This window comes from Megascapheus bottae, chromosome Y (assembly GCF_031878675.1).
Source record: "Megascapheus bottae isolate mThoBot1 chromosome Y, mThoBot2.hap1, whole genome shotgun sequence".
NCBI classification, from domain to species: Eukaryota; Metazoa; Chordata; class Mammalia; order Rodentia; family Geomyidae; genus Megascapheus; species Megascapheus bottae.
The window spans coordinates 6,110,925-6,163,744 of NC_143548.1; the positions used below are offsets into that span (position 1 = coordinate 6,110,925).

General features: G+C 42.1%; 1 protein-coding gene and 1 pseudogene across 1 annotated transcript; both read right to left on the reverse strand.

Moving 5' to 3' along the window:
* Positions 1-6,042: 6,042 nt before the first annotated feature.
* On the reverse strand, positions 6,043-32,681 carry LOC150040238 (hormonally up-regulated neu tumor-associated kinase-like; annotated as a pseudogene).
* A 15-nt stretch (positions 32,682-32,696) lies between these two features.
* Positions 32,697-34,288, reverse strand: LOC150040239 (testis-specific Y-encoded protein 9-like). The gene is made up of 5 exons (XM_090327317.1): positions 33,998-34,288; positions 33,346-33,423; positions 33,127-33,238; positions 32,895-33,040; positions 32,697-32,786 (listed from the first exon to the last, which is right to left on the reverse strand). Exons 1-5 carry the CDS (start codon positions 34,286-34,288, stop codon positions 32,697-32,699), a joined length of 717 nt encoding a protein of 238 aa, XP_090183443.1.
* Between the last annotated feature and the right edge of the window lie 18,532 nt (positions 34,289-52,820).

Consider the following 52,820-nt stretch of genomic DNA (forward strand, 5'->3'; position numbering starts at 1 on the left):
TCCATTGTTTGGTTGGTGAAGATCTTCTCCCACTCTGTAGTCTTCCTGATTAGTTTACTAGCTGTGTCCTTTGCATTACAAAAGCTCTGCAGTTTAATGCAGTCCTACTTATCCAGCCTTTCTCTGATTTGTTGTGATTCTTGGTCCTTATTAAGAAAGTTTCAACCTGTGCCAAGGAGGCCTAGTGTATCTCCTATTCCTTCCTGTAAAGTTTTCAGTGTGTCAGCTTTTACCTTGAGGTATTTGATCCATTTGGAGTTAATTCTAGTGCAAGGTGACAAAGAAGGATCCAGTTTAGTTTTCTGCAGGTGCTTAACCAGTTCTGCCAGCACAACTTGTTGAAGAGGCTGTCTTTCTTCCATTCTATTTTTTTTGGCTCCCTTGTCAAAGATTAGGTGGCCATAGGTCTATGGTTTAATATCTGGGTCCTCAGTTCTATTCCATTGGTCTTCAGGCCTGTTCCTGTGCCAGTACCAAGCTGTTTTGATGATTATAGCTCTGTAATAGAGTCTAAAGTTTGGAATTGAAATTCCTCCAGCGCTGTTCTTTCTGCTAAGAAGTGTTTTTGCTATACGGGGTCTTTTATTATTCCATATGAAATTTTGGATTGCCCCTTCTATTTCTTTAAAGAATGACATTGGGATGTTGATGGGTATTGCATTGAATTTGTAGATAGCTCTTGGCAAGATTGTCATTTTCACAATGTTGATTCTTTCAATCCAGGAGCATGGGAGGTTTTTCCATTTCCTTAGTTCTGCTTTAATTTCCTTTTTTAGGGTTTTAAAGTTTTCGTCAAAAAGGTCCTTTACATTCTTAGTTAAGCTAATTCCTAGGTACTTTATTTTCTTTGAGGCTATTGTGAAAGGAGTTTCTTTCCTGATTATTGCCTCGTTCCTCTCACTGTTGGTGTAAAGGAAGGCAGTTGATTTTTGAGAGTTGATTTTATAGCCTACTACCCTTCCAAAGTTCTGAATCAGCTCAAGGAGCTTGGGAGTAGAGTCTCTAGGATTCTTTAAATACAGAATCATGTCATCTGCAAAGAGGGATAGTTTTATTTCCTCTTTCCCTACGTGGATACCCTTTATGCTTCCTTCTTGCCTTATTGCACTGGCTAGGAATTCTAGTACTATGTTAAAGAGGAGTGGAGAGTGTGGCCATCCTTGTCTCGTTCCTGATTTTAGAGGGAATGGCTTTAGATTTTCCCCATTAAGTGTAATACAAGCAGTAGCTTTCTCATACACAGCCTTTATTACATTGAGGAATGTTCCATGGATTCCTAGTTTCTCCAGAGCTTTTAACATAAAGGGGTGTTGGATCTTGTCAAATGCCTTTTCCGCGTCTATTGAGACAATCATGTGATTTTGTCCTTGCTCCTATTGATGTGTTGAATTATATTAATTGATTTGCATATGTTGAACCAGCTTTGCCTCCCCGTGATGAATCCAGTTTGATCATAGTGTATAATTTTTTTGATGAGTTGTTGTAGACGGTTGGCCAGTATTTTGTTGAGAAGTTTTCCATCGATGTTCATCAAAGATATAGGTCTATAGTTCTCTTTCTTTGATGAATCTCTGTCTTGTTTGGGCATGAGGGTTATGCTGGCTGCATAGAATGAGTTTGGTAAGGAACCTTCATTTTCAATTTTGTTGAAGAGCTTGAGGAGTATTGGTGTGAGCTCTGCTTTGAAGACCTTATAAAATTCAGCTGTGAATCCATCTGGCCCTGGGCTTTTCCTGGGTGTAAGTTCTCTTATTGCCATTTCTATTTCAAAGATTGAAATAGGCCTGTTGAGTTGGCTTAGTTCTTCTTGGTTCAGTGTGGGTATGTTAATATTGGCTAGGAATTCATCCATTTCATCTAGATTCTCAAATTTGTTGGCATAAAGGTTTCAGAAGTATTCCCTCATGATATTCTGGATCTTGGTAACTTCTGTCGTGATATTACCATTTTCATGTGCGATTTTGTTTATTTTCATATGCTGTCTTCTTTTTTTGGTAAGATTTGCTAAGGGCTTGTCAATTTTGTTAATTCTTTCAAAGAAACAACTCCTTGTTTTGTTGATTCTTTATACAGTTTTTTTGGATTCTAAATCATTTAATTCTGCTTTTATTTTAATTATTTGCTTTCTTCTACTGGGATTAGGGTTGGTTTGTTGCTCTTTTTCCAGGAGCTTAAGGTGAGACATTAACTTGTTGGTTTGCAATTTTTCCAACTTGTTGTTGTAGGCACTCAGGGCTATAAATTTTTCTCTGAGTACTGCCTTTGCTGTGTCCCAAAGAGTTGGTATTTTGTGTGCTCCTTACTGTTAAATTTCATAAACTGTTGGATTTCTGTTCTGATCTCTTCGATGACCCATTGGTGATTCAACAATGTGTTGTTCAGTCTCCATGAGTTACAGGGTTTTCGCTGGTGGACATGTGTGTTCAGTTCCAGTTTGATGCCTTTGTGGTCTGAGAGTGTACATGGAATAATTTCCGTGTTTCTGAATCTGTCCAGGTTTGTTTTATTGCCTAAGATGTGATGTATTTTGGAAAATGTTCCATGTGCTGCTGAGAATAATGTATATTATGTTGTTGCTGGGTGGAATATTCTGCAGATGTCTGTTAGATCTAGTTGGTCTATATAGTTGTTCAGTTCTAAGGTTTCTCTGTTGAGTTTTTGCCTTGTTGATCTGTCCATATGTGAGAGTGGTGTGTTAAAGTCACCGACAATCACTGTGTTTCGATCTCTGTATGGTTTCAGTGTAAGTAAAGTTTGCTTGATGAAGTTTGAGCTCCGGGATTGGTTGTGTAAATATTTAGGATCGTTATGTCTTCATGGAGGAAACATCCCTTTAGTAGTATTTAGTAACCTTCTGTGCCTTTTTTTTTTACTAATTTTAGTTTGAAGTCTATTTTATCTGATATGAGGATGGCAACTCCAGCCTGTTTATGGGGGCCATTAGCTTGATAGAGTTTATTCCAAGCTCTCACTTTGAACAGATGATTGTTTTTTTGGGTAAATGTGCCTCTTGAAGACAGCAGAAAGATGGCTCTTGCTTTTTGATCCAACTAGACAGCTTATGCCATTTAATTGGAGAGTTAAGCCCATTGATATTGAGAGTTAGGTTGAGAGATATTTATTAGGTCATACCATTTTTAAAAGCTTTGTTTTGCCTGTGTCTTTACATTTCTTGTGGTCCTTAGATGGTATGCTGTTTAGGTGCCATTTCTTTTCCTATATTGCATTTATTTAGGTTTTCTATGTATAGAACATCTTTGAGATTCTCTGTAGTGTTGGTTTTGTTTTGACATATTGTTGCAGCTTTTCCCTGGAATGGAATGTTTTTATTGTTCCCTCAGTTATGAATGAGAGCTTAGCTGTATACAGGATTCTTGGTTGGTAGTTATTTGACTTCAGAGCATGACATATGTGCTTCCAGTCACTTCTTGCTTGCATGGTCTCTGCTGAGAAATCTGGGGTTATTCTGATTGGTTTTCCTTTATAGGTTACTGAACCCTTTTCCCTGGCTGCCTTTAGGATCCTTTTTTTGGTTTCTATTGATCCAGTTCAGATTACGATGTGGCGGTGGGATGTTCTTTTCTGGTCGGGTCTGTTTGGGGTTCTAAAAGCTTCTTGTATCTGGAGGGGCCTGCCCTTCTGGATGTTTGGGAAATTCTCTGAGATGATTCCCTGAAGTATATTTCCAATACCATTGACCTCTTTCTCCACGCCCTCCTCAATACCAATTAGCCTTAAATTAGGCTTCCTAATTGTATCTTGGACCTCCTGAAGTGCTCTCTCATTTTTCCTAGATTTGGATTGACTCATTTTTCTGTTCTTTCTCTATAATAACTAAATTATCTTCAGCCCCGGAAATTCTCTCCTCTGCATTGTCTAACCTGCTATCAAAACTATCCACTTCATTTTTCATCTCCCTTGCTTCTAATTGCTCAGTTTTGATGCCTTGCATCTCTTCTTTTAAATCATGTATGTATTTCTTTAGCTCCTTGATTTCCATTTGAGTGGTTAGCTCAGTAGCTTTACTTTCTTTGAACATTTGCTGGAGTTCGGTCAGCTTTTTATCTGTGGATTCTATGAATTCATCCATCTTTCTTTGAAAAACCTTTATTATGGCCTCCTGTATGGCTTCTTCTTTTTCACTTATCACCTTGTTTAAGGTTTCCTCTTGTTCAGCTATGGCTTCATCCCTTATCTCTTTCTTTATATTTTCACATTTTTCATTCATGATGTTTATCAATTGCATTTGTACAGCACTTGGAAGACTCTCCTCTAGGATTGCCAGTGACTGTTCCATTGTCTGTTTACATTGGGTGGGGGATGTTGTTTCTTGATTTGACATTTTTCTTGAGTTGCTTGTTCTGCCCATTTCAAAATGGGAGCAAGATTAATACTAACCACGATTATAGTTTTTCAGATATAACCAACCTAGACCTATGTAGCTGGCAGACTCTAGATGTTCACAAGTTTTGATTGGTGTTATCACTCTTTCTTTTTGTACAGTTACCGACCAGTCTAATAATCCACTGATAAGTGATTTATACCCAAAACAATAAGTCTCTCAATTCAATCTCCATTGTCTTTAAGTCCTTCTGAGCCTAGAGAATAATTAAACACCTAGATATACAGTGTTGCTCAACAGCCATCAAGTGTAGATCCATGCTGTATAAGGGTTGAAAGATGAGCAGAGGTCCAGAGATAGAAGGGAAGGGAAGGGAAAGTGGAAGAAAAATATGGGAAGGTGTAACAATGTTCACAAAGTAATGTACTCACCACCTTACGAACATACCTCTAACCCCTCTACACATCATTCTGACAGGAAAAAAATGTAAGATCCTATCTTGATAAAAGCCTAGATATTGTGGGGGTGCAAGCTGGAGGCATAGCTGTCACATTGTAATATGCCAGCTGGAACGAAAACATAGACCAATTGTTAGAAGCTATTAGTCCAAGAAAGCTTGTGATCTAAGGCACTCCCCAGTGGAAAGGCAGGAAAGACCCCCTATCAAAGAGCACTCAGGTGGAAGAGCACTTGAAGACACCAATTTCAAACATCAGTACTACCAAGTGAAAAAAAAAGGCAGTTGATTTTTCAACCTCAAATTTCAAATTTCAGCCCCAGATAATGATATCTTCTGTAATATGAATATAACTTTTGTCAGATGTCAGGGAATATATATATATATATATATATTACATTTTATCTATGCTAGGCAAATTGGTTTATGCTTTTAAGTTTAGCACTTAGATCACACATTTGAGGACAGCCTGAGTACTATGTCTCACACTTTGTCTCTCCCCCAAAAATCAGAGAATTAGACATTACCTAAAATTCCATTAAAATACAGTGCAAAGCAGGGAATATTCATAGTCCTAGGTATTCACATTTATCTATCTATCAATTTATTTATTTGTTTGTTTATTTTGTTGGTTATGAGGCTTGAACTTGGACTGGGTGCTGGGCAGCACAAGGCTATTACCCTCCCCCTATCTAGGAATTCAAGCACTGTATTAATAACAACATTTGTTAATTCTTGAGATTAGAAGAAATGTTTTTATTTCCTTGATTAGCATGATATTGGCTTTGGGTTTGCCATGCATACCTTTTATTATGTGTAAGTATATTTCTTCTAATCCTACTTTCCCCCAAACTGTTATTGTGAAGGGATGTTTGAATTTTTTGCCAATCCTGGGCCTGAGCACTGTCTTTGGTCTTTCTCAAGTCTAGAGCTCTACTACTTGAGCCACAGCACCACTTCTGGCTTTTTTCTATATATGTGGCACCGAAGAATTGAACTCGCTTCTCTGTGCATGCTAGGGAAGCACTCTACAACTAGGCCAAACTCCCAGCCCCAGGGATGATGAATTACTTGAGATTATTTTGTGCCTTTCTTTTTCTGTTTAATCTGCTTATTTGTTATACTAAATTTATTGATTTTTACAATCTGGATTATTCCCTGCATCCTGGAATGAAATCCACTTGATAATTATATGTTATTTTAGATGTGGTGTTGTTTATTTTACAAGCGTTATTTTTGCTTCTTAAAACTCAGCCGTATCAAAGTAAAGGCTACTGGGTCTGGTGAGTTGCAGCAGAGGCATGCTGGGCTCCAGGGACCCCTCCGCAGAGGGCTTCAGGCTCTGGTGTCGCTTGCTCACATATAGCCAGTGCCCATCATGGAGAACCTGCCTCGGCTCTTCACACAGATGGGGCACCTGAAGGGATGCACTGGGCCACTTCGGGGAACAGGAGGTGGGGAACACACCCATTCCTCTTTTGGGAGGCTGCTCCTATCTTCATGAGACCAGGGTGGGATGCTGTGGGGTCTGGAGAGGTGACCCACTTCCCGACAAGAGCCTGGAGTGTCCTGTCGCTGGGATTCCTCACAGGTGGGTTCAGGATCCTCCAGTGGTAGGGAGACAACAGTTCTATATGGTCGTCGCGATCGACAGACTCAAAGGAGCGTACCCCGTGGGGTGGGGGTCTACTTCGGGAAGGATGCCAGCCCTGCCGGGCCCTAGCTGCTGGGGCTGTGCTTTCTTCATCTCCTGGGAGGTGAGATGGGGATGAACTCCACGGAAGATGGTGCCACCCAAGTGGAATCAGAGGTTTTATGGAAAACATTGTGGCAGCCAAAGGAATCGTTGTCAGGGATGGCAGACCTTGAGGCCTTCAGGTCCTTCAGCAGGGCTTTGATGTTCTGAATCTGCGAGAGGAGGGACAGCGAGGGTGCTTTGTGTGAGGGCAGGTTCCTGTCCAATTTACTGGAAAATCTGATGAAGAAAATGCCCTCTTTTCTTGTTCTTTGGGCTTCTTATCCTGCACAGCAGCATGGCTTTCCAAGTCTTTTCCGGGTGTCCACTGCCTCTTGATAGGGCTACTGTGTCTGGTAGAGCTGGGTCTTATAAATGGAGCCCACGGTTTCCTGGATTTCAGAGTTTCCTGACAAGTAGAGATCGCGTTTCTTGTTTAGGAGGGAGTCGATGGCAAGGACGTGGCAGGCATGGTTGGACAGCATTGTGTTCATGACATCGCTGTTTTTGTAGCCCGGCTTCTCAGACATGTGCAGCACCATGCTGGGGACTCAGGCCTTCCAGAGAAATCCTGCAGAGATAAGGTGACATTATGGGGCACTTTGCCGGTGTAATTCTCATTCAGCCAGCAAGTTGCCAGTGCCTGGTGGATATTGGTCCTCTTCACGGGGTCAGAAGAGAGGGAAGGAAATTGATGGCCCCTGTGAAGAGGTCGATGGGGAGGGGCTTCATTTATTGGCCACCATCTTCTGGTATAAAGCCTTTGGGCTGAAAGGCTCCACAGTGAAAGGGAGGATCCTAGCCAACATGAAGTCCAGGTTCACGCCAATGGAGTAGACATCGAATTGGGGGTCATATTTCTTCCTGGCCAGCAGTTCGGGTGCAGCACAGGCAGGACCCCCACACTGGGTGCTGAAGGGGTACGAATAATGCAGAATCGCTGCACCGTTGGTCAATCCGACGTCAGTGAGCTTGATATTGTCTTCATCCAGTACCAAATTCTGTATTTTCAGGTCTCCGTGCACCACCCCAGCCCCGCGCAGACATTCCGCTACGGAGACGAGCTGCCAGATGCATCTTGGGGCTTGCGACTCCTCCAGTTTCTTGTCACAAGTCACTTGTTTGGTGTTAAGTTGCCACCGGACATAGCTCCAACACGAGATAATACCCAGCAGCTGTGTGATGTTGGCGTGGCGGATCATCTGTTAGATCTGCTCCTCTCCCCTCAGATTTTGGATGACATAAGTGTCCTTCTTGGCTCCCTTCTTATTCATGACTTTTATTGTTACCATCTCTTCGGTCAGTCCATGCAGCCCCTTGCTCTCGCCCAGCTTTCTGCTGCCATGAGATAGTTACCCATTTGCTTGTGGTGCTGGACGCTGCAGAGCAGCTCACAGAGCACACCACTACCCAGACTGGCAAGAAACTTCCCTTGCAAGCCCTTGGAAGGCCACTTCCTGCCGGGCCCGCGTCCTCCGAGCTCAGGCCGCCCCGGACGCTGCCGACTCGCCCAGGAGCCGGTCCCCAACTTCGCTGTCATGGCACTCGCAGCTCTTAAGCTCCTCGGGGTCCAGTGCCCCAACTGCGGATATTGCTTTTGTGGGTTGATTTTATGACCTGCTACTTTGCCAAACTTCCAAACCAACTCACGTAGCAGGATGAGGAAATCTATAGGGTTCTTTAAATACAGGATCATGTTGTCTACAAAAAGGAATAGAGTTTCTTCTCTTCATATTGGGATACCCTTTATATGTTTCTCTTGTCTTACTGCTAGGAATTCCAGCACTATGGTTGAAGATGAGTGGGGAGCCAGTAGAAACCATGGGAGACAATAAGAGATCCTTCCTTAGAACTAAAAGGTCCTGAGTTAAACCCCAGTACCACCATTGGGGCAGGAGGTTGGGGTAATACAAACAGTTTTTGTTGCTGTGTTTGTTTGTTTGTTTGCCAGTCCTGGGCTTTGAGCTCAGGGCCTGAGCATTGTCCTTGGACTTTCTCAAGGCTAGAGCTCTACCACTTGAGCCACAGCAGCACTTCTACTTTTTCTGTGTATGTCGTAGTGGAGAAATGGAACCCGGTCTTTCTGCATGCTAGGCAAGCACTCTATCACCAAACCAAACTGCAGGCCCTGAAAACTTGTTTTTAAGGAGATTTTTTTGCCTCTGTGTTCATGGAAGAAATTAATGTGTAATAGTTCTGTTTTTCATTGTGCCCTGGACTGCTTTTGGAATTGGGATAACACAGGCTTCAGTAGATGTGGTTTGGTTTGTAGTGTTCCTTTCCTTTCTATTTTGTGTTCAGTTTGAGGAGTACTGGTGAGGACACACTTTCTTTATCTTTGGTCTTCCTTCCTTTGGAGTCTGGATAAGCTTTTCTTGGAGAAAGTGTGATTGTCCTGTCTGGATCTGTTGAGTGATACAGTCCTTCCCTCCTTGAATTCCTGACAGGGATGCCAGGTTTGTAGAGTAGATACTGTATCTGTCATGGAAACCAACGCTTGGAAATATGGTGGCTCCATATAAAACTGAGATCCTGGAACTATTCTGATTGTGCAACCCCGGTTCACTAGCACTGGCACACCTACTATTCTGACAACATTCAAAAATTGCTGCCCAGCTTTCCTCTTAACCAGGTATTGCAGGCTTCTTGGGTGTGATTCACAAGATACAATCTCCTGAATTTACAAAGCTTAGTAGAGACTCTTCGGGACTACCTAACTGTCAGAGGCAGTTACTCCAGAGCAGTGATTTCTGCAGGTATTTGATTTTGTCCCATTTACTGTTCCTCAAACAAGAAACTTATCTTCCCTTTTCTCTTGAATATTATTGGGCTTGAGTGATAGTTCATTTTGAGTGAGGGCTGTGCAGATTATAGGTGAGTTAAAAGGGAACTACAAGGTCTGGGAGTCTGGCCTAGTGGTAAAGTGCTTGCCTAGAATGCATAAAGACCCAGGTTTGATTCCTTGGTACCAAACACATAGAAAAAAATGCCAGAAGTGGTACTGGGGCTCACGTGGTAGAGCTCTAGCCTTGCGAAAGTCCAGGGACTGTGCTTAGACCCTGAGTTGAAGTCCATGACTGGCAAAAGAAACCCCAACACCCTGTGTACATTCAAGTCTCAGCTCCATTTGACATAAAGAGCAAACACATAGTCTCTAGGTATATTCTGTACTATTAAAATCAGAATACTCAATCATAGGAGTTTTGTGAGGATTAAGTTGCACATATTGAACATATTGCCTAACATTAAGATAGTTAATGGATATATAGGTAACTACCTTGTCATGCATCTCTCCAAAAATGTCATTGATAGGACTCCTGAGGCTAGGCTTGCAGGAACAAGGCACCCAAATGCTCTCCCATTTCTATCTACCCTTGATGAAAGCAATGTAACTCTCCTCTCTGTGGTTCCCTAGGGCCATGTGGCTTTGGCTAGGTGAGAAGTGGGCAGAGACTCATCCACATGCATAGGCAGATTTGTCCAGTTTTCCTTGGTTGCTTTCTCCTCAAACCTCTGCATCTGGACTATGTGTTGGCTACTCCAAGCCATTTTGTCCAATCACATGAACTGACAAGGACTCTGGACTACACTGTGATGGCCAGCCTCCTGTACCCTCGGCAGGTCCTCAAATTGATTCCCAAGTCTGGCATCAAGATCCATGTTTCTGATTAGGAGCTGCAGAGCACCAGTGTCCAGAAGTCACTCTTGGTTGGCAAGAGACTTCATTCATTACTGTCAACCTGTTGGCAAAGCCAGGTAGAAGCCCTTGTAATTTTATCTCTCCAGTCCCAAATATTTCTATTCTTCGTGTATTTTTATATCTCCAATCTCCAAATCATTCAATCTCCAAATTATTCAATCTCCAAATTATTCACTGGTTCATTAAGCAACTATGCTATGAATGAGTACAGGCCTGAGAAATTGGTTTCTGATCTGCATGCAGACCTGCAGATTCAGTGACAGTAGTTAATAGTAAAGAAGACTGTTCAGAGAACTTTGAACTCTGTGAACTTGAAGCTGGCCTGGTAAAGTTATAATACAAATCTTTGCTCTCAAGCAGGGAGCTACCAGAACTGGGGAAGAAAGAGAACAGAATTTAAGGATTATAACTTTTTTGACTTGTATTTGTCAATAGGTGACAAGTCCACACAGGAAAGGCAACTCTACTTGCAGATACACTCAGTCTCTTGTAAGAGTTAGCCACCTCTGTGAATATGATGATCAAAGAGTCAGGATCAACAGTGCCACCTTCCCAAGTACAGAATTGTTTAAATTTTGTGGCAGAATCAATGAGTGGAAAAACAGAGATACTTTTTTTCCTCTTTTTTCTATTTGCTCAAATTCTTTCTTGGTACTAAGACTTGATTAAGGGCTTCCTGCTCTGCACAAACTGTAAAGGTGCATCTCCACTTTTTCCTTTGGAGGTGAACAGACTCCAGGATGGATCAAGGCCCTAATGTTCTGACCTCAGCGTTTGGATTCTTGAGAGTTATTGGAATACATCACACCATACGCACCTGGCACTTTACTATTTGTTTTTCTGCCAGTCCTGGGCTTGAGCTCAAGGCCTGAGCACTGTTCCTGGACTTTCTCAAGACTAGAACTCTACCACTTGAGTCTCAGCACCACTTCTAGCTTTTTTCTATATAAGTGATACTGAGGAATTGAACCCAGGTCTAGGCAAGCACTCTACCACTAGGCCAAACTCCTGGCCCCACTTTACCATTTTTTAAAGGTGAATTTATTGGGGAAGTAAATGATGAACTGACTGGCCAAGGACATAGTACAGACTTGGGAGCTGATACTGTGACCCTGAGCAGTTCTCACCCAGGGTTTTTAAGTGCAACCCATTGTTTGGCCACACACAGGTGACCAATGGGATTGTTACATACACAGAAGGGATGATATAGCCAGCTTCAGCCACACACAGGTAGCCAGTAGGGTTACAGCCTAGTGTTTCAATTTACCTATCACCTTACTTGGAACTGGTACGTGAATTTGGCTGATCGCCACACAAAGCAGCCTCCCTCCCCCAAACCAAGCAGGTATCCCCTCCTCATGAGGGGCAGGGATCCCAGTTTACCATTTTAACAATTATTAAAAGTGCTGGAAGTGTCGTATTGTGGGGCTAGCTCTCTGGCAGGGGGTAAGCGTGAACGATGTGCACACAGTACACACACCAGGAGGATGAATGTGAGCAGGTCTCTTGATCAGGAATTATATAGTTCCAGCACCCCAACCTCCTGAGCCTCCCCTTCCAATCACCTAGCATGGAGTTGATTAAGGTACTTGGTAGTTTGGGGGAGTGCAGGGAGCATGGACAGCTCATGGCTGTCAAGCTAGGCAGACGTGCCTGTAGGCTACATCTCTATGAGCAGGAAGTGTGCTTCTACTGTCCTCTAGCATACTCAGCCAGATCTGACCGGCCCTACCCACACGATATGCCATTAATTCTAGATTTCAGAAGACTGAAATCTAAGGATTAGTTTTGAGCAGCTTGGGCACACAAATCAGGGTACATTTTCCCACAATTATAATTACTGTATGTCTAGGATAGTCCTACCAGAGATTCACAATAGTCAATAGCTTTGTACATTTGACATATAAGATTATTCTAAGTGAAATGAACTCCATGGTATGGAAACAAGAGGTTTTTCTTTGTGGTTGCTGTTTCTAAGATATTATGCGAAGTTATTTATTTTCTCTTTCATTTTCCCCTGCTCCCAGTTGTTTTATCCCCTGTGCTTCCTGTATTTGATTTTGCTGTCTAGTGTATTGTATATATGTTTATCTGAATTCGGGAAGTAAAGGGAAGAATAAAACGGTGAGACAAAGGACAAGGGGTGAATCAATGCAACAGCAATACCCACAAGACAATAGATGGAAATGAACTTTACAACAAACGGTGGTGTGAGAGAACGTGGGATAAAAACGTGGGAGAGGGTAACAATGTCAGACAACAAATGTACTACCTTACATCTGTAACTGTAACTTCTCTGTATATCTCCTTGGTAATACAATTCCATTTAAAAGAAGATGAGCAAATGCCAATAGTCAAATAGGGACATAAAACTGACAGTAGAGGGCAGAATATGTCACTGTCAGTGACATCAAAGTGAGATAGATGGGTACAGATGGATGCAATGTAGGTTCTTAAGCCCTCATATTCACCTGAGAAAAATGTAACTATCACAGAGATTGCTAATCATATGGACCAGAGCCCACACTCATTCTTAAGATTAATCCTCAGTCAGTTAGCAAGGTTGGTTTTCTTTATCCACAAAATGTTTTTTCAACCTCAGGGGCTTGTGTTTCTCTTCACAGCCTCTAGCTTATAGAATGAAGAGTTCCTGTAGTACTTGGGCTGGAGGTATGAGTCCATGCAAGGCTAATTTTATGCATGTGGAAAACCAAAAGTTTAGAGGAATAATACACAAATGATGATTATTTCATACTACAATAACCTAATGCTCACTTCTTAAATAAGTATGAAAGCATCTGTTAAGTGGCTGTATGGTACAAGGTTGTAGACCACTAACCTTGAGCTGAAGAGCTCACAAGGCTAAAATTAAGCTTCTGCTTTTACTAATCTATCACTTACAACTGATTTTCCTTAGACTCATATAAATTAAGATAAATGAGCTATTGAAATAGACCAGGATTCAAAGAAAATGGGATTCATAAATTGCAGTCTCAGTTTGCTTGGAAAACTTGCTTTCTATAACTTTTGACTTCTCATTTTTTAAAATATTTTTATTGTAGTTAATAAAAGGGTTACATGATATTTGTCAGGTAGAAGATGCATTAATTCACATATATTGATACCCTTTCACATGTCTTGGTCCCTATTACCCTCCCTTCCACCCCCCTGTCTAGGTTTTCCTCACTTCCCTATCCAATTTGAAATAACCAAATACAAATAAATTCAATATCTCAGGTAACAAAGTGAAATATTGTAACAATATGAGATAACCAAGAAACAGCAAAAGAGATGAGAGATAACATAGTACATTAAGGACAACAATCATTCATTATATGGCTTTTGTTTCAATATCCTGGAGGTCTTTTCAATTAGCTTCATACTATATGGCCTTATGTATCAAGATTTTGCTCTATTGCAGATCTCTGCCAGTAGAGCCCAAGGTTTCTACTGATTATGACAAATGATGGAAACCATTGAGCCTAACTTCTTTGATTCTGGCTTACTTCACTTAATAAGATTTTTTTCTAAGAGTTTCCATTTCCTCACAAATGGGGCGATGCTGTTTTTCCTGACAGCAGCATAGAATTCCATTGTGTACAAATACCACAACTTGTTGATCCACTCATCAACTGAGGGACATCTAATTTGGTTCCATATTTTTGCTATGGTGAAGAATGCTGCAATGAACATTGTTGAAGTAGTGGATTTAGTATGCCCTAATTTCTGGATGGTTGGGTAAATGCCAAGTAGTGGAATTGCTGGGTCATAGGGGATCTCTATGTTTAGTCTTTTGAGGCACTGCCATACTGCTTTCCATAATGGTTGAATGAGTTTGCACTCCTACCAACAGTGTAGTAGTGATCCCTCCTGGCCACATCCCCTCCAGCATCGGTTGTTATTAGTTTTCCAGATCCTGGCCATTCTAACTGGAATGAGGTGGAATCTTAGAGTTATTTTGATTTGCATTTCTTTTATGACCAGAGATGTGTCTGTAGGCCACTCCTATTTCTTCTTCAGAGAAGACTCTCTTTAAGTCTTTGGCTCTCTTTTAATGGTATGGATGCTACTTTGGACATCAGTTTTGGAGTGATTCAATTTTTTGAACTGTTGATATATTTTATATATGAGGCCTTTGTCCATTGTTTGATTGTTGAAGATTTTCCTAATTAGTTTACTAGCTATGTCCTTTGCCATACAAAAGCTCCGCAGTTTAATGCAATCCCACTTATTCAGTCTTTCTCTTATTTGCTGTGATTCTTGGTCCTTACCAAGAAAGTTTCGACCTGTGCCAAGGAGGCTTACTGTATCTCCTATTCCTTCTTGTACAGTTTTCAGTGTGTCAGCTTTTACCTCCAGGTCTTTGATCCATTTGGATTTAGTTGTAGTGCAGGGTGACAAAGAAGGATCCAACTTTTGTCTTCTTCAGGTGCTTAACCAGTTCTGCCAGCACATCTTGTTGAAGAAGCTGTCTTTCTTCCATTCTATTTTGTTGGCTCCCTTGTCAAAGATTAGTTGGCTATAGGTCTGTGGTATAATATCTGGGTCCTCAGTTCTATTGCATTGGTCTTCAGACCTATTCTTGTGCCAGTACCAATCTGTTTTGATAATTATAGCTCTGTAATAGACTAAAGTTTAGAATTGAAATTCCCCCGGCGCTATTCTTTCTGCTAAGAAGTGTTTTTGCAATATGGGGTCTTTTATTATTCCATATGAAATTTTGGATTGCCTCTTCTATTTCTTTAAAGAATGCCATTGGGATATTGATGGGTATTGCATTGAATTTGTAGATAGCCCTTGACAAGATGGTCATTTTCACAATGTTGATTCTTCCAATCCAGGAGCATGGGAGGTTTTTCCATTTCCTTAGTTCTGCTTTAATTTCCTTTTTTAGGGTTTTAAAGTTTTCATCAAAAAGGTCCTTTACATTCTTATTAAGCTAATTCCTAGGTACTTTTTTTTCTTTCAGGCTATTGTGAAAGGAGTTGCTTTCCTGTTTAGTGCCTCATTCCTCTCACTGTTGGCATAAAGGAAGGCAGTTGATTTTTGAGGGTTAATTTTATAGCCTGCTACCCTTCCAAAGTTTTGAATCAGCTCAAGGAGCTTGGGAGTAGAGTCTATAGGATTCTTTAAAGACAGAATCATGTCATCTGCCAAGAGGGATAGTTTTACTTCCTCTTTCCCTACTTGGATCCCCTTTATGTTTGCTTCTTAAAGCAAGATCCATAGTTCTGCTGTCTTCAAGAGACACATCTTACCCAAAAAACCAAACATCTTTTGAAAGTGAGAGGCTGGAATAAACTCTATCAAGCTAATGGCCCCCATAAACAGGCTGGAGTTGCCATCCTCATATCAGATAAAATAGACTTCAAACTAAAATTAGTAAGAAAAGACAAAGAAAGTTACTACATACTACTAAAGGGATCTTTCCTCCAGGAAGTCATAATGATCCTAAATATCTACAGACCCAATCCTGGATCTCTGGACTTCATCAAGCAAACTTTACTTTCACTGAAATCATACAGAGATCGAAACACAGTGGTTATTGGTGACTTTAACACACCACTCTCACCTATGGACAGATCAACAAGGCAAAAACTCAACAGAGAAACCTTAGAACTGAAAAATTATATAGACCAACTAGATCTAACAGACATCTGCAGAATATTCCACCCAGCAACAACACAATATATATATTTTTAGCAGCACATGGAACAGATTCCAAAATAGACCATATGTTAGGCCATAAAACAAACCTGGACAGATTCAGATACACTGAAACTATTCCCTGCACGCTCTCAGACCACAAAGGCATCAAATTGGAACTGAACACACATGTCCACCATCGAAAACCCTGTAACTCATGGAGACTGAACAACACATTGTTGAATCACCAATGGGTCATCGAAAAGATCAGAACAGAAATCTAACAGTTTATGAAATTTAACAATAAGGATCACACAAAATACCAACTCCTTTGGGACACAGCAAAGGCAGTGCTCAGAGGAAAATTTATAGCTCTGAGTGCCTACAACAACAAGTTGGAAAAATTGCAAACCAACAAGTTAATGTCTCACCTTAAGCTCCTGGAAAAAGAGCAACAAACCAACCCTAATCCCAGTAGAAGAAAGCAAATTATTAAAATCAAAGCAGAATTAAATCATTTGGAATCCAAAAAAAACTATAGAAAGAATCAACATAACAAGGAGTTGGTTCTTTGAAAGAATTAACAAAATTGACAAACCCGTAGAAAATCTTACCAGAAAAAAAGAGAGCATACTGAAATAAACAAAATCACAGTCGAAAATGGTAAAATCACAACAGAAATGACCAAGATCCAGAATATCATGAGGGAATACTTCTCAAACCTTTATGCCAACAAATTTGAGAATCTAGATGAAATGGATGAATTCCTAGCCAATATTAACATACCCACACTGAACCAAGAACTAACCCAACTCAACAGGCCTATTACAAGCTCTGAAATAGAAATGGCCAGAAGAGATCTTCCACCTAAAAAAAGCCCAGGGCCAGATGGATTCACAGCTGAATTCTATAAGGTCTTCAAAGCAGAGCTCACACCAATACTCCTCAAGCTCTTCAATGAAATTGAAAATGAAGGTTTTTTACCAAACTCATTATATGAATCCAGCATAACCCTCATCCCCAAACCAGAGATTCATCAAAGAAAGGGGACTATAGACCTATTTCTTTGATGAACATCGATGCAAAACTTCTCAACAAAATACTGGCCAACCGACTTCTCATTTTAAGACCCTTTGACACTGTCTTCAAAACTGTATGACCTAATTACTGAAATGCCTCCATACTCCTGAAACCAACCTTCCCTTACAAACTGTACAACTCCATCCCTCCTCCGGCAGTTCACACAAGCCATCAAGGGCAACTCTATGGCCCTACCTAGCAGAAGAATGCAGACTTTCTTGCTTCAGCTTCCCTAGAGCAGTGGTCTCACCAAATTAGCCCCCAAGGAACTGTTCTTTAGAAGACTCCTACATGATATTCCTCCAGTGTACTCCATTTTTGTGGAGGTGATGTTGTTGTCCGTGGGGCTTGAACTCTAGGGATGTGTATTGTCCTAGCTGCATAGCTAGGATTATAAGTGTGAGTCCCCGTTTCCCAGTGCCATTTTTTAACAGACTCCACCTCTTGGAAGAAGCTCATCTTACCTTATTTAATAGAAATGATCCTTCTAAACTCAAGCACAAGCTACCTGACTCCTGTTTTGATTGCACATTCCTGCAACGTATTATTTAAGCTAAAATAGATAACAACCTTGGCCAAAATGTTTTCACTGAACACATGACCACTCTAACAGCTTCCTGCAGAACTAGCTGAAACCAAAGTAGAAAGCCATTATCAGGGCATTCTTTGAACCTCTCGACTTCTTGCAATTGAGGAATATAAACTCAGCCCTGGATAGGCCCATGTCAACACTAACATGTCTAGCTCCTTCAGTCCCTTGGAAAGTGGACAACAAATCCATGTCTCATTCCTTGCTACCACAACTCATATTTGGCAACCCACACACTGGCTAAAGCCCTCAGACAGGCATCTTTATGGACTGCATTTGTTGATCATATAAAAAAATAAGTGGGGAAATCTCTGAAAACTAAGAAGGCATTTCCAAGAACCTTCTCATCCAAAGAACCATCTGTTAAGCCCTTTTCTTTCACAACCCTATGGCCTAAATAAAGAAGTCATGTGTTCCTGAAAACAGTCTGTCTGACTCTATGGTTCTCTGCCTAACCTTTCAGAAAAGGGAGTGCTTCTTTCGGTAGTGTCCTCAGAGCTGAGATGGTGATCAGAGGGGAGATGTGTGCATGGAAGTACACCGGTAGTCACATATGAGGTCTCAGACTAATCTCTAGGATTGGGGATGTTTCTTTGGAATCCTCTCTGACTATGTGAGCCTCCATACCAAGAAGTAGCGTGAGCCAGGAAGTGTGGCTCACCATAATCCTACTTATTGAGGCACCTGAGACTAGCAGACCTCCATTTTGCCTGGTCACAGTGTCTGGGTCTCTTGTGTTACTGTTTCTTCTTCCTACTTACCCTCACACCACTATATGGTGCTGATTCTAAAGGACAAAGAGAAAAGAAAAGTCCAGAAGATGTAGGCAAAAGGAAAGTTCAAGGATCCACCATACCAGTGTAGGTTGATGTTTCCCAAAGAGTTCTTTGTTAGTAAGTGAGTTTTTCTTCCTTCTGAATTTACCTCAGTCCCAGGTGTGCCCACAGGAGCTGCACAGGATATATAACCTCAGTCTTCTCTTGTCAGTATTGATATACTCTGCCCATTTGCTTTGTGTGTCATCATGAAGCCACTTGTTTCCCTTTTTCTCAGCCTCACATCAGCCCTTCCTCAAGTCCCCTCTCCACACACATATGTCTCTTAGGATCATAGATTTGAGGATCTTCCCTGCCAGATGGAGTTGCATCCTGTGTATGCTCTGGGTTCTTCTTGGATTGGGTCCAGAGAACAGAAAAATGATTTCACAGCATACACACTACGTGGCTGTGAGAAACAGTGTCCTGTCACTCTCAGTTTCCCCTCACTTGCTTTGTGATAGCCTGGCATATGAACACAGACACAGATATTCGTTCTGTTTTGAAGTTATTGGGACAAATTCAGAAGGGAGTAAATGCTTAATATGAGGCACTAGGGAAGGTACCGCAGAAGATCTGTTCATCAGACATAGTCCATCTGTGCACAGCCCAGCTGAAATTAAAGAAGGATCTCCCCATCAATGGAGGCATCAAGTCAAGTTGGTAAGGGGACACTCCTGCATGGCAGTCAGGTGTGGATGCTTTATGTCTAGGCTCCAAAGGACTGGGGAGGAGAAGTTATAGCTTTGCAGCTGGAGAGACCAGGTTTCCTATGAAAGAACACCCTCACCAATAGTAACACACACCTTTTCAACATGTGCCCCTTTGATGCTGCATCAGTCTCCACCAACATTATCCTTGGAACTATTACAACAGCCCACAAAGGAGATCCCACCTGCACAGATGGACAGGAGGCTCTTGGTTTGTATAAGTTCTTCAAAGTTACCTAAAAGCAAATGGCAGAGATATGCTCAGGATATGCAGACACAATTATTATCTAAGAGACCTTAAACAAGTGGAAACCACCTTGAATCTCAGTTATCTGCCCTCTGTATCCTTATGAATGTTGTGTGTAAAATCAGAAAACATGAAGCCTTTGACAGCTTTTACTTTAGCGATAGATAGCCCAAGAAGGTTTGATTCCATTTGAAATCTCAAGTTTCCCATCTAATGTTCCTGGAGAAAATCATTAGCACCACAGGTGGATGTGCTCAAAGATTTCTGGGATGTTAAAAATAGCAGAGGATGCTGAGAACAAAAACGTCAAATAGTAGGAAACCCTGAGGCAGCATAACTCTTGTTTCTTTTTTTACATCTTTTTCCTCTTTTTTCCACAGAAAGCAGAGTTCTGTTTTCCTTAATTAGAAAAGTGGGTAAATTGCTAATAACTTGTCCCTGTTCTGTTGGCATACATGGGAGAAGACTCGGCCTTGCTTTCAATATGCCATTAAACAGTGCTCACCTGCCCTTTCCAGAAGCCTGCAAAGCATTGCACTTTTCTCAAACATTCACCTGGAGTGGGTTGGGGTCTTCAGGAGCTAGTAGGCATTGGAGAAGGACTGTAGGGGATTGCGTCAGTTTTCAGACCAAGTGATGGTACTGCTCATGAATGAAGTACAGCTATGGACAATAACAGGCATCTCATATTCCATTCAGCATAAAGCAGCCACAACAAAAGACACACAAACCCACAAAGCCTGAGAGCCTGGAAGCTTCTGGTTGACCCATAGCTCATGTCCACCACAGCTTTGGTCACCAGGTTAGGCACCATGTGACACCAGAAATGGTTGTTCCAACCTCTAGGAGCCAGAATGCTCCAGGTCTGGGTCTCTGACTGAAGGGTCTATACTGTTCTGCATTCTAAGAATTTCTGAAAGTTCAGTAATGGGATGGAGAGAAATTGAAGTGGACAGCAAAGAAGCCTTCTGGAGCCAAGTGTCACTTGGGCCAGGGGAAGAGACTAAGAGTATCAGAGTAAAGAGCACTGGTTTTCTCTGCTGAGAGAGAGCCCTCACACCTGAGGGCTGGTTCTCTCCTGCACGGCCTGCATTATTGGGTACTTGAGTCCAAGATAGGGAGTTGTGGATCTCTCAAGCACAGCATTCTGGGTTTCATAGGCTTCTGTCAGGACTCAGCTTCCAGAGTCCTAGAGACGGCCTTACATGGGATTCTCTCTATCCCAGCAGGAAAATCACATGATAGCCTTGTCTGAAACATATGCTAGGATATCTTGGTCTGTGAATCCACCCTTGCTTGGACTCATGCTCAAATAAAACAGATTCCTGTAGTTCACGCTACTTCTAATAATTCTCAGAAAACAAATAATTGCCTATAAGAATGGTTATCAAATAAATAATTTTGCCCACACAGGTCCATGAGCACATATATTGCCACTGCTCCAAAAAAAAGGGCAGAAGCTATCTGTGCTATGTCATCCTGTTCACTCTCATGTGGTTGTACAGATGATTTGCAAACCACAATGTCCAGCTAACACAGGGTTGCCTATGTTTTATTCTTCAGGAAAACCTGTTCTTGCTAATGGAATCCCTTTCCTCATTCTGCTCAGGAGTTTGGACTCTCCCTATCCAAAACCTTTTCCAGGCTTAGAGGGTGAGTTGTCCCAGTCCACGAGTGGCCAAGTTTCTATTGCTATCTCTCACTGTTGGGATGAAAGTCTCCTGGGCCTCATCTGGCAAGATTTTCTAGAACCATTTGTCTCTGCTCAACACTCTTCAGACCCATGGTTTACCTATGGCCTCTCTATATTATTGCTGTGCTATTGGGACCCTGTGTGAGACACCAAGCTGCTGCCTCCTCTATTCCTACCACAGAGTAGGAGCTCTGATGGTTGTGCCTGGCAGTGGAAGGCATTTGGCCCTCAAGTCTTGATGTCCTGGACCCATTCTGAAGACCAGAACAATACACCCTATGGGCATCAGACTACAACTGTCTAGGTAGTTCATAAAATATATCAGGAATCTCTAGTCAGCCTGTGAAAATGTTTCAAGTCACAGATGGCCTGCCTAGGAAGCCCCTGGTGCTCAGGATCAATGGTTTCAAGGTTGAGTTGTTGAATAAAAGAAGACCCTGGATTCTTGTCATCACACACAAAAAACCATTCAATGAAGACATGAGAACACACAGAAAGCAAAAGTGCAAGGTTTTTAAATAAAGTATACCATTATGAGAAATGACAAGTCGTTCTCTTAATTTTTTTTTAGTTTCCCATGGTTGTGGGAGTACACGTGTGGTTCCTAAAGCAATGGTAGTGGGATAGACTAGAGAAATGAGGGATAATGCCTCTTGGAAGAAAAGTTTCCCATAGCATGGAGCCTTAAGTAGGAGTTGTGAAAAGATCAGGCTAAGAACACATGGGATTGCATTTTTGCAGGTGTCTCATTTCGGTTAGACTTAGCTCAGAATTGTCTACCCCTTAGAAGGACAAACTGGCCACTACTTCCCCACAGGGATGAGTGGTTATGAGAGTTAGTAGGATGAGATAGAACTCATGAGCCTTTCAGAGAATGTCTGGGAAAGGGAGCTGGTTTCTGGATTCTGGCTCTAGTTAACCTGCTTTACAACCGCTGAATCCAAACTCCCAACTTGAAAATGAAAAGAAAGGAACAGAGGAAGAAGTTAAGCTTGTTATTATTTCCAGGAGTTGTCTTGACTGAAGGGGATAGAAAAGTAGAAAACAGGAGAGATGCATTAGAAGGCAGAAACAGAGGGAAAAATACAGAGCATAGGAATAAGAGGCAGCAACAGGAATGGCAGCCCTGGCAGAGAAAGTCAACCAGCATGTGGGAAGCAGAAGAGGCACAGAGAAAACTCTTTCTGTGAATCAAACCATCCTTCAATAGGATATTTAAATAGGATAGTTAAAATAATCGGCACAGGTAGTTTCAGGAGAAGTTCAGCTGACCAGTCTTAGAGTGAATTGGTCACCTGCCACATGGAACTTGAGAGGCACATGGGTTGTTAATAGATTCCCTGTAGAACTGACATAATCCACTTACTCCATCAAAACATTAATGGAAAAGATCATGGCCATCACAGAAAGATCCCAAATGAGTAGACGTAAGGGAAGGAAGGAACAGTAGAGCAGTAAGGCTGTGAGAGGGAGATCACATTGCTGGCATCCTCCTATCTAGAGTGCACAAAAGCACAACTTCATTCCTCTTCTACAAGCTCTTCCTTCACAGCAGGAAAATGTCAGTATACCTCCCTAAATCTATCATGAGGTCCTGTCTGGCCTGTTGTGGTGGATCCTCCTACCTCAGCCTCTAAATAAAGGGGTTACAGGCATGTGCCACTCCCTGAGCAGGAAATGTGTGTTTGGGTTTTCTTAATTTATTCAAACCATGACAGGTTGAATTGTGCATCTTTTAAAGAAAACCATGTTCCTTCCACACCAAGGGAAAAGGATGTCCCCTGCATTATGTTACTCCTAGAGCTGGTAAACCATCTGCAGCCCAGAAGTTCCCAACAACTACCAAGATATGAGAGGAATTAACAAATAGAAAAATACACCCAGGAATAAGCGTAACCAAGGTCCCAAAGAACATCTGCATTGGAAACTATAAAATCTTGGGGAAAAAAAACTGATAAATACACCAGAAGTTAGAAAGACTTCCATGTTTGTGAGAGGCAGAATTAACATTTTGAAAATGGTCATAATGCCAATACAAATTCAACCTAATACCCAGCAAAGTCCTAATGTGAATTTTCACAGAGAAAGAAAAAGTGGTCCAAAAATGTATATAAGACCAGTGCTGGAACTAACCCAGTCCCAAACGTCAAATTTCCTACAGACCCACAGTAATATAGACAGCATAGCAGTGAGACAAAAACTGCCCCAATGAAATGGGAAGAGGCAAGGAATATGTGTGTGTGTGTGTGTGTGTGTGTGTGTGTATACACACACATCCATATTTTTCTTTCTATATTTATTTATTTTATGTTGGGCCCTGGCACTGTTCCTGAGCTCTGCAGCTCAAGCGTGATTGCCTCAAGGCTATCACGCTTGAGCTGCAGTGCCTGTTCCTGTTTCCAAGTGGTTACTTAGAGATAAGAGTCCCACAGACTTCAGTGCCTGGGCCTATCAAGGTTCCAAGCCTGATTTATTTTTTATAAAGGAGCCCCCAAACATATGTTTGAATAAATGGTGTCTTCCAAAAATGCTACTGGGAAAGCTGGATGTGCATATGCAGAAGATAAAAATTGGATTCCTATCTCTCACCCTATACTAATATCAGTTCCAAGTGGATCACAGACCTTGATGAAAGAAATTTGAAACTTTGAATGCAGTACAGGAGAGAGCAGGTGAATGATATAGGCAATAACTTCCTAACTAGAACTCTACTGGCTCACTACATAGAGCAAGGATTGATAAATGGGATTACATCAATCTGAAATCTCTGCAAAGCAAAGATCTGTAACCCCTAGGCTAGTCAAAAAGACATGAAAATGACCTACATATCTGACTATAAAGGAGTCACAAATCCAAACATACTGAGACTCCATCTCATTCCAGTCAAGGTGTCCATCATGAAGCATCCAGAAACAACAACATGGAGAACAGAGGTGATCCATCCACCCATTGGAAAGGACTTTCAGACTGAAGGGACGTGAGGAATGCATGCATTTTGGGGGGCAGATGCAATTGTGTGTATAGAAGAGGTCTGGCATTTGGGTTCCCAGAGGGCCTGACTGGTGGGCAGAAGAGGCATCTGTACAAGCTAACACATGGTTCTGCATCAGTCCTCTGGTGTAACAGTGCAGGTGGAATCCAAGATGTTTCCTTGTTCTTTCTTTCTTTCTTTTTTCTTTTCTCTTTTTTTCCTCCTTTTCTTTTTTGTTGTGGGTCATGGGAATTGAATTTGGCCTCAGTCTGTCCTTGAGCTTTTCAGCTGAAGGCTACCACCCTAGCCCTGGGCCTGGACACTGTCCCTGAGCTCTTTGGTTCCAGGCTATAGCCCTACCCTTGAGCCAAGCCCCACTTCCCAATTTCTAGAGGTTAATTGGAGATAAGAATCAGATCCTTTTGTGCCAGGACTGGCTTTGAACCTTGATCCTCAGATCTCAAACTCCTGAGTAGCTAGGATGAGCCACCATGTCCATCTTAAAGTTTTTCATAGCCAATTCTTGAGGCAACTCCCAACTTGTAGACAAGAAACAGAAACTGTGGGTTCTAAAGGGACCTCAAGGGGACAGCCTACATGGAGGAGTGAAGATTTACCATATGAATGTAACAGTTGGAAGTTCCCTGGTTTCAAGAAGGGATAAGCTGGAGTTGAATAAACGAGGCTGTCTTTACTTGGGCTGCAGACATCCCGGACCCGGTGTGTCTGTCTCTCTTCTGTTTTTTCCTAGTCCTTGCCCCCTATTTCAGGAATCCCAATCTGAGAACCCTGGTTTGCTGCCGGCTGGCCCCGGCATGTGTGTACATATATTTATATGTGTATGTTTATGACTATCTGTACATATGTATACTAACATTACATATGTACAGATACATAATTAATATACATAAGACATTCATGTTACATACAAATCAACACATAAAATAACTTTTACATATTTCAAACACTCATGTACACCCTTTGCTTATTATTCATCTATCTGTTCACAGTCATTTAGGTTCATTCCATAGCATAGGTTTTATGGATAAAATTATAGTGCGGTTATCTACACAACCAAGTACAGAGTACCTGGATGGAAGATATTTACTGAGATGGAATGCATATAGGCTAGTTTCTGAAGGAACCAAAGTAACCCTTTTCTATAGTGGCTATACTATTTTGTATCTGTATTAAAATTGCAAAGCATCTGGTGGAATGGATATGCTTTCCTTCCTAATTACTAATTTTCTCACTGTAGGTAGTCTTGCATTATAAGTTTCTTAGGCAATCATGATTCTTTCAGAGCTGAGTGTCATAGTCTGACTAATAATTTTCCTCCTAATAAATATTTTTGGGCATGGCACCTTCCATATTGGATCTTGTGAGTCATGCAAAGGTAGTAAATGGCTGGAGTCATGTAGACATGAGGTATGTACATTGCTTCTCCTATGATTGGTTTGGTGCCTGCTGCCAGGGATTATCTGTGGCACTGAAGTTACCTGTTTACTCTCCACAGATTCTAGTACTGGTAGACCAGGAAGTATAGGGAACATTAGGCTTCTGTCAGTACTTCCAACCAGTCATAAATGCAAGACCAGATGCTTCACAGTGAATGGCAGAGATGGCTAGTACATCAACTGCATCTTCCCACCTCCTCCACCCCCCACTGCCCCCTAACTCCCTGCCTGGGGTACTGACATGAGCTCTAATAGCAGAAGCAGTTTCCTCTGTCCTCTCCTGAAAATTCCCCCTCTGTCTCTCCTGAAGGATTTCTCTGATTCTGCATGCCTTATATGTCAGAAGCCCCAGAATTCCTTGCTCATCTTCTGCCCTTCTCTCCAACTCATCCTAGACTAGACTATTTGGCACCTCAGACATAGTAAACTCAGGCATAAGCAACTCCATGGCTGTACAGTTATTTTGTTTTCTTTTCATAAATGCCTGCAGTATTAGGCAAACAATTGGATCATTTTATTTGTATGCCACACACTAAGAGATTCTGAAGTATTAACCCATTCTGATTCTCACCACAATTTTGTCTAGCTGGGGCCATTATTCTCTTCCTCTCACTGGTGAGCATGCTGGGGCAAAGAAAGTTAGGTCCTCTACTCAAGATCTAATTGAAGAGCAAACTGGGACACAGGAGCATAATCCTTTTCTCAAGATCTCACAGGTAAAACAAGAGTCAGTGTTCAGAATGCAGTCCATTATCCCTACAGTGCACTACACCCAAGGAAGCACCTCGGATCTTCTGGCTCTATGACTGGTCAGAGACATTTGGAATACCTACATGTTACCCCCACGTCACATTATTGTGCATATTTGTATAGAGGCTTTTCCCGCTGGACACTGACTGGTCCATCCACACAGGAAACTGCAATAGGGCACAGAGATCAAATGCTCTAGGAAGTGTTTTCTATATTGACCAACTGGCACTCATAACTTCTACCATCTCAGCTTCTGAGAAATCACAGCTGCCTCTATTACATACCCATGACCTGTGCTTAGCCCTATCAAGCTCCTGTACACATACTTTTCACATCATGTGTTTTGGAGAAGCCAGAATATATATTACAACTTAATAGTCCTCTGACTCATAAAGACCTGCTGAGCATTGTTTTATTCCCTCAGCCTGCATGACTCTTTCAAGCCATAGGTCTCAGGCCTTATTCTTAACTAAGAATTGCCAGGCAGGGCCATCAACTTCAGGGCAGTACTGAGGCTCTGGGCATTGAAAATGTTTTTCCATGCTAGGAACTGAGACCAACAGGGAGAGATGATAAGCCCCATCCCAGAACTCTGTAAGGAATGGTCCTGCTGAGCACCACAGTGTGAGAATGAAGAATGATAAAACTGAAGTCTCTGAAAGATGGAATCAAAACAGAGCATGTCTTCTGCACTTCTATCTCCAGGTGCTACACATACCACTTTTTCCTCAACTGGGCATAAGCTCTTCCATTTGAATAATGCTTCTCTGAGCACTTAGCCTCTGGAGAGTCTGACTAGAGCTCTGTGTTTTGGGGGTTGCAGGAAGCACATAATCAGGAAGTTACTATGTTTCCACAGGTGAGTGCTTATGTGATCATCCAGATGAATATGGCAGTCTTCCTGGGTAAGTCTGCACGCTTACATTATTTTGGAGTGTTTCCAGTTCAGCAGGTCTGCTACCTAAAGAGGGACAATATAGAGCAGAGAAATGACTTGCTGAAGAAAGGCCTCCTTACTGCCCTTTTGTAACCTCTCAGTTTTCAGTGAGGAACTAGCTTCAGAAGCTATCATCTTCATATTTCAGTTCCTTCAAGCAATGTCTTTCATGAATTTCTTATATGCTGTGATGATCATAGACATGGAGGCAATGAAGATGTGCTGTGAAGTAAAAGTGGTACTGCACCATAAGAATCGGCGTTGCCAGGAGTTTCCCAGAACAGCAAAAGCCCTGAAGGTATATTGTACTGGACTGTACTCTTTCAAGAGCACTTGGAGTAGCCCTGGCCTTGTGGCCCTTTTGTGATTACTGGTCCAGGATGCTTTGGGCTTCTGCCAAGAAGCACCTGTTGTGGGAGAGTGGAATCTCTGCAGTATGGCAGGTGCAGAAGTAGTGGGAGGCAATTTAGAAAGGTGATGGTTAAAAATCCATCTTGGATATTGGAGCACCTGAAGGTGCCTGCTGAAGGTGGGAGGTTTGGGGACAATGCATAGAACCAGAATAGAACCCATTAAAAATTCTCATGCAGTACTACAGTTCTCTGGGAACCATTTTCAGTATTTTAATTAAGTGAGGGATAAATTGGAGTTTTTTGGGTGGTGTGAGGCAGTTAGGGTGTTTTATCACCTGTGTGATGCTGCTTTGCCAAGTGAAATTCTTGTAAAGTTCTGTGTAGTATCCGACTATGGCCCAATATCCTAATATCCAGAGAAGCTTAAAAGTTAAACTTTGGAAACAACAAGAAACTAATTAATGAACAGACTAAAGAGGTAAAGAGAAGGAAGAAGGAAGAATTAAAAATTGACACTACAGCCTGTCACCAGGCTCACACCGCTAATCCTAACTACTCAGGAGGCTGAGATCTGAGGATCATGGTTCAAAGCCAGCCTGGGCAATAAAGCCTGTGAGACTCTTAGCGCCAGGAGTGGCACTGTGTCTCAAGTGGTAGAGCACTGCAGCGCTTGGGGACAGAGCCTAGGTGCAGATTTCAAGACCCATGACTGACAAAATAATAATAATTGCCAACAGACACCTGAAGAAGTGATCATCATCTCTCACCAGAAAGAAAATGCAAATCAAAACACCACTCAGATTATATTTCAACCACATCTGAATAGCCATAATCAAGAAAACAAACAATAAGGGATGCTGGTGAAGATATGCAGCCAGAAGGAAACCCTAGTTTGGGAATACAAACTTGTTCAACTATTCTGAAAGCAGTGTGGAGTTTTCCCAAAAGGAACTAAATTGTGGGATCCAGCAGTTCCACTCCTAGGCATTTACCCCAAAAAAATTGCAAGCCAGGATACAGTAGTCATTAGCAGAACTGTGTTTACTCTAGCACTTGTCACCATAGCCAAGTTATAAAATCAGCCCAGAGGCTACTCAACAGATAGGAAATGTGGTATGTGTACACAGCAGAAATTGACTCCATCTATTAGAAGGCATTCCTATTGTACCATTTGTAAAGAAATGGAAAGATTGGGGGAAAAATTGGGTTAAGTGAAGTAAGTCCAGGCCCAGAGAGACAAAAGATGCATGGGTGGAACCTGGCTACAGGTAGCTTATAAACTTATAAGTAAATGTGTTGGAAGGTATACAAGTATTCACAAATACCATATTTCAGTTATAAGCTGAAATATGATAGACTCAAGGGAGACCTGAAAAGGTTCAGTTACTTAGAAATCAAAGAGAAAGTCCAACAACTAACTGCCAACTAATGGGTACTTGCAAGAGGTGGGATGGGGTTAAGGGAGCAGGGGTAGAGGAATGAAGAGGAGAAGGTGGAGTTGGGGGAAAGAATGCAGTTAAGCATTCGATATACATACTACAAAATCAATTAAGTACAGAGTGGTGGCTACCCCATGATATTCTCACTTCAATGTTTAGTCCTCATTAAAATAATTAATGCGGTTCCATGTGGAGAACAACGGGCAATATGTAGGTCTGATTTGTGCCCATGAGATATCCAAATATTAGGAAAATACAATGTGATCGCTAGGTGATACCACACAATGAGGCACCAACACTTGCAATGCAAGCCTTACATACATTACATTTTAAATTAGCAACATGATGGATTACTGAGTTTCTTTATCAAAGAGCAGTAGTTCTCCATTACCCAAAGCCACTGGGTATTGGAGAATTCAGCCCTCTAGACTGTCATGCTTACACTAGGTACAGATGAAATAGTCATCTACAATTCTTTTTTTATTCAACAATATATTTACTCCATATAACTCTCTAGTAATTCCATAAACAAAATTATACGTTCATTTTGAAGGAACTGAATAAAAATCACCTTTACCTATTTTTACTTTAAACTTAGTTCCTTAGTCTGAGTACTAAGTCATGACCTACTTTTTTCACTAGTTTATATGAAGGAAGGAAGTACAATGGTCAATTAATATACTAATGATGACTAAAATTCTAGGAAAATAGATTAATTGCAAATTCTGAAATAAATTAGAAAGCTGGCAATTCAGTTCTACAGGACTGGAGCCAGGTGGCATTTATAAGATTCGGTGTGAATGTTGTTCCAGGGCTTGGGTGTGGGTTGATAGTTCTTTGCGTGATTGGATGCCCGAGCTCTTGATGGTGCTTTGAAGCCTGGACAGGTGCAGGCAGACCAGTGAAAGGTCCACAGGCCATTAAGAGTCCAGCACGGGGCAGTGGTTAAGGCCTGATCATGGCCTTTCAATTTCTCCCAGGATGGCTGCTGTAGGGATCAGCTCAGTTTTTCCCTGATGCCTACTGTGCGATCTGCTCACTTGTCTGCCATGCAGACTGAGGCCCTTGGAAGCCAGTGTGGTGCCATCTGAGTCCCCAGAAACAGGAGTTAACTCACTATCCCTCTCTTTTTCCTAAGGATCAGGTAAGTCACAACAGTGACCGAAGTCAAGCTGCTGGCTTAGATGAAAATAAAGGGATTTGTTATTCCACTGAAAAGACTTTTGTGCCTTTGTATTTAATCTGTATTTAATTCTGGCTTCTTCTAAGACTAAATAAGAAAAATAAAATAAAATGAAATAAAACTACTTGCCATTGATTTCCATTGAACCCGCTCCACTTAATTTGGTGTTCCCTAGTTTTCCTCCACCTGAAATCATCCTTAACTGACCTTTAGAACCTACCATTTTACCCTCTTCTTTGGATCCTTTTTACCCCTTTCTCATTGCCCTCTCATTGTTCAACCCTCCCCACATACTAGTGAATCTCCTACCTTAACCCATTTCATCTCCTACCCCTGTCCTCTCACTCATTAATTTTCCTGGATACCTAAATATCAACTGGTAACAAGGCAACCTGAACAACATCTGTGTTTTCTTATTTCTTTGTTTTGTGCTGTTTGTTTTACATGGGTGATGTTTACTGTCTTCAGTTTTCAGCTACTGTGTGCCCTTATCTAAGTCAGTTTGCCTGTTTGTCTTTCTTCTCAATCATGCTTCCAATTTGTTCCTTTCCACTCCTTCCTTCTCTCTGACCTGCTGTGTGTGTGTACTTTCCCGTTTTGTTCATCTCACCTTCACCATGAATCATGAGGGCTCTACCTTCATATATGAATTAATATTTCCATATAGTTTTAACTAAATGTACTATTAGAATGTTATAGAAACTAGATGTTGGGGTTTAACTGAAAGACATGTTTGATTGGAGGTATGCCCTTGAGGGGATAACAATTTCTTGATTAGGCACATAAAAACATCCCCATTCATGCACACAACGTGTGGTCTCTCTCTCTCTTTCTCTCTCTCTCTTTCTCTCTCTCACTCACTCTGTCTCTCTCTTTCTGTGTCTCTCTGTCCCCTCTACATTTGCTTGCAGACTAAAAGAACATTTTTCTTGACCAAGAGCTTCCACATAATGTTCATATTCAGCACAATTGTATAAACAATGATGATAGTGAATCACATATATATACATATGTATATACATATACATATGCATATACACATTCGATATTCTGGTATTGGGAGAGGGAAAAAGCCAAGCCTTCATGGACTTCAACTTTATTGCCATTCCATGGCTTTTACCCGTTCTGCCAGTTCCCCTACCCCTCTTGCTGGTGTCATCTAGGGCTTTTCTAACCCCACACAGGTGCTTACATTGTAAGCAGTTCTTCCTTATCCCCAAAGTGATAATCCAAGTCTTGTAGAAGGCTTCTGTCGCTCCTCTGGCTGCTGTTGGCCATCCAGACAGCAGGGACATGGTCCTCTAGGTACCCCTGAAATGTTTTAGGACTTATATATGAAATTCAGAGAATATGGAGAAAGCACAGTTGGGATGGAAGCTAATGCTCCAGACCACAGTATCTAGCTATGTATACAGGTAGATGTCAGGGTTTCAACTTGGCTTACTTACTCCTAGCATAGACGTGGGTCAAGCTTCACACACTCAGGGTCATCAGTTGGAAAAGCTGCATATATTTTAGGACTATATTCTATAGGTGGAATCTGGGTCCTGCTTAACTTCCCTTCAATTACAACAAGCCTCCAATCTAACTGCATTCTTTTCTGTCTCCACCCTCCCTTGTTCTGGGCCTGAAAGGGGCCAATTTGTGTCCCCAAACAGGACCTCAGATAGAATTATGTCTCCTTCTTCCACTTGAATGGTATAGGAAGAGTCTATGACTGACTTTTAGAAAAAATCATATACTCACAGAAGGCACTGGCTTGCTTTTTTACTCAATCAAGTCCTAAATATATTTGCACAGAGTTACAGACAAAATGACAGTACTGGTTTGTCCTGAAATATCAGTTCCCATTTCTCCAGCCCTCTGGCTTTCTTTGGCTTTTCTCACCACCTCATGTGTGTTCCATGAATTTTCTGTGCTGCTACAGAATCTGAATCTGAAGAAGGGCTTTTGAAGAATATATTTACTTGTGGATTCAGATATAATTTAATGCTCCATCATCTTCTGGTCACTGTCTAATGTACCCTAAAACACATGAAAAATACATATACATTATAACTGTAAACTTTAAAGTTGCTTTGGTTTTTAGGACATTGGCTAAAACATGCTAACTCCTTTCCAGATTTATGATCTCTTAAGTTTGCAGTTCCTTGAGATCAAGAACAATTCTTGATCATTCCTTCCCAACTTCCATGCAGAGGACTAAATAAGAAAACTTACAAGACATGGTTTACCTCAACCAGTATTATTCCTAGATACTGGTATAAAGAAATCTCTGAGAGCAAAAACTCAGGAAGATGGAAGGAAGATTGGAAATGGAGTTCTCTCTTGTGGAATCATGTGCAGGGAGAGGGTATTAAAGATTCAGCCTGGCTTCTGCCTGAGTGTCTCTGGATATTCAGCATGCTTCAAGTAGAATCAGCTCAGCCTCAAACTACTGTTTCACTGCTGTTCTTCCAAGTTCTTGTTTCCTCTAGAGGCCCTGGATAGACTAGCTTTGGGCATCCCCATTTGGCCACAGCCCTCAGATATACAGGTGTGAAGTTAGCTTGTAGTTACCTGACAAGATGGACGCATATCTTAGCTACCCAACTATTCATCCTTCCTTTCTGCTTCCTCTTCAGGTGCCTTCAATCTCTTGTAGTAGTACAAAGGATTGAGCCACAGGTCTCTTCTGATGATCTGGCAATGAAACAGGGATGTCACATCAGGAATGAGACCCAACACCCCAGCAAGCCAGTGAACCAACCAAGGTCACCGATGGATTGATTTAGTCTTTCTCGGATGCACCTCGGTGATCCTGTCTGAGCCGGCAAAGTTATGATCAGTAAACCAGTTGAAGAAATTTGGGCTGGTGTTGTGGTGTCTCCGACTATCAGCTTCAATTCTGTAATCCTGATGCCATTGAATGGGAGTGGAATGGCTTGTCTTATACCCTGCAATACATGATAAGACTATCCATGTCACGTTGGACATTATCAATTCACCTTCTCTCCCACACAGCCTGGGAGCCACTTCTTACCAGTGATATCCACTAGGTATTCCTTAACAATCACTCCATTCTGGAAGTATGGGTTATTCCTGAAGATGAAGGTGATCTTGCAGGAGCTCCTGGGATGTCTGACTTCGAGAACCTAACAGAACAAAAGGCATAAATTAAAGGCACTTTTCTATGTAACCTCCAAGTCCCTATTTTGTAAAGAATTCTCTTCCCTGACAGTGTACATCCTTGAGGACTCACCTCCAAACTGGTCATGTACCTAAGCATGTGTTCATCTTGATCACTGATCATCACGGACAGATGGGGATGGTTCAAAAACTGCCCAGGTCAAGGAGCCTTCAGGTGCTGTGGAATTACTTGGCATAATACTTGGCATATGGTAAACAGCAAGGGACCTGTGAGGCTAATGATCTTGTAGGAACTGCACTCTACTGTAGCTCCTCTTCCTATAGCTAGGCATCTCCTAAAGGAGAAGGTAAACCAGGACTGGGCAATTTGGGGACTGACTGCACTGAGCTGTCATGGACTCTGGTCTCTGTGTGGAGAGGGCCAGATGTTAGGATCTGCTTCTGTCTAAATGTCTTCTAGCCCAGCACTGACTGATGAGAGTGGTCACTCACAGCCCCTTCACATAGCATGACTGCAAAGAAACGTACTCTAAGTAGCAGTCTCTGTGACAACTTCCTTGAGCTACTCAGGATCCTTATAGCTTCCAGTACTCATTGTCCCCACAATCCATCCCTGTGCCACATACCAGCTTGTGATACCCATAATCCTTTTATCTAGGGCCCACAGCAGTGTGATGTTCCACATCATCAATCTCAAACACCAGGCCTTTTCCCTTTAGATCACAGACCGCCAGACAGTAAGGAGTAAATATGCCCAAGGATACAGTTTGGGCCCAGAAGTGAGGGATGCCCTGGATGCTGATACTTCTGCAATCCAGGAGAGGCTTTCGCCTCTTGCTGAGATTCTGCTTCAGGCGGTCATAGGCCCTGGTGGCTTGGCTATTCACTGGTCCCAGATCTAACTGAAGAGCCTGCAATTGCTCCAGTGGGCTCTGGAAAGTTGTAGGTGTGGGCTTGGATGACTCTGGCTTCCTCTCTTCCTGCTTCTGGTCCAAGTTCTCCAAGAGGTGGCCCTGCATCAGTCCCCTCTGCTCTTCTGTCTCCTCTTCAGCCATGTTGTCCTCTTGCTGCTGCAACTACCGCACAGACTCCTCAGTAAATATTTCCACCATTGCATGCTATCCAGCAGCAGAAGCAGCACAACCTCCACCCCCTTGGGTGGTGCTGTCTGCACCCAGGCCTCATCATGGCCAGGAGTTTGTACAGGAGATCCTGGGCCTGCCGTACCAGCAGTGTATGGTGAGGAGTTCTTGGAGGCTGGCACCTGAGTCACGTCGGCTGGCCCTGCTGTGCCTCCCTCTGTCCGCCCCTTCCCATTGCCAACTGCCCCCTTACCCTCAGGCATTGGCCCCCTCTCTTTCTTTCCCTCCATGTGCCGCCACCCTCATCTTTCCCTCCGTGTGTGCTGTTGAGCATCTTCCTCCTGACACGCTTTCTCTCTTCACCCTAAGACACAGGTCCTCCTTCTCCATGCCTGCCGCCTTCCCTGCCCCTTCCCGTGCACCACCTCCGTCATCAGGTGCAACATGCCTCTTTCCTCCTCCCTGCCGACCCTCCCACGCCCATTTCCCTGCCAGAGTGCTCGCTTCCCTCCCCAACCCCTAGTGGCTGTGGCCACCTCAGCTGACCCTTGCTGCCCTGCCCGCCTCCCTGCTCTGCCTCACGCCCCACCTTCCCCGCTACCGCGTGCCCTCTCCCTCTCCGACGCCCATCCCCCCCCACTGGCGCACCGCCACCCCTCCACACAGGGGTGACCCTGCTGTATTACCTGTTCCTGGGAAGTCCCCAATTCCCCTCCAGTCGCCATGCAGGCCTGCGGGTCCTCACCAGCAGCTGGTGAAATGAAGCAGGGCCTGCAGGCAACTCGCCTGCCCAGAGGCTCTCTGCCGGGGGCGGGGCCCGAGCAGCCTCACAGGAAGGCAATCGGATACTTCCGCCTCCCTCTGCCTCCCTCCCCTGAGGCTGATGGAACCTAGTTCCGCTTTCCTCCCTTTAGAAGCAGAAGCTGCAAGGAGGCCGGGCGCAGGGGCCACAGCCTGCAATCCTAGCTACTCAGGAAGCCTGGGCCTGAGGATGGGCGACTGAAGCCTGGTCCTGGAAGGAAAGTCCGTTCCTGAGACGATCCCCGGTAAACGACCCCTGATGCCCGTCAGGACCAGCTTTGACCCCAGAGACACGCAGGGAGTCCACCCGGCCCTCAGTCCAAGCCCCGCACAGACAGAGGAAGAAGAAAAAGTACATGGCAAGCAAAGGAAAAGGGAGAGGAGGGCAGGACGAAGACAGAGACAGCGGGAGAGACGGAAGCAGAGACTCTGCCGTGGAAACTGGAAGAGTCTAAAGATTGGGTGTCACTTAGCAGTGCGGACTCCACGTTACCTTCTTGGTCGGATGACACGGCAATCATGGCAGTGTAACGTGACATTACAAGGAGCTGGATGAGGGGCTCAACTCAGACTGAACGATACTAAACGCAAGTCTTCCCGTATTTTGGGATCCCATTACCCTATGAACTACAGGCCGTGTCCACGTCTCTTCTTAGCAGAGGCCCAGGAACATCTTCCTCTTTCTCTCCCTTGGCAACCCAGAACAATCCTGCTTCTTCTCGTTTTGTAAAGAACATCAAAGTCAGAAAGGAGGAAAACAACAACACAGCGGTCATTCTCAGTGTAGGCCCGTCCAGCCCCGGGCTGGTCGTGCTCCCTGCTTTCCCTGTGGCTGGGGACGACAGCTGCAATCCACTGCACCCAGCCGTTGTCCCTCTCCTGGAACTGAGAGAACAGGAACCCACCACTTTCCTCAGCCATTATTGGAACAAGAGTCACAAGAACTTTCCTGGCCAGGTCGACCATGAAACTCCTTCCCACATCTCAAGTACAAAGTATTTTAGAGATCACTGTGATGGATATATACAATGATCCTTCTGTAAACCTTTAATGACAAAGGCACACAGTCACACACGAATTGGCAAGCAGCACTATTAAACATAGCTTAATTAGTTTTTGTGGGTTGTGCCTCAGTTTGAACCCAGGATCTAAGTACTTTCTCTTGAGTGTTTTGTTTCCTTTTGTTTTGTGGGTCATAGGGCTTGAACACGGGCCTGGGCGTTGCCCCTGAGCTCTTCACCTCAAGGCTATCACCCTCCCCCTGGGCTGGGCACAGGTCTCTGAGTCGGCAGGTCAAGGCTACCACCCTACCCCTGGGCCTGGGCGTGCTCCCTGAGCTCTTCAGCTGAAGGACACCACCCTATCCTTGAGCCAAACCCCACTTCACTTTTTCTAGAGATTAATTGGACAGTCTCAGGTCCTTCTGTGCCTGAGCTGGCTTTGAACCTTGATCCTCAGATCTCAGCCTCCTGACTAGCTAGGATTACAGGCATGAGCCACTGCGCTGAGCTTTCTTTTGAGTTTTTTTATGCTTAAAGTGTCACCTTTGACATACAGTTCTACTTCTGTTTTTTTCTTGAGTCTCAGATGTTATTTTTGAGTCTCAGATTTTTCTGCTTCAGCTAACTTCAAACCTTGATCTTCACATGTCAGCATTCAAAGTATCTAGGTTTATTGTCGTGAGTCTATCCGGTTCTGAGGTTTGACTCTGTTTCTTGAGTTCACACTTCACTAGTTCACTCATGACTGATATGCTACCAGAAGGATCACATATCTATGAACAGCTGTTTCCTAGAATATTGCACAGGTGAGTCTCCATGAGCTGTCTTCTATCCATAATCCTCAGCCCTCAGCATTCTAGATAATCAGGGTTACTGCTCCAATAGTTTCTTCTTCTTCTTTTTTTAAGTGACTTTCAAGTAAGCTATATTATATGTACGTCCAATTTTTTCTTTTATGACTGTATATAGAAATCTGTATAACTCTTTATTCCTTTCTACTAAGAAAAATCTAGGGGTCATACTTGAGAAATATTTCCCCATTATTCTTAGGACAATGAGCATTATCATATGATCTCTATTTACCTCATTGTGTATTTTGAATTTTCAGCTTCAGAGGAAATGGTTTGTTTGGTATTGTGATGGTTTTCAGATCTCAAATAATATTTGAATTCAGACAGTTTACAATCTCTACCCCCATCCCAAACCTTGATTCAGGGCTTTAACTGCGGAGCAGGAATTCTACCACTGGAACCATACCACTAACTCTGATTTTGTATTTCAAGAAAGACTTGCCTGTGTAACCCAGCCTAGCCTGGAATGAGGCATGTGGAGAAACAACAGGAGGAGAAGGAAGAGGAACAAGAGGAGAAGGAGGGAGAGTCTTCTATTTAATTGTTTCTACGATTTGTCATTGGATATTTGTGGCCTACCTGCCCTAAGCTTCCGGGGAGTGTCCTGGGTGTGCGTCAGGTATCATAGCATTCCTGTCCCTGTCCATAAAGCCCAGTGGCAAACATCAGCAATGTCTTCAAAGCATTGCAAATATCCCCAAACTGCATATAATCACCATCTGATGAAAGCCACTTAGCTAGATTTACGTGTTCTGAAAAGACATTCCCCCACCCGTCCACACACATACATTCCTTCCTGCCTTGAAGTTTATCAGGGTAATTGCCTTTTTTTGTTAAAGAATTTATTAACATTGATTTTTACATGATATTTCAAATGACAAGTTTATCAAACAAGTGTTCAAGAAGGGAATCTCTATATACAATCACTGGGACTTAGTTTTTAGAACTTAATCCAAATCAGGCTAAGGGTTTGTATGTCATAGAAATGGTAGGTGTCTTTTGACAAAGACTTGATAAATAAAATGCATCTTGATCACTGTCACCCCTTTCAACATTCTCACCCTTCATTTCTAACCCACCCCTTCCTTTACTTCTCTTCAGCTTGTAAGAAACATACTGAATTCTTGACTGCATTCTCCTTTACCTTCTGCTCTTTATTCATCTCCTCCTGTCTCCCTTATCCCAATGTACTTCTTTCAAATCCCATTCCTCATTGTGTATTCTGTTGAACTTTATCTTTGCCTTTCTATGGAATTATCTTTTTGAGCATTTCTTTGAAGCTACCATATTTCTGTTAATAGATTTGTATTCACTGGCATGCCAACTAGAGTATTTACTTCCAAATGTATGTGAATGTAGCTTTCACAGATGAGGGAAATCAGCCATCTATTCTCTCTGACATGGCTTTTACTTCACTTAACAAAATTTTTCTAGGTCCTGTGTTCCATTCCTTTACAAATGATACTATATCATTCTAAGTGAAAAATCACACCCTTAAAGGAAGCAAACTTATGAGATGAATTGTCTGTGTATCCCATTTCATGCCATTTGAATAAGTTATAGACATCATAAAATGAATCAGTAGTTCATGTGGGAATAATGTAATTTAATTGGTATTTATATTTATAAGTACAGAATAGCTGTAGGCAATAAATACATACTGACTTCATTACAAACTAAATAGCCTCAAATACTTTAACGAATGTATTATATGAGTACTTACTATAAAACCTTAAGGGTCATACAATTAATGTTATTCCTTTCTAGAGAGTCTATAATATAAAAATTAAAAAGAACTGTTCCTGGCCAATTGAAGGAGGTGGTAATTTATTTTTCCTTTGCCTACAAAATTGTTACCACCTCAAGCCTCTTTCCATCTTGTTCAAATATGAATTTCATATCATGGTCCATTAGAGAATGAGAGAATGCAGTTGTATGCTAAAGAAAGTCCTTTTTTTAATTTAATGAAATATAGTCAAAGTTCTCAGAATCAGCTTTCTGGTTACTTAATCCTCTACCTCATATACTTTCCTCTTGAAAAAAGTCTATTAAGTTTGCATTTCTTCAATGAAACATCTCCCCTCTCCTTCCCCCACATCCAGGCCCACGCCAGCCCAGTTACATCAGTCATGTTCCATTTCTCAGAACATCGCTCTCCTCTAATTCCCACAACCCATGTAATGTACCCCATGACTGCTCCCACAGTTTAGCTTAAATTTTGCCAATATGTGTGAATCTCTGCTGCCTCCTTTCCTGCTTGGAATATCTCAGTTTATCTGACATCTAATAAAGCCTTGAGCCTGTGTTGGTTCTCTGTCTCTCATTTATTTCTTTCTTTCTTTCTTTCTTTCTTTCTTTCTTTCTTTCTTTCTTTCTTTCTTTCTTTTTTCCAAGTCATGGGTCTTGAACTCAGGCCTGAGCACTGTCCTTTGGCTTTTTCTCAAGGCTAGCACTGTGCCACTTGAGCCATAGCACCACTTCCAGCTTTTTCTATGTATGTGGTACTGAGAAATGGAACCCAGGTCTTTGTACATTCTAGGCAAACACTCTACCACTAGGCCAAAACTCCCAGCCCTCTGTCTCTCATTTCTTACACACAGTTTCTACGGGGGTGGATGCCAGATTAAATGAAGTGGAGGAATTCACTTGGCATAATATACAGTAGGGAAGACCATCCATATTTCTAAACTATAAAGGAAATCAGAGCTGGAGGCATTTCTCACCTCTGCAAGAGGGCTTGCCTAGCCATCAGTTTGCTAGGACTATGGCAGAGTCCCTTGTCAGGAGGTTTATATTCAGGAGACATCCTTTATTTCAACAGGAATCTTTTGGTGGGGTTGAGCAAGGGGATGGAATAAGAGGACCCATGAACAAGAATCAGGTTCAAGCAGTCTCTCCATAAGGTGAAGAGAATGCAGTTCCATCTATAGTTCATATCACAGAGTGACGGAGAGCAGGTCTGGCCTGCCCACTTCAGAAAGAGACATGCACTTATGGACAGACCCCAGCTTCAGCTGGGAGGTGTGTGTGTTTCAGTGAAGTGGAGACATCAACCTTAGCCTGATCTCCATGAGTGTGGAAACATGAGGAGGAATCCCAATACCAAGTGGATGGGTGACTAGGTGTCTGGGTGTGGAAAAAACTCTCCTCTCTCTCTGCATCTCCTCCTTCTCCTTTTGGTCAAGCATCACGTACTGATGCCTAGTGGCATTTGAAGCAGGTGCTATCCACCCTTCTAGCCACTTGTAGTTTTACAGGGCCAAGAGCGACTCCTTCAATCCCAGCCAGACCATCCATGACTCCAGTAGGCCAGGCTTTCCCAGGGCAGGGTCAAGCACACACAGAAAGGGATGAAGACTCCCACAGGTTCCAAGTTGTGAGCATCTCACTCTTGGTGTATGGACAGCTGCACAGTCTGCATGGGCCTGCATTCTTGCAGCTGCCACAGGCACTGGCTTGTGGGCAGGTGTTTCCCAGGCTCAGCTCCTGACCTCCTCTTGCATTACCTGTACTGCTGCAGTCTTGTAGGAACTGCTGGGCTCCTTGAGAAGGAGTTTGCTTACAGGAGAGGGGAAGTGCTTGCTCTGTGTCACAGCAGGGTACTGAGTCCTAGGTCCCACTGGACTTTCCCTGTCCAGTTCTATGGTGCCACAGAGCACAGGTAGAGTCCTTATCAGGATGGTCATTTTACCTGCGAGCACTGTATTGGAGCCTATGTGCAGTTGAAGATTGTAGAGCCCATCCTCTCAGTGTCCCCATGAGAGGGGGAGCCCATAGTTTAACCTGAGTTCACATTTTCTCTCTGTTGGTATTGTCTGATTGGATGCCAACAGTAAGGTGCACTTCCTATCCAAGAGAGCCTGTGCTAGTATGTGCAGTCTGTTTGTGAGCTTAGGCATGCCTAAGTACAGGTGGAGTTTCTGTTGTGAGTGGGACTCCTGGTATGGCACAAAGGCCTGCAAATGAGCTTAGTTGTGAGGATTACACATTTGATATTTCCTGTCCTGTGTGTGTGTGTGTCTGTGTGTGTACACACGTGTGCGCACATGCAGGGCTGTGTATATGCTGGTGTGTGTTTCTGTTTCTTGTTTCTGGGTTTTTTTGGTTCTTTTGTGCTTTATTAGAGTGTACTCAAGCTCCTATGTCCTATGTCTGTCCTAGGGTGTTTGTGTAGCATGGGCGTGGCCCTAGCAGAACCACTGGGCAGAGGTTTCTGCTCACCCAGCCATGACATGGGCTGTGCTTCCTATACAAGAGTAAGCATGCCATTGTGTCCATGGGAAATGGATGGCAAAGGTTACATCTGGTGGTGGCATGCAGGTACAAAGTTGCAACTACTGATGCTAGTTCATCTGCTCCTGTCCCTGTGCCAGCAAATGCATGTAGGCCTCCCGGTTTTATTGCAATTCCCTATGCCAACTGTCCTACATGTCTGCCTGTTGCATGCTGATTTGTGTGGGCCTGCTGATGTGACTATGCCAGCTGACTCAGGTGGGTCTCTTGAAGCCCATGTGCATACTTGTGTGTAAGGGTCCCTTGGAATAGAAAGCCTCTTGACTAAGTTGAGAAGCTGAGCCAGGAATTGGACCCTTACTGGGGAAATAAGGAATACTATGAAACAGCAGTTTTACTTTAACTCAACCCCAGGCCCGGTTTTTGGAAGAATGTCCCTGGACCTCCTATGGAATAATGTGAAAGCACCTTGCCCTCCCTCCTGCCCAGTAATGTGTAACTACATTTGGTAAGGTCCTTTGTTTCAAAAGAGCTGATGTTTTATTAATGGAACCGTACAACTCAAACTGTTTGGGGTGCTTACCCTTAGAAGCCCAACTTGAGAACCCTTTGGGGTCACATTGGTAGCTCCCAAATCTGCACTGTGTCCCTGGCCAGCCAGCTTCTGCAAGACTGTAATAAACTTCTTTGAACCCTAAATTCAGATTGGTGGGCTCATTTTCGGACCCATAACATTGTGTACATGCCTTTTACAGCACCTGGGTCCCATAGTGAGCATGTGCCACCATAGGCATGTGCATCTGATGAAGCATGTGTGCCCACCAGTGCCTGTGAGTCAGTTGTTGTGCCTGCACATTTTAAAGCTCAAAAATTCATAACATAATTGCCGTTTCCACATTAGCATATTATGCTTTAATCATTTTTTCATGTTCTTTTCCTTGAATCATGTTTGACTATTCTGCTTTCAAGATAAACAAAATAATATTGCATCTGTTCTTTTCTACTGGTCACTCTCAAAGTATTGACAAGAATCTGTTTTCATTGTATTTTTTTCTGTATAAATGAGCTTTGTACTCAGTAGTAATCAGGTTGCACATGACTGATAGGCAGGGGTTTCATCAAACCTCTAGCTGTTTCTTGATTTTAATTTTTTAATTTGCTCTAGCGATTTAGTTTTGGCCTAGGGCTTGCTCCTGTCCATATTGCGCTGATATCGTTCTTTCTACTACTCCACATAACTTAAGTCACAGGTATATTCCACTATTTTTAACTTACCATAAGGTCTCATACATTTCTTCTTCCTATCATATCTTCAGACTGACTCCTCCATGATAGCTACATGTGTTACGCACATGATCTTTTATGTTGGAACCTTCTATTTTGACAATTACAAGTAAGTTTGTCTGAAAACTAGAGTTTTATTGGTGTGCATGTGTGTGTGTGTGTGTGTGTGTGTGTGTGTGTGTGTGTGTGTGTCAGGGGTCAGGGTCTAGTATGTAGCTTCATTCTGGCCTTGAACTGTAGATCGTCCTTCCTCAGCCTTCCTAATGCTGGTATCACAAATAGTAACCACCACCATGCTTGGCTTTTCTAAAACTCATAGAGTGTTGTACCATGTGACCTTACCTGCCATTCAGTTATTATTATATAATTATGCAGTTTGGAGTGGTCTTCTATGCCTACTTCCAGATCACATTCATTATTTCTGGGTGCCACCTGGGTCTAGATTTATGTGTAAGTGAGTACTTGGAATGTTTTCCCTATTTCAACACTAGAAGGTCCAGCTTCCAGAGGTTCTCACCAAAAATCACAAACCATTTCTCAGGAAGAAGAAACGGAGTATCTCAAAAGTATACTCTGTGTCACAGCGTCATGTCAGCAGTCCCATACCCCAGAACTGGCCTTCAGCATCACATCTACCAGTGGTCAGAATCTCTACACATGGACAACCCTGGGTTACATCATTGCTGGTATTGTAGCCAGCAATGCTCTAGGCTGTGGCATAAACTGAATCCATGATCTGCCAGATTAGACATGAGGCTGGAGAAGCAGCAGTGACGCTTGCTTCCCACTGATGTGTGTTTGTGGCCTGGTTTTGATGTGATCAGGCAGCTAATTCTGGCTGACATTGAAAGGGGAATGGTAATAGATTTGAATCACATGTGCACCTTGGGAAACATGATAAGGCTACATGTGGCTCTGGTGCTATATTATAGGGTGCACACCCAGACAGGATTAGAAGCTACTCAGACATTCTCAGTGTTATTTTGACTGTAAAGCCAGTAAGGGTAAGGGTAAAGGGAACACCGATGCTGAGCTGTGAAGCCTGGAAAAGTTTGGAGAGGCTAGCTGCCCTCTATCTAGCACTTGGATTGCTGAAAAGCTGTCCATCCAGGGTTAATTCAGACTGCTCTGGAGAGGGTTATAAAACTGGAATGCTGTACCCCCTACCTTAGTACTGGAAATGCTAGCACTTTGGCTTTGAGTACTGGAGATCTTGATAGCTTAGCTCTGGGACAAGATAAGAAGACCTGTGTCTGGACTGTTGCTGAGCCGCAGTCTGATATTTTTTTAAAAAAAAGGAACCTATGTCTCTTGCAAATGCTATTTTTTCTTTAATTGTCATATGCATACTATGGTTTTTCTATGTTTCCATGGTAATCTTCCCTGTGTGAACCTGCAAGTAAATCTGCATGCTGGAGACTCAGGGCCCAAGTGCCTATAATCCTGTGATCCCTCACACCCTACTACTACATATGTCTCTGCATTTCCTAATTTTCTTTGGCCCCTCTATGTTCTTGCTCTGGCTTAATTTGAGATTAGCAACACAGAAGAAAGCCCTGTGCTCAGTATTCTGTCCTTGATTAGGGTAATGAGAGTGAAGACAGCTCACTAGTTATGCAATCAAATGAGAAGCTGGTTTACACCTAAATCAAAGGCTCAAGGAACTTCAAAGTCACAGGTGAGCAAAAGGTCCACCTGGGTTCTTGCAAATAACTTGAACCTTGAGATCAGTGGGTGCTCAGAAAACTTCACAGAGAAGACTATGAGTGGCATGCATTTACAAGGGCTACAGAGCCTTCCAACACCTCCCTGAGGAACCCTGCCAGACCTTATGTATCAGTCCCTCCACCGCCTGGTAGCTACTTCCAACTTGCAGCATCCAGAATCAAGCTGCAGCTTAGAACTGGAAAGGACTTTCTGATCCCAGCCATGGTCACCACTGAAGTGAGAAAGGTTCTGTTCAGGGCTGCCACTTCTAGAGAACTTGTGCTTATTTTTGGCTGGAGGGGGGCAGGGAGAGTCAGAGACAGACAGAAGCTTATAAAGACAGATAACATAAACATTGCAAATATTTTCATAGAGCTCTAAGGTTGGGGTCTTGGTTGTGTTTAAAACCTAAGGACACAGGGAACCCTGTTTTAGATAGCTCTCTTTTTACTCTACCCTCCACTTAGGAAGACTCACATGATGCTACTCAGCTTAGTCTCATAGTACTGACTACACAGTACTGACTACTGCCACAGGACTATAACCTAACTCAGTACCTGCTATTTGGGATATTCTCAATGCTGTGTGTATGTGTGTGTGTGCGCGCACATACGCGCACACACAGACCCATACACGCACAAACACACAGCTATGTGTTCTGATGAGTGGAAATGCAAACTCCATAAATATTTGCAATCATGTGAAGTTATACACTATATTTAACAATGCCTTATATAAAGTACAGGGAAAGAATATGGAAAGATTTCTCAGTGACTGAGTAATGGAATGGATTTCTGAAATTTCTGTGATATGTTTTGTGAAATCAAATAAAATGATTTGGTGTTTCTTGATGGAAAATGGGTACGAAGGCCATCATAAATCAAATAATTTGTGTAGTCATATGAACCTCAGGTATCTTCTTGACAAAGGCATCTGTGAGGAGAGGTGGAAGCTTATGTGTGGAACAGGTTCACTTATCCTTGAGAAACCATCAAAGTACTCATACTCTCCTGATTCTGTGAATGGCCAGGAGAATCTCTGTGGAAGGGGAAAGATCCTTGTTAGGGGGCTGGGAGTTTGGTCTAGTGGTAGAGTGCTTGCCTAGCATGCATGAAGACCTGGGTTCAGTTCCTCAGTACCACATACATAGCAAAAAGCTGGAAGTGGTGCTGAGGCTCAAGTGGTAGAGTACTAGCCTTAAGAAAGTCCAAGGACAGTGCTCAAGCCCTGAGCCCAAGCCCAGGACTGGCAAAAGAAAAAGATTCTTGTTAGAATATTGTTTGCATGGGCTGGGAGTTTGGCCTAGTGGTTAAAGTGCTTGCCTAGCATGCGTGAAGACCCGGGTTCGATTCCTCGGTACTACATACATAGAAAAAAGCTGGAAGTGGTGCTGAGGCTCAAGTGGTAGAGCTCTAACCTTGAGAAAGTCCAAAGACAGTGCTCAGGCCCTGAGCTCAAGCCCATGACTGGCAAAAAAAGAAGAATATTGTTTGCATGGCATTTCTCTTGTGTGCCTGTTTTTACTGCATGGGACTATGCAGGGTACACAAAAGAAAATGCTATGGGAACTTTTCCACATAGGGGAGTGCCTTCCCATTCATCCTTTCTCAGAAAATCATGCTCCCGAGTCCACTTTCAAACTTAAGAAATCTTACTGATGATGGGACCTAGCTGTTTTTCTCTTGCAGGGAATTACATAAGTTTTGGGAATAGTACTTTGCTTGTTGTCATCTATTTCAGCTCTAGATGTCCTGGATATTTCTAACACAATGGATGCACTCACCTTAAGTTGGGTCTTATCTTTAAGAGAAAGCAATTCTAAACAGGCCTTCTATCTTGGGGAAGGATTTATAATTACCATCGCTTCTGGATTTTATTAGTGTACTTTATTTCCATACACATATACAGTATATTTTTAATAAATCCACCTGTTTCACTTGATGCACTCCTCTCCCCAAACAATTCTACTATGCTTCATTAATATTTCCAGGCAAAAATATGAAGTGTTTACATTGTTCTCAGCCATTTCTTTTTTTCACTTTCTTTCCCTTTCCATCCTCAGATAGCTCTGTGTCATACTCAAGTTTTTTTCAAACTCAAATATTGGTACTATTCTTTAAGTTAATTTCTTATTTATGAATAACTCTGCAAAAAATTCATACAAGACATATCACTTCATGCAAGTATTTTATTCTGTCCAAATACAAACACACATGGTAACTTATACACAGAGACAAATCACAAAATATATGAACATTCAAAGTCCCACACAAATCCCAAAAGGTAACAAGAGTGAAGGGATGAGAGAGCAGTCAGCTCTAAATAAATGCCTCCTGAAGAGACTTGACACATGACTCTGTTCAAGGAGATGGTTGCAGACATGCCTAAAAAGATTAAGGCAGAAATCCAAAAATGAATCTGGGAATATAAGCAGGAAATTTACCAAGGAGTTCCTTGCTTTTAAAAGAGAAGTAGACAAATAGACAAAGTTTAAACTTCCTTAGATGGAAAGATGAATGCTAGCAGAGGAGACATGATGGGCTCAATGTCCACATTGCAAACTAAAATGGAAGCACTGAGCAACAGATTGACTGAGATGGAGGACAGGACATCAGAAACAGAAGATAAGACACAAGGGCTGGAAGAGAGAGCCATCAGTCTGTAAAAATCAGTCATAATTCACCAAAGAGAAGCCCAAGAATGGCAGACTCAGCCAAGACATCTCCTCTTTGTGTAATAGGAATTGATGAAGGGGAGGAGCTTCAAACAAAGGGAATGAAACACTTATTCACCAAGATTATAGCAGAGAACTTCCCTAAACTCAAATGGGAAAATATTGCTCACACCTTCAGAATGCCTAATAAGCAAGACCCAAGAAGGAACTCTCCTAGACACATCATAGTAAAAACATTAGACTAGAATAACAAAAACATGATCCTTAATGCTGCAAAATCAAAGATCTTATTAGAATCACTGCAGTCCTCTCTATGCAAACCCTAAAAACAAGAAAACCTGAAGACCAACAATTGCCAACCCAGAGTGATATATCCAGCATTTACAATTGAGGGAGAATATTTCATTTGAAAGAGAAGCTATATGAATATATGCACACTAAACTAGCATTAAAACATATTAAATAATCAAGAACAAATTTCTGAACAGCAAGAATTCCTATCAAGAAGCTATCACCAAAGACTTAGAAAAAAATCTCATGAAATGAAATAAGCCAGACTCAAAGGAACATAGACTCAGTAGTTTCCCTCATTTGTAATAATTAGTATAAACCAAGGAAAGGGAAGGGGAAAAACAAGATGAGGTGATGCGGTCAGGGGAAGGAAATGGGGACCAAGACATGAGAAAGGGTAGCAATGTTTGTGAAGTAATGTATCTTCTATCTGGTGAATATAATATAACCCTTCTATTAATTATAATAAAATATATTGAAAAAGCTATCACCTATAAATGAATAGGCACCAAGGGGGAGAGAGAGAGAGAGAGAGAGAGAGAGAGAGAGAGAGAGAGAGAGAGAGAGAGAGAGAGAGAGAGAGAGAGAGAGAGAGACAGAGAGACAGAGACAGAGAGACAGAGTGACAGAGAGAGACAGAGAGACAGAGAGAGAGATAGAGAGAGAGAGACAGAGAGAGAGAGACAGAGAGAGAGAGAGAGACAGAGAGAAACACAGAAGGAAAGATAAATAATGACAGAGGACGCTAACCACTTCTCCCTAATTTTCCTAATTATGAACATGCTGAACAATCCAATCAAAAGACACATAACAGCAGATTGGATTGAGAAGCAAGATCCACCAAAAGCTCACTGAAACTATGTATTACTAAAGAGGTCAATTCATAACCAGAATATTACGGTTATAAATGTTTACTCCCCCAACATGGGAACACCTTAGTATATCAAGCAGACTGTCTTGGAGTTACTTGATAAGACAGACTCAAACACAGTCATAGTGGGAAACTTCAATATGCCACTCTCACCAAAAGTCAGATAAACTCAGCAAAAGATAAGACTTCTGTGAGCTAAATGACACCATAACCTAGCAGGGCTTAATAAACAGAAACAGAGTCTTCTACCCAACAACAAAATGCTACACATTTAGCTCAGCAGAACTGGAACACATTCCAAAATAGATCACATACTAGTTCACACCAAAATCTTAAGTAGATACAAGAGGACTGTTGAAATCCCCTGCATGCTAGCTGATTACAGTGGAATCAGAATATTTCTAATCAACATAATAAAGGGTAAAATTTATTCATATGGACTAATAAAGATTCATATGGACTAATAAAAGGCCTAGAATAGACAAAACAATTCTAGGCAAAAGAGCAATGCAGATGGTATTACAATTCTAGACTTCAAAATCTACAATAGAGCCATAATAACAAAAACTGCCTGGTATTCGCACTAAAATAGACCAGAAATCAATGGAAGAGAATAGAAGATCCAGAAATGAAACACCATACTCTAGTCAACTTATATTCAACAAAGGAGCCAGATATATACAATAGAACAAACAAGCCTATTCAATGACTGGTGCTGGGAAAACTGGGTAGCCACAGGCAGAAAACTAAAAATTGACCCTAGCCTTTTGCCATGTACAAACATTAACTAAAAATGGATCAGACCTGAAACCCTGAAACTGTTACACGATAGAGTAGGAGAAACACTGGAACTCATTTGCACAGGCAAAAACTTCCTGAACAGAGTCCCAGTGTCACAACAGTTTGGAGAACAACTTGACAAATGGGACTACCTAAAAATAAGAAGTTTCTGCACCGTTAAAAGCATAGCTACTAAAGTAGAAAGACAACCATCCAACTGGGAAAGACAATTACCCATAATATATCAGACAAATGCGTAAGATGCAGTATCTACAGGGAACTCAAGAAAAAAATCCCCTCCAGACTCAACATTCCAATCACTAAATGGCCAAGGGAACTAAAGAAAGATGTATCAAAAGAACAGGTTAAAATGGCAAAAACAACAAAAAAAGAGAAAATGCTCATCATCCATGTCGTAAAGGAAATGCAAATAAAAACAACGCTAAGATACCGCCTTGCCCCAATTGGAATGGCCAATATTATGAACTTGGACAATGACACATGCTAGTGGGATTGTGAAGAAAGAGGAACCCCACTTCACTGCTGGTGGGATTGTAAACTAGTAAAGCCACTCTGGAAGACAGTTTGGAAGTTGCTTACAGAACTGAAAATAGACCTCCCCTACGATCCCACCATACCATCCTGGGCATCTATCATAACAAAGTATATGATAAGGACATCTGCTCAGCCATGTTCATCCCTGCACATACTTTGTTTAGTCCTTTGCACCTTAGGGATTTCCTTGGGAAAGCCATCTGTGTAAAGAAGGTACATGCACAATACTCAAGTGTGAAACAGGTTCACTTCCATATCCAGACCATCACCAATTCTGAAAAACCATCAAAGTACTCTTACTCTCCTGAGTCTGTGAAGAGCCAAGACTCTCCGTGAAAAGCTAAACAATGCTCTTACAATACTGCCTGCATGGCGTCTTTCCCTTGTGTGCTTGCCTGCATTTCTACCAGTTTACTTAGGACCATGAGTGCATAAAAGAAAATCCTTTGAGATCATTTTCCCCAAGGTGAGTGCCTACCCTTTCATAACCCACTATATCTATTAGCCAGGTAATATCCACTTGTGTCAAGTGACAGCTCTCAGATAAGTACATTGTGCTAGGTAGTATCAGAAAATTAGTATTTGTCTAGATTTATTTGGTTGTAATGTTTTCCAGGCATCCCTTTACAGCTGCCAGTGGTAACATAAGGGCAGAAGCCCAAGGCCTGTCTGCATTATCAACTCATGCCATACCTGGAGCACAGGGGACAGGGAATCCAGAGACAAACTGCTCCCAATCAGTGTGTTTTCCATAGAGTAGGGAAGACTTAGGCATATTTGTCTTTGCTACTTGACACCAAGCCCTTGTCTTATTGCAATAAATACAATGAACATATCAATGCTCACAGTTAGAAGAGGCTGGATCTACTGAGTGCAATGGTTTGTGAAATGTATGTATGCTGCCAGGACTTCAACAATCAAATGCCCAGAGTTTCTTCAACTGGCTACCTACCTGTCCACATATGGCCAGTTTCTATTGAATGGTTGAGTGCGGTCACTTGTGAATTATTGTCCTTGATATATATGGTTTTACTATTTATGGAACATGCAGTAAGTGAAAACCCTAGTGTATCCTTGCTAGCTTTCTTTTCAGATCACTATCCAGAAGCTAGGGCTCTATTCCTTGTTTTACAACATTAATCAAACAGTGTGCAAGTCAAATAGAGAGACAGCATTCCAGATTGCCCAGCAGAGAATTATGGGAAGACACGTTCTTTAATCCTGTGACCCTTGTCGATAAACTGAGATTATGGGTATAGATGCTCTCTCCATAAAGCATCTGAGCTTAAAAACAGAAATTCTTTTGGGTCCTACAGTGATACATGGCCCAAAGAAGGAGAAAACATGGGGTGCTATTCTTTTTCTTCGCATTTGATTTTTGGCCCTAAATCAAGACTAATGAGCCAGTTGCATATGGAATTCACCCAGGGATTTCTGACAAATTAAAAAATGTACACATTAACCACAAATAGTTTCACCTCTATATTCAAAGTCCTTTATCAGTAAAGGCCTAAGAGCACTGAAAAGCCATTGAACCCAATAGTAATCTCTAGAGATTACTGGAGTGATTAGAGATGTGACAAAATGCCACTGGAAAGTCCATCCACAGAAATGTCACAGGATATTTATCTAACAGGAATACAATAAATGTAAAAAAGTTAACTAACCAAAACACTATGCAAGTTGAAATAAAGTTCTCACTTGGTTTATGCATATGTCCTTGTCTTTCTGTGTTTAGTTTGTCCATTTCTCCTTCCCTATTTCTGTGTAATGAAGAACTATGCACATATAAATACATTTATACAGTATGTATGTGCGTGCATATACACACATGTGTACCTATAAGCACAGTTACATGTGTATACCAATAAGAGTATGTGTATATGCATGTTCAGGTATACCTATACATTCATATATTTAGGTACACCTATTTATACATATAGGTGTGTAAATCTATGTGTGTGTCTGTATAGGGAATCGATCCTCATAGGAAGAAAGACTAAACCTAGCAGTATGCAAAGAAAGAACATACACAGAGGCCTATCTCATATTTGTTTTACTCCTGACTTTGGAGTTAGCAGTTCTAGCATGCGCATGTCAATGGCAAGTTTCAGGACACTACTGCTGGAAGAGGGACAGCACCCTGGAGTTCTAATCTCTGATCAGTAAGTACTGCTCCTCCTCCTCTAGCTCCTCTTAGGCTGACCTTTAGTAGAAGAGCCAGTGGGAAAAAAGGAGGAAGACCAAAGAGGTGTTACACGACCTAATTAGGAACACACAAAAATGATTTGGGCTTTCTCTCCACACACTATTACAGAATTATCCTTCTAATAGAATACACACATTCCAGCATTACTGGTCTCCACCATTAATTGCTCTTTGAGTCTTGCCTTCCTCTTTCCAGTCTCCAGGTTGCAATCAGGAATTTTTAACTTCCTGTTTGCCATACCAACCCTCCTGGCTTTTCTTCTTCCACTTTGTTCTTTGACATGTGCATTCAGTGTAAAATCTATCTGTTCTGCTTCTCCCCAAAATATTTTAGTAAGCATCAGTATTGTTTTATAATATTTGTTGATCACACTCACTCAGTGCTTTTCCATTTCTTTCCCTCTCCATTCTCAATTGTGTCTCTTTCATGTTTACTTTTCCCTAGGTTCAAACTTAAATTTTGGTACTTTTCCCAGGTATGTGTGAGGCAACCATAAACTCATACAGCAGACAGCAATGTAACTATGTACTTTTATTCTATAAAAATACCAAAAGACAGGGTACCTTATACAACACAAATAACACAGCAAACTGAGTAACAGAAAATACTGTTGGAGAAGGAGTCCAAACATGTTACTCCTCTGAAAACCTAGTGCACTGTTTAATAAAATGAATAAAGGGGGCAGAAACCTGTTAAGGTGGGTGGGAATATGAATGTAGGAGAGACAGGTGGGAAAAAACAATCATATTCAATGCACATTAACAAAACCTTAACTATTTAACTTGAGAGTAGAGATGTGGTGGGGAAAATGATTGAGAAGAAGGGAGGGGGCAACATTGATCAAAATGCATTGTACTTGTCAGGCTTGGTGTCTCACATCCATAACACTAAATTATTCAGGAGCTTGAGATCTCAGCAGGGAAGCCAGCTTGGAAGCCTGGGCAGGAGAGTCCAGAAGATTCTTATTTCCAATACCGCTCAGGCCTTGAACTCAGGCCCAGACACTGAGTTCAGGCCCAGAACAAAGCACACAGAGAGACGCTTGTATGAGCACCCATATCCACACGCTCACATTCACCATACTGATAACCAGACTTACATAATCACAACCTCTTTTGTAGCTCCTACTAATAAAATTTTAAGTAATGATTCTGACATTTAATCCCCCATCCTAACTTCTTTTTCTCAAGAAACATAAACACCAGTGGATTATTCAAATGTACTGTTTATTCAGATGAAATATACCAT

Bases quoted from the DNA above. Each gene is read 5' to 3' on its own strand.
- LOC150040239 (XM_090327317.1), bottom strand. From the start codon at position 34,288: ATGGCTGAAGAGGAGACAGAAGAGCAGAGGGGACTGATGCAGGGCCAC. The intron at 33,041-33,126 runs GTAAGAAGTGGC...CATGTATTGCAG, and splicing joins ATACCTAGTGGATATCACTG to GGTATAAGACAAGCCATTCC. The intron at 32,787-32,894 runs GTGCATCCGAGA...TTTCATTGCCAG, and splicing joins GCTCAGACAGGATCACCGAG to ATCATCAGAAGAGACCTGTG.